Raw genomic sequence first — 72,089 nt, forward strand, 5'->3', positions numbered from 1 at the left:
GCGGCCATTGACGGCGAGCGGCGGCGCGGGAAACGGCAGAAGGGAGAGCGGTGCTCACCAAGGACGCGGCGACGAGAGGAGCTCAGCAGCGGCGCTCCTCGGGACAAAGGTGGAACGGCGGCCCGGCGGCGTTCCGCGAGCGCGAACCGGCTGACGGCGGCCGGAAGGACCTGGGGAGGATGAGGTAGAGGTTAGGAGGGGGTGAGGAGGCTCCCAGCGGCGTGAATACCGTGTTCCGGTGGGATAACGGCATGAAAAGCGGCGGCCGAGGTGCGGTGGGGCGCGGCGAATGTGGAGGAGGCAGTGGCGCACCCGGGCAAAGCGGTGCTCGCCGACGGGAAGCGGTTGGAGTTGGCGACGGTGGCGGAGAGAGATGGTGAATGTAGCGGCGGCGTTTCGGCAATGGATTAGGGAAGGGGAGCGGTGGACCGGGTGCGGCATGACGCAGCGAAGCTATTGGTGGCGGCGGCGCAGTGCGGCGATGGCTGAGGCGACGGCAGTGAGCGGCTTGAGGCGGTTTAAGGTGGTGGCGGCTCGGGTGCACGGTGGGAACGGTGTTTCGGGGTGGAAGGGGGAAAAAGGAGTGGCGGCCGAGGTTCCACGCGGTGCGGCGAACGCAGTGGATGCAGAGGCGCGGCGTGAGGTGGCCAGGACTGGCCGCAAGGGGCGGCCGGAGCACGGCGATGAGCGGCGGAGCTCGGACTTGCGTCGTGAGCGCGATTTCGGGCGCGGGGAAGCTCGGGAGTTGGGGGAAATGAGAGAAGGAAGGGCGGGGAGTGTTTTTATAGGGGAGGAGAGGTCGGACCGAGCCCGGGAGAGGCGGAGTCAGGGCGGCAACTGCCGGCAGCGTGGACGGCAACCGCCGGCAGCGTGGGGTGTGGGCGGCGGTTTTGGAGGGGAAAGGTGGGGGATAAGGAGGACGTGGGGCGGCGGGGTCCCACGGCCGGCGGGCACGCGCGTGGGGTGGAGGAGAAGGGCGGAAACAGCGGCATCGTGGGGTGGCTCGGGCGGCCATGCCGCCGGTTGGAGCCGGAGGAAGGGGATGACAGGTGGGGCCTCGGGTCCCACCTGTCGGAGAGAGAGAGGGAGGGGAAAACGGGAGCGAGCTGGGCCGACGGCCCGGGAGGGGGAAGGAGGGGAAGGGGAGAGGGGCAAGCGGGGCGAGGAAGGGAAAGGAGGGATTGGGCCGAAAGGGGCCCAAAGAGAGGAAGGATGATTTTAATTTGTTTTCTTTTTATTTAAATTAGTTTAATGAACTTTGTGACTTTAAAATTATTTCTTGAGCTCCGAAAATTCACGGAAAAATCCGGAGAGTATTTTAGGGCACAGAGAATATTACAAAATATTCTCGGACAATGATTTTTAAGGGAGAATTTTAATTCTCCCATTAATTCACTTGAATAAATAGCTTAAATTTTTATTTAATTTCTAGGAAATGCATTATGAAATGATTTTTAATCCCAAACGAAAATCGGGGCGTTACAATTATGGATGTCAGCTCCCAAACGGTTTCCCTTAGGAACCAAAGTTCCATAGGATCGCGAGGTGGCAAGGGGACGATTGGTTTCTTTTTACTGAAATAGTTCAGGGTGTTGGCGTAGTCTTCGTCAAAACCATCCCTGAACAGAATTGTGGCACGATCCAGAGTCTGAATTTCTTCATTCTCAACTTATGGTGCCTCGGTAACTTTTTCATCAATCGAGTTGGTCGAAGTGGATGTTTCAGATTGTGACTCGATGGTTGAAGGCTCCTTTATCTTGGATACAGATGCCTCCAGCTGGGGTTCATCGCATTGCATCATGAAGTAATTATTTTCTAGAATGCGGTCTAGAATTACTTTTCCTTCTGACGTTGTTTTTTGCACGAATGATCCTCCGGCGGTTATGTCCAGATAGAATGCAGACTCCTTATCCAGACCCGTATGAAAATGTTGCAGATGCACATACTCGGGTAAGGACAAGGTTTGTCCTGAATGCACTAAATTAGTGAATCTGGACCAAGCTGCAACGATTGATTCGTTATTGATCTGCTGGAAACTGAGGATTTATACTTGAAGGGCAGTAATACGAGTAACTAGGAAGAAGGCAAGACAGAATTTGTCTCGCGGCTTTTCCCAACTACCGTTTACACATCCTACGGTAGATGTGTACCATTGCTTCGCTCTCTCTTGAAGGGAGAACGGAAACAATTTCCATCGTACAGTTTCTTGCTTCATGCCACGAATGTTAAGTCATGAGTAGACTTGCTCAAAGTCCCGCAGATGATGGTAGGGGTTTTCTAGATCAAGACCAGAAGAAGGATTCTTCCTAACCATACTAATTAGTTTGGGGCGAATTTCATAGCCAGTTGTATAAATTGGCTCCGATGAAGGAGGTGGCTCATAGAATTCGCCCTTAGGAGCAGACAGCTCAAAGAGAGGTTGCTCCATGGTCGAGAAGAATTTAAAAGGAATACTTCTCTTGGCAGCAGGGGTGAAGGTAGAATAAAAAATGAAAAGAGATAGACGGATGAACTAGGTTCGGAAATTATCAACAACCGTTCCCCGGCAACGGCGCCAGAAATGCGTTGGTTATTCTTACGGTCAAAGATAAGATCCGCAAGCGCACGGATATACCGATGTAGCACTTCCCCTACGGAGTATTCCAAGGGTATCGAATCGAAGGGAACGTGTGTGATCAGATCTCCCTTCGGTTCATCCAAGGGCACCAAGCAAAGGATAGGCTAGGACAGAGAGGATTTACTAGTGAGAAACTGTGTCTAGGGCAAGCTTAAGTTTAATCCTAACGCAATACTTCAGGCACTGGCAACCCGCTGTTCCCAGATGTCGCTCTACTACATACCCGGATAGGGAGGACTTAACTGATCTCGAGGACTGTCACCACCTCTACACCTACCTCAAACGTACCGTGGGATACACAGCAATTAATGGATAACAATTACCTAAACACCACGTCTAAGCAATTAATATCTATTTTAGTGTTTATAACTCACCAAAGCAATCACTATATTTTAGTTGATTATAGTGAACAATAATCTCGTATGCTAGTTAGGAACTAGCCAATAGATAATTCTCACAAGATAAATCTAAATTACTCGGGAAGATAAAAGAAATGAGACAAGATTACCGACAACTCCGGAATTCCTCTGACTTCTTCTACTCTATTCTCGTCCTAATTCTAGTATACAAATAGTACTTCCTCCGTTTCACAATGTAGGACTTTAATTTCTAGCATTGTCTATATTCATATCGATGCTAATGAATCCATATATATAATAATGTCTAGATTCATTAGCATCTATATGAATGTGGGCAATACTAGAAAGTCTTACATTGTGAAATGGAGGGAGTACAATAGAGCCTCTTATAATTCAGCTCAAGCTTTGAAGTGTGTGTGTAAAAGTGAAGAAAGTGAAGTCTATTTATAGGACAGGTACAACGGTTATGACAAGGGGAATTGTCCGAAATGCCATGCAACTGCCATCAGGAGTGCATCTGGACCGTCCCTACCAAATCCCAGTATCAACGGTGGTGGTCAGGGTTCGGCCAAACCTGGACTGGCCCTGCTAGCTTGGCCTTTGGCCCGTCTCCTCCCCTAGTCCTACTTCATCCATTTCTCGGAGTTTTGGGCTGATTCTCCAGTATTTTGATAAAGTTCAAAGCCCATCCTTGTATGGATATATTTCCTTCTTCACTTTAGTCTGATTTTCCTCCCAACTTCTGGGTTTATCATCTTCATACAAATATACACCAATACTCGTGGAGTATGTGAGATTTAACAACTATCACTATGTTGGATGTTTTATTATCTGGACTTTATGAAGATGTTGGTGGTATAGAATCGGCATTTTAATAACCGCCAACACTTGCTTTATTGACAACATTTACATCTGAACATCGTATTATTTTTACCAAGTTACCCTTGCTTTTGCATCTAAATAAATATTTTTTTATTAAAGTTTAAACACAACTAATATATCAAAATAAGCTAGAAGGCAACCCATAGTTAGATGAGTTGAATATAGCCTGGAAGCCTGTATAGGAGGACTCACTGGTCTTAATAAATATATCAGTGTAGAAGAAGGCATAATTTGTATTCTGGTAGCAATATTTTATATAATTATATTGAAATGTAAGTTCACCAGTAGTAACTATAATTCCAATAATCTTGACTGTTCTGTAGACTGGATGATATAACTATATATATTTTTAAATATCATAGATTGCATGCGTGTATTGGGCCATTGTGTCTGAACATGAGTAGATACTATCATGTATTATCAGATAAGCAATTTTAATAACAAAAAAATATTATTAAATATGCATGGGACCACCCTTAATGGATACTCTTCTAGAACAAGTGTTGTATCGCATTGGTATGGATAGAACTGCAGTGGTCCACAAAGCATCAACTCAATTATCAAATCTGGAGAATGCATGTATTGGTATTGGCACTTTGTTGTAGTGAATATGGTTTATACATTTGCATAAAAAATGTTGATTATTTCCTATAACTTTGAAAATTTCATGATTTTCAGGTGAACCAAAAGGCATGATTGATCAATGGAATAGGGGAAGAAGTATGGGAAGATATCTGGATAGGATAATCCGAGGTTTATGCACTAAGGGCGTGTTTGGTTGGCTGTATCAGCCTGGTTCGTATCTCCGGATGCAACTTGCAGCCTGTTTGGTTGCCTGCAGATGTGCTAGAGCCAGGCCGAGCAGATGCAAAAGAGCCCCCTCAGCCAGGCTGAGCAGGAATGGCCGAATCGAGCTTCGCTGCTTGTCCTGGCCCAACGCGTGCAGCAACACTGCACCCGCGCGTGCACGCGTTGCACCCGCGCGTGCAAGAGGTGCGAAGGGGTCAGTGGTCACCATCCTGTCCCTTTCTCATTTCTCCCCCAAAACGAAAAGGCATGGGTTTGTTGCTACTGCACTGCTCATCGCCGGACTTGGCCTCAGCCAGATTCGGGAAGAAGGAGAATAGCGGGAGGATGGACAAGAATGAGATAGGATTCTAGATCAGGAAGCTCACCGTCGCCCTTGCCTCGCCGTCGCCAATGTCGCCCCCCATTTGTTCCTCCATGTCGCCGCTGTCAGCAATAACCCCTTTTGCAACCAACTACTCCGGCGCTTCCGTTGGATCTAGCCGCCACGACGCGACAAGGCGAGCAGCAGCAGCAAACCATCCCCATGACGATGAAGACAGGGAGCGGTGCGGCTAGAGGAGCGGTAGAGCAAGAGTATCAGCGAGAGCGATGGATGCGGTGACTACGACGACGACGAGCAGCCAAGCTCCGCAGAGCAGGCTGCGAGAAGCGAGGTCCATGCTCGGCAGCGAGTGTTGACGGTCGTTATCGATCAGTTTCGACCGTCAATATTTCTAAAAAAGAGGAGAACTAGTAATGCTTGCAATATAAACATGTTAGAATAATAATATTCTACTAGTATTAGGTTTACTAACCTTTTGCAGAGAATAACCATAAAGTGGAGGAGAATCGACATCAACTCAAACGATAAATCAATCGGACGATGACGAGAATCAGACTTATGTATGAATGGGCCAAGAACTCAGAATTGACACGATGAATTGGGCCAAAACTCACAAGTCTACAAAGTAAAGCAATAGAGGAGGCCGCCAGCCGAAGATGGGCTGGGATGGCCCAGCCCATGGTTTGGCCGAACCCATCCTGGCACCGTTGGATGCAGGGTTCGGCGTGGACGTCCAAGATTGCATCCCATTGACGGTTGGAGGGCACTTCGGACAATTCCCCTTCCACAACCGTCATAACTACCTCTATATAAGGACTTCACCTTCTCACTTTACTCACACACCTCAAGCAAGAGCTCGCTCATTTCTCTCAAGTTTAGTTAGTAGTATCTAGCTGGTGGAATAGGAATAGAGTAGAAATCAGGAGTCCGGAAGCCTTCGGAAGAGTTCGGGTATGGCTCTAATAGCTTTCCTTTCCTCTTTTGTAAGCTTTGTACTTTTATTAGAATACTTTTCTATATACATTTATGGTATTGAAATACTTTCCAAGTATATGAATATCTACTTTACATTATGTTCTTGTTATACTGGATATACGGCTAGCTTATCTGGGAGATGCTTTGGTGCGGGTATAATGTTTGCTTATGCAATTACTCTATGTCATGACGATGATATTAGAGTAGTATCTGGTAGTTTAGACGTGGTGTCTAGATTACGGGATATCATTATTTGGGGTTATATGCTGCGGATGAGAGGTGGGCCGCTGAAGGTGACAGCTCAGTACAGGTATTCCTCCGCGCCTGTATATAATCCTAAGTTAATTTCCTGGGGAGGGTATTCCTCCGTATTTAGCCCCGGTTGTATGGTCATGACGGGCTGTCGTAAGGAACTCAGTAGTCATGGGTGGCTTCCTGAAGTAATAGGAGGGCATCGGATAGAGGTTATTAGCTTGTATGTCGGTTAATTAGAATGTATGTATACTATGTATATTAGAAGTATAGGAATAGATTTTCTTCTTCTTTTCTTTCCACTTAGCTTAGATAATATATCATGAGAATGAGTAGTTAGTGCTTGTGTGTCACTCTACCCTTGGATTATCTTAACCCCTGCTTAGAATATGATTATCACAAGTAATATATAAATTATTAGTCAAGTTATCTCTACATGATCTTCCCACGGGATAAAATAAATACGATACCCTTGGAATACTCTCGGGTGAAATGTTAGAATGGTATATCCGTGCGCTTGCGGATGAACTCTGTAACCATAATATACCAGGAGTATTTCTGCGCCACTGCTGGGAATTATATTTCTAGTAATGTCGTTAAGAAATACCAATGGACATTTCTGGCGCCGTTGCCAGGGAAGATTCATAGTAGAGATTACCTGAACTAATATTTTATATTTACCTCTGTATAATCATTTTCCTTTGCAGTCTAACCTTGGTTGTTTTAACTTTTGTTGTGAAAACAGGGTAGTGCATAACTGGTTTCAACTTGCCGGAAAACTTCAAAGAAAAATCCAGTAGCTTTCTTCCGGAGCGTTAGGCCGCGAGTCGCTGCTCCATAGAAAACTCTACCGTCAGAGAAACTAGCCATACCAGCGCCACCGACCTTCAAGACTATGGCTAACAAGACTCTCTGTGAATTCGCTGCTCCCTCTGCTGACAATGTGGCCATTGGGCCGCAAATCAACATGGGAGTCGTGGATTTCGACTTGAAGTCCAGCCTCATCACTATGGCGCAGGCTAGCCCGTTCTATGGCAAGCCTAATGAGGATGCCAATGCTCATCTGCAACAGTTCCTAGAGATCTGTAGCACGTACACCATCAAGGGCGTCAGTCCCAACGCCGTCAAGTTAAGACTGTTTCTGTTCTCCCTTCTCGGGAGAGCGAAGCAGTGGTTCTATGCCAACCGTGCTACTGTCAATACCTGGGTCAAATGTTCTATGGCATTCCTCTCGAAATTCTTCCCGATGGGCAAAACCAATGCCCTTCGTGGAAGGATTTCCAGTTTCCAGCAGACAAGGTACGAGTCTATTCCTGAAGCATGGGAACGTCTGCAGGAATATGTGGCCGCCTGTCGTCATCATGGGATGGACGACTCGCTAATCCTGCAGAACTTTTACAATGGACTCACGCCCACGTCCCGCGATCACCTAGACGCGGCAGCTAGAGGAGTGTTCTTCTCTAAAACGGTTCATGGAGAAGATGGTCTCCAATATGGGTTGGAGCGAGGAACGAATCCAGACCCGTCAGCGAGGCATGCACACCGTCAAGGAGACGGAACTGCTTGCTGCCAAGCTAGACCTCCTCATGAAGCGATTGGACGACCACGAGAAAAGACCACAAGGCACCATCAAGGCCTTGGATTCGCACATTACGTGTGAGGTCTGTGGCAACACGGGTCATTCTGGGAATGACTGCCTGGAAACCCGTGAGGAGGCGATGTACATGGGCAACAAAAACAACGGGTACTGTCCACAAGGAGGTCAGGGATGGAGCCAGCCACGCCCATATTATCAAGGAGGTAACAACAACGGTAACTTTTCTAACCAGCCCTCCTTGAAGGATCTAGTTTTTGCAAAAGCTAAAACCACTGATGCGCTAAGCAAAAAGCTTGCTGCCAATGACAAGATCCTAGAAAACATAAATGTCAAGTTAGATGGTTGTGCTTCTGCTTTTCAAAATCAGCTGAGCTTTAACGAAATAATAGAAACCCAGCTAGCTCAGTTAGCATCCTTAGTCCTTGAAAATGAAACTGGGAGGATTCCGAGGCAACCCGGCTCCTTCCTTGAAAATGTTAAAGCGATCACGACGAGGGAAGGTAAGTCCACTTGTGATCCGCCGTATCCTAATCCTGTAGGAATTAACAAGATTGCAAAAGAAGCGCCATCTAGTGACTCGGCTGACAAGGAAGATCAGCCAGAAAAGACCGTGCCGCAGGAGTACTGCGACACACGGCTGCTGTCGTTTCCTCAACGGAGTAGGAAACTGTCAGTGGACGAGCAATTCGCTTGTTTTGTTGAAGTAATCCAGAAGATCCACATCAACATGCTGTTGTTGGACGCTATGCAAGTACCAACATATGCCCGTTATCTCAAGGACATACTCAACAACAAGAGACCGCTCCCAACAACGGAGGTGGTCAAGCTGATGGAGCACTGCAGCAATGTCATACTCCACAAGCTCCTATGATCACCTGTTCGATCGGGGCACAGCAGTTCGACCAGGCCTTGTGCGATCTTGGAGCCAGTGTCAGCGTCATGCCAAAGGACGTCTTTGACAAGCTCAACTTCACAGTGTTGGCACCAACACCGATGTGCCTACAACTAGCTGACTTGTCAGTCCGTTACCCGTCAGGGATAGCGGAAGACGTGCCAGTCAAGATACGAGATTTCTTCATCCCGGTTGATTTCGTGGTGTTATACATGGACATGGGGAAGGAGACGCCGCTCATCCTAGGGTATCCGTTTTTTAGCACCGCGGGAGCCAACATTGACGTGGGAACAGGGAGTATCCGTTTTCATATCAACGGGAAGGAGAAAAAGTTTGAGTTTCAACCAAGGACGGAACAATGCTCCATGGTCAGAATCAAGTACGGGCCAAACCCACAGAACATTCAAGTGGTCGAAATGGAGCTACCCAAGACGGACAGCCTGGTGAAGTTCATGCAGAATTTCCTGGAGAAGGAAACAACGATGCCCAGGAACCGTTATTGGAGGAAGCCGGTAAAACCAACCCTATCGGCCAAAAAGCTAGAGCAGTCGGCTCAGAGGAAGCCGCCGTCCGCATCAAAGCCAAGGAAGGTGTGGAAGGAGAAGCGAAAGACGCCCGCTCCATCACCTTCGGAGATGGGTGGAAAATCCACGCACTGAATCGGAAGGAGGTACAGACTTGCACGTCGGACTTTAAATGACGTGACCTTCGCCAACCGGTAAATTGGTATGTATGCGCATATTTATTTTCACCAATTTGAATTTCTGCATCAACACATGTTTGCATTTCAAAACTGCATTTAGGATTCTTTGAATTTTGAGAAAATTTTTCAAATGAATTGTTCAGTGCAAACCAACATAAAATTTTTAACGAAAATTCACTGTGCCACGACCGCACTGACCGTTGGAATCCAACAGCCGAAAGTGGGGCCGATTGGGCCCACCAGGGGTTCGGCCGAACCGGCCAGGCAACGGTTACCTGCCACTTTTGGCAGGGTAACGGCTAGTGGGACCCACATGTCATTTCTGACCGTTGTGGGTACCCTATAAAAGCCAGCCGGCCGAGAGAGGGAATTCCACCCCATTTCAACACATTTTCATTCCTTCTTCAAAGTTTGCTCTCAAGTTCATTCAAGCTTTGATAGTTTCCCTCAAATTCAAATACTTAGTTGCATATATACAAGTTGCTTTGGTGAAACTAACCGTCGGGTGAAATTTTTGTCATTCCTAACCCCCGCCGAGTTAGTCCACTCTTGCTCCATTGTGCAGAATGAGGAGGCGACTGTCTCGTCTGTTCAAGGGGTCCGGCTCTTAATCAAGTCGTCATGATGAGTCTAGGGCTCGTTCATCAACCGATGTCTTGATGGAAGACGCCGAAGCTCCGCGATGACTCCTGAACAACACCGACCTCGACCTTGTCAGTGATCGGGAGAAACAAGCCTACTACATGCTGAGCGACCGGGAGTATGCTCACACGCGAGAATACTCACTGGAACTACTTAAAAAGATAAGTATGGATGTTGAATTTCGTGCTATTTGGAAAGCTGTTGGTTGGCAGAGATTTGCTGTGGTAGATGAGCCTGGTTCTCGTTTGCTTTCTTTGCAATTTCTATGCACTTTGAAAGAAATAGAAGATGAAATTTCCTTTTGCTTTTTCCATAAGGAGTATACACTCACATGGAAAGGCTTAAGCACATCTCTTGGTTTTCACGATTCCTGTAAAATCGATCTCCAGAAAGGAATTTCTGGGTTCGAGAAAAATAGGTTTTGGGAAGATATTTCTGGTGCTCCAATTTGCAAGAAACTTGGAAAGAATGATATCCATAATCCTACACTTAGGCTTAGGCACAAATGGATTGCTATGACTTTGTTTCCTAGAGGTGATCTTAGACCCATTATGGGGGATGAATTGATTATCATGTTTGCCATGGTTAGAAAGATCAAAATTGCTCCTGTGAAATGTATGATAAGGCAATGGTTAGAAAATATAAAGTTCTCTGCTCCTGTTGAGTGCACTTCTCTGATTACTCGGATAGCAAAAGGGCTAGTGGTCATTAGCGACCAAATTGCTTTTATCTCAGCCGCTTGTCCATGTATTGATGAGACTTATCTAGTGCAAGGGCATATTCTGAAACATGGAGAAGATGGATCTTTAATTTACTTTTTTCCCGGTTGTATAAATGAAATCCCGTTGCCAAATGCGGGGTATCATTTGTACAACTGTCGTGAACTAACCATTCCCCTGCACACCATAGAAGAATCTCGTGCAGGTGGAGCATACAGGGAGACGCGCAACATGGCAAGAAATGAACAGGGAAGTTCATCATCCTCAACACTCGTGCAAATGTATGAGGCAGGTTGGGAACCAACTGGGGATGCACCCGGATGGACCCAAGCTCAACGCCATAGCATCGGAGTCTCAAACTGGGCAAGTGCCAGTTAGGACCGATGGCATGCGCCTAATGACATACATTGGGGGAATAACCAACCTTCCAGATCAAGTGGTGTGCCTCCATCTCGAAGTGAATGGCGCTCGAGTTCCTCTCGTTGGGGCTTGGGTGAAATCGCTAGGAGAATGGACACCCTTTATATGCAGACGGGGGAGATCCAGTACAACCTCACGGAACACATAGCACAAACGCAAGAATGGCAACAATCTGCTGATGCTCAGTTCGCAAACTTCAACAACATGATGCAGCAACAGCACGATGACCTTCAAATGTACTACCGCTTTCAACGGTTCAATCCTTGTCAAGGACCCTGAGCGAAAGCCAAGCTTGGGGGGAGAGATGTCTCTCCCCCCACTGCGGTAACTTGTATCACATTGCATATTTCCCTTTTCAATTGCATGTTTGCTTTCCAATTGCATCTTATAAACTTGAAAACAATATAAAAATTTGCAAAGTAGAAAATACCAAAAGGATACGACAGGTTTGAGTCATGCTAGATAAGACAAGCCAGTTCTCTTTGTTGAAATGATGAATAGTTGCTCTGTTTTATATCTCTTATATATGGGTTCATGGTAAGTGCTCTCTCAAAGGTTAAATATAAGTAGCCAACAATTATCTAGGAACCTGAGGTAAATGAGCTGCACTTGCTAATCTGAGTCTAAGTTGTTGCAAGATATGAGATAGTAAATAAGTGTTACTATGATCATGATCCTAGTTTGACTTACATTCCGAATGTTCTGTTTTTCAAAATGATAAAATTGAAAGTTCCTCATTTGATATAAATTCCTACCAGAGCAAAAAATGTGCTATCATGATTAAACCATATACATTTTGGTTACTTGCCATTCCATTGAACTTTGTCAAACTCTTGTGACTTGTGTAGATACTTCTCATGCTCTATGATCAAGATCATACACCCACATATATGCACATTGTCAGGGTTACGGATAAGTTATACCCTCTATCCTTGGATGTACGTTGTATACTGATACAATATACCCACGCGTATACAGATAGTTTCCGTATACATTAAGGAAATCTATCACGGGATAGGGATGGTATCTACGGATGGAAGGAGTTCTACTCGGACAAGACTGGGTTTTTACCATATCATGAGGGGTTCGATATCTCCGAGTCCTACTTAGAGATCAACTGACCCGCGGTATATAAGGAACCCCCTGGGCAGGACCTAAGGCATCGAATATCACCGCCAACACACCCACTATAGCCTACAGAGCCGGAGCATGCAGGAGCCAAGTCGCCGGGAGATCTAGTCGGACCAACTCGACTACGGTCTCATCGGTATCATCGAGTTCTGTTATTCCCTTTGTAATCTGTGTTTTCCATCATATAATCTCATATCAACTGGATTAGGGCTATTACCTACCAAGGGCCCTGAACCAGTATAATCCTTCTTTTGTTTGCTTGATGTCGTACTACGTAGATCCTTGTACCAACGGACACCAATACCCTCTATATCCGGTCTACGGGTATCCCCCGTCGACACACATGCCAAACTCCTACACTGGGAGGTAAGCAAATATTCCATTCCATTTCCATGTTACCAACAAAATAAATTCTCCATGTTTTCATATGCTTTCTTCTCCTAAAAAGAAAAATCCATTTGAAAAAAAAAGAGAAGAAGGAAAAGGCATGGTTATGAAAAGAAAAAAAATAAAGTTATGCTCCATCAAGCATGAGCATGATGTTGAAAAAAAATAAATAAATAGCCATGCCCTCTCCTAATCAATAAAAGAAGGATTTTTTGGGAGAAGAAAGTAAGCACAAAGGAGAAGCATTTTCTTTATTTTTCCTCGTGTGCCATTTCCACGATATACCACACACACATTGCACGATCTTGATCTTTAGTATGTTTTAATTATCTACTTTAGTTTAAGTTTTTGACTTAGTAATAAATGTGAATGCAAGTATGCCATGTTTGATCTCTACCGAGCTCCACATATTAAAACCTTAAAGTAGGAATCAAAAAGGCAAAATCTGGTGAGGAAGTCATATTGATACACTTAGAGAGTCTGAGCGAATCACTTGAGGAACTTGGCTTTCTTTTACAAAAATCATTTCAAAACTTCCGGAATAAGAGTTGAATGAATGTTGGGTGATTGGTGCTCTAATTGCTGTTCTTTCTTTCAACCACCCAAGGCAAGGAGAAGCAGTGTCTCGTGGGAATCAGGGGTAAGAGTAAGCCACCGTGCAAAAGATTATTTAATCTGAGAGAGGGTACATATACCTTGCACCTATATCATTGAGATATGCAGCATAGTAGCAACTCCTGATCAACAACCAAGTCATTGTTTCCTTTCATCCTTCACTCGGGACGAGCAAAGGTTCAAGCTTGGGGGGTTTTGTTGATGTTCGTTATCGATCAGTTTCGACCGTCAATATTTCCAAAATAGAGGAGAACTAGTGATGCTTGCAATGCTTAAACATGTTAGAATAATAATATTCCACTAGTATTAGGTTTACTAACCTTTTGCAGAGAATAACCATAAAGTAGAGGAGAATCGACATCAAATCAAACGATAAATCAATCAGACGATGTCGAGAATCAGACTGATGTATGAATGGGCCAAGAACTCAGAATTGACAAAAATTCACAAGTCTACAAAGTGAAGCAATAGAGGAGGCCGCCAGCCGAAGAAGGGCAGGGATGGCCCAGCTGATGCTTCAGCCGAACCTGGTACCCATCCTGGCACCGTTGGATGCAGGGTTCGGCGTGGACATCCAAGATTGCATCCCAATGACGGTTGGAGAGCACTTCAGACAATTCCCCTTCCACAACCGTCATAACTACCTCTATATAAGGACTTCACCTTCTCACTTCACTCACACACCTCAAGCAAGAGCTCGCTCATTTCTCTCAAGTTTAGTTAGTAGTATCTAGCTGGTGGAATAGGAATAGAGTAGAAATCAGGAGTCCGGAAGCCTTCGGAAGAGTTCGGGTATGGCTCTAATAGCTTTCCTTTCCTCTTTTGTAAGCTTTGTACTTTTGTTAGAATACTCTTCTATATACATTTATGGTATTGAAATACTTTCCAAGTATATGAATATCTACTTTACATTATGTTCTTGTTATACTGGATATACGGCTAGCTTATCTGGGAGATGCTTTGGTGTGGGTATAATGTTTGCTTATGCAATTACTCTATGTCATGACGATGATATTAGAGTAGGATCTGGTCGTTTAGACGTGTTGTCTAGATTACGGGATATCATTATTTGGGGTTATATGCTGCGGATGAGAGGTGGGCCGCTGATGGTGACAGCTCAGTACGGGTATTCCTCCGCGTCTGTATATAATCCTAAGTTAATTTCCTGGGGAGGGTATTCCTCCGTATTTAGCCCCGATTATATGGTCATAACGGGCTGTCGTACGGAACTCGGCAGTCTGGGGTGGCTTCTCGAAGTACCAGGAGGGCATCGGATAGAGGGTATTAGCTAGTATGTCGGTTAACTAGAATGTATGTATACTATGTATATTAGAAGTATAGGAATAGATTTTCTTCCTCTTTTCTTTCCACTTAGCTTAGATAATATATCATAAGAATGAGTAGTTAGTGCTTGTGTGTTACTCTACCCTTGGATTATCTTAACCCCTGCTTAGAATATGATTATCACAAGTAATATATAAATTATTAGTCAAGTTCTCTCTACATGATCTTCCCACGAGATAAAATAAATACGATACCCTTGGAATACTCTCGGGTGAAATGCTACAATGGTATATCCGTGCGCTTGCGGATGAACTCTGTAACCATAATATACCAGGAGTATTTCTGCGCCATTGCTGGGAATTATATTTCTTGTAATGTCGTTAAAAAATACCAACAGCGAGGAGTGTGAGGAGATGCGAGAGCACTTTTTCTTTTTTCTTCTTTTTCCTTTTTCTACTATCCCCGTTCTCTAATCCCGTAATTAGTCACTAATATACGATTTACTGTGTAGTTACGTACTCCACTACATTAGTTCAATTGATGAGTTGTTTTACTAACAAAAGAAGATTGATATATGAAAAAAATAAATTCAGGTTACCTGAACTCTAATATAGTGGAAATTTATAAGCGGTAATCTCACCCAAGAAAAAATATCCTCATACATACGGTTCATACAACCAACCAAACAAATTCTCATCTGAACCGTATCCCCCGTGCAGACAACCAAACAGTATCTCGTAGTAGCCAGGCCAGACTAATGCAAACAACCAAACGACTGCATATGTATCGCCTTAACTAGGACGAACTCAACCTGGATGACGGAGATGAGCCAGGCTTGATAGATACGAGCAACCAAACACACCCTTAAGATGGTGCGCATTGTTGAAGGGAAGAGAAGGCCAGAAGCACCAATGTAGTTTGCAAAGCAAGCATCAGAGTGGGGGGTTGTACTTAGGCAGCACATACCAATCTTTACTCACTGGAAGGAGTATAAGAATGGCAAGTCTCAACTTAAAAACTATATGGATAAAGTGGTTGTAAGTAGATCAATTCTTTCCTAATAGAGCAACACTCTTAAATTTTAATTGTTCACTGTATTGCAGTATGTTCATGGGTTGCTTTATGTGAGTATCTGCAAATGTATAAGATGAATTATGTCCTAGTTTCTACAAATTATTGTGTGGGCTCTGATTAATTTTGCATCCTCATTTCTATGCCCATGTTGGATCTATACAATTCTAATCTGAATTTTAAATGGAGAAGTTGAACATCCGCAACTAAGTCTTAGAAGCTATTTGTTTTTCTTTCATATTGCTTTATTTGCTCCCAAGTTGAACACATGCTACTTGTTGTATAACTTTATTCTTGTCTATGTCGTTCATTTTGCTTGCTATTTTATGCAGATTTTTACTTATTTTTTTATTCACCTGTCATTAGGTTTATCATGTTGTATGTTATTCTATTTTAATGCTAATTTTCTTTTATCCATGCTCTTGATTAGGGCCAATTTGCCAAAGATGAAAATAATCAGACGGTCAAAGATGCATGTGCTGATTTGCTCAAGTCTAGACAATGACAAATGAGGTACAAGTTGAAGAATATTTTCTTTGATGGTACACCAGAAAACGAAGTGAGAACAACATCATCGCTGAAGAGTATGACCGTGAGCAATGGCAAGCAATAGTAGAGATGTGGTCAGATCCAAAGCATAAGGTATAGACTTGAATGTTATTGGAAATCATGGCATTATTTCAAAAATCTTACACAGTGTTGGCTACATGAATCATGATGCCGCATCTACTTGTTTTGTATCTTGGGTTAATTTGCTGGTACAAAAACTATGACCATGGTTTAATGACAACTAGTTACCTATTGTTGACTTCAAATTCAGAACCTGCTGTTAACTTGTCAAGTCTCATATTCTAGTAAAAAAAATCATAGTATGTCTTTTCTCTATATTTGTTTACATTCCAAGAGAAACAAGTGAATAAATCATATATATGGTAATGAAAAACATTTAAAAGCAAGAGGAAGCTAGCATATTGTTTGTACCTGAAGCTCACATGCATGTCATATTTGTAAAAACTGGCAATTTTCGTGGTACAACTAACACGCGTATATTATTTTCTGATCTGAATCTAAATATGTTTTTACTTCTGACCAGTCAAACCATATGTGATTGACCAATACAACGTACTATCAAAATATTGTGTACAGTTGTCTTATCTATATGTGATAGAAATAAGCTACTTGTCTTACTAGTGTTTCCCTTTCTATAGGAGAAGTGTCTGTAAAACAAACATAACAACCATGAGAATGCTCAGTACTAGCAAAGGACATGCTCTCGGAGCTACATTGCACAATGCCATGTGGTAAGATACAAAATAAAATGTGTCGGTTCTTTTGTACTCTTATTTGTAACTTAATTATGTGTTATGTGTATAATAAGTTGATTTTTTTTTCAGATTTTGAGTTTGTATGTGTCATGTGTGATCCACAGAAACTAGACATGCATTTTCTAGGAGTTAGTAATACTTATGTACAATCACCCTAAATATTTTTATCTAGCCAACTGCACTTTAACTACATAATCTGTTGCTGTGGTTCTAACATGGTGGATATAAGCACCTAGCAGCCATAGGTTGTTAAAACATTGGATGACATATTATGGATAAGAAAACGTTACACTAATGGCATGTTATATTTAGCACTCTAAATATGCATATGAAAAAACTTTCAGAAAGTGATGGCATCTTTATTTACAAACTGTTTGCATGTAATTTTAGAAGCAAACTAAGTATAAGGACGTGCCACACTGCCACCCACTACAATTTATGTTTTCAAGGAGTGCCATTGCAACAGCAAGATGGGTTTTAGTGAGCCTGTAAAGAATGTTATTGTGAGTTATATTTTTCTTTTATCTTTTGCACTTACATATTTATGTGAATGTAATGTGATTTGTGATTTCTTATCTTTATATTGCTAGCCTGAGATGGAAGCTATCATTGATGATCCTTCACAAGAAGGGCAAGAACCAAAGACTCATACTGAAGTTGTTTCCTGTCACACCCTGAAGTTTCCCCCCCTTTTTTGGTTAAATAAATTGCCCGAAGAAATTATCTTAATTAACCTAGAGCAAAATCCCTAGTTAATAAATGCAATTAATAATTGGAATTAGCGTGGTGGAATTTTTTCTTGAGTTCCCCATGCTCCAGTGCATTAAGAAGATTTTTAGTGGAATTTTCAGAGCCTTGGAAATAATTTTAACCAATTAAAAATCACCAAAGTGCAATTTTAAATCCCAGGAAAAATCTTTTCTTCCTTTTCTTTTTCTTTTCCTTCTTTTTTCTCTATTGGGCCGTCGGCCCACTCCCTCCCGCGCTTGGCCTCCTTCCTTTGGGCCGGTCCGTTCCCCTTTCCCCTCTCTCCGGGACGCTGACAGGTGGGGCCCACCTGTCAGGTCGTCCCCTTCCTCTAGCCGCCCGCTCCACGACGGCAACCGCCGCCGAAACCGTCCGCGCCGCCGCCTTCTCCGCTCCACGCCACGCCTCCACTCCGCGTCCCCACGTCGCCGCCCTCCCCGCCATTCCCGCCAGCATGCGTGCCCGCAAATGGGCGGGATTCGATTTGAATCCCCCCCCCCGTACTCTCTCTCTCTCTTCCCCCACGTCGCCGGCCAAATCGGGGGGTTTCCCGGCCATGTCCGCCCCTCTCGAGCCCCTATAAAGCTTCCCCGGATCTCCCTCTCCGTTTTCCTCTTTTCGCCGCGCTCTCCCGTGCCTCCTACCGCCGCCGCGCCGCTCGCCACTAGCGCCGCCGCTTGCCACCACCTCCGGTCGCGCGCCGCCGCCGCTAGAGTCGCCGCCGCGCTAAGCCGCCGCCGCCATTAGCATTGCCGCTGCGTGAGCCACCTCGGCCGCCGCTCGGTTTCCGCTAAACCCCACCGGAGCCCGGTTCTCCTCGCACACCGGTGAGCTATCCATTCTCCTTCGTCTCCGGCCAACAATGGTGGCCGCTGTGGTCACTCTCTCTACTCCTAATCCTTCTCAACTCCCTCCGTAGGTGCCGCCGCCGCCCGTCCGCCCCTCCTCATCGCCAGGTCGTCGCCGCCACCTTCATCCTCCGCTCTGGCCGCCATACTCGCCGGTGAGGATCCCCCCTTCTCCCTCTTCCCCTATCTCTCGTTTGCGCCGCCTCTCTCCACGCGCTCGCCGTTGCCTTCGGTCGACGCCGCCGTCCTGTACCCCGTCCGCCATCGTTTCCCGCGCCGCCAATTGCCGTCGCCGGCGACCGTGCGCGTCACCGCCGGTTGCCATGGCCGGTCGGCCAGTTTTGAAGCTGAGCCGAGCCATGCCTAGCCGCCGCCGTGCCGTCCGATCGGCCTCCCAGCCGATCCGGACCGTCGGTCCTGTGGACCGGCGGTGGACCACCCGCGTGGTCTCGGTCCACGGTAGACCGGCCACCTTGAGCCACTGCCCGTGGGGCCCACATGCCGGCGCCCCCTTCCTCTCCCCTTTGAGCCGCTGACCCATGGGCTCCGCCTATCGGCGCCGCCCCCCCCTTGGATGACGTCAGCCCTGGGTATTATTGCGCAATAATTTATTAAGGACTTTTTCTTTATTAGTAAAAACACAGTTTATCTTCTAAAATTCATAAGTAATTCATCCGAGCTCCGTTTAAGTCCATTCAAGTCTCAGTAAATCAAGAAAAATGCAAAGAATCCATTAAAAATGGTTTTGTTTCCTGTTTCAGTAGTCTTATAGCATGTTTTGCCTGTGTGCTTTGTTTGTCGTGTAGGTTTCGGCCGTTTCGTCGATCCGCGGTTTCTCGAAGACGTTGCTGAGGTCTCATCAGTTCGAGAGCAAGGCAAGTCATGCAATACGTTTGATCATATTGTACCCAATTTACCAATATCCCGCATTTTTCTATTAAATGTTGTATTCTTTTACAATGTAATGTGGGATGGGTCCTGTTCCTTAGCCACATATTGGTTACCTTATGCCATTGATAACTTGGGTATCAAAATGACTAGATGTTGGCTTAGGAAATGCTTAGCCATGCTTAGTTCAACTAGTACACAAATGGGGGTCACATTATTACATATACTCTGACTATTGGCATAGCTTTAGATTGGTGCCACCGCAAGGGTGTCAGTAAATTAAAAAATTCTGAATGGCGGGCTGTGAGTGCATGGTTTTGCTGGACGCACCCATGGCAGTTAAGGACCGGTTCACGGGAAACCCTGGGAGACTTACCGTGCTTACCACAAGCGGGAGTGGGTAACTGCTTGATCTGAAGTATAGCTCGACCCTTTCCTAGGCACCGGTGGCGAGGGTGGGCGTGATGGAGTTGGGTCGGCCGAGGTGTTCGGTTGTCCAGCTGCCGGATTCACCGCGGCGCAAGAGGGGACCGCCCACTGCCTTTTGAGGGGTGGGGGTGAAACCTTAGCGTGGTGTGGATGGTTAGGGGAGTGTTATGTGGAGGGTCTTGTCACGATTTCCCCCTTTGCAGTATCATGGTGATACTTCGGGGCATGGCGACATGTGTGGAATCGTATCTTGTGGGTACAGTTGTACACCTCTGGCCAGAGTAAAACTATTCGAATAGCCGTGCCCGCGGTTATGGGCGATCAACCAGATTCACCGTGATTAGTCCCACCCCTAGTTTAGCTTAATGAACTAGTGTAGTTCAGGTGGTTGGTTGGGCCTGTTGCAACGTGGTGTAGCGTTGGACAGTGATTGGTTAATATTGATTAATTACTACAGCTGTTTTACTGCTTTCAACTACTGCTTTGAAATGCCTGCTTTATGCAAAAGAATCCCTAGCTTCCTTTGGTTATATCCTGCATCATACCTCCTCTTCCGGTATGACTTGTTGAGTACAGTGGGTAGTACTCAGTCTTGCTCTCTTTTCCCCCACACCAGAGTTGAAGTTCTTCTCAGTGGAGCCGTCTCAGAGAGGTTGGCTTCGTTGCTGCCGTCAAGGTTTGCCTGTGGAGTGGAGTCGCCCGCTGCTGAAGTCAAGCTTCCCGGTTTAGCTCGCTTTAATCTTTCCCGCTGCATTTGTAATCTTTTATATTTTTGTAAGACGTGGGTCTGTATGTCAACAATTGTCGTTTGTGTACCCTGGCTGGTCCTAGACAGGAATTTAATGCACATTCAGCTTAGAAATTCTGGTTCGAGAATTTTCTGAGTGTGACAAGTTGGTATCAGAGCCGACCTTGACCGTAGGACAAGCCAACTAGAAACCTAAGAGCCCTCTGAACCCTTTTTTTTCATATGCATATGCCCTTTTGCACTTGGATTTTGTTTCGGGAAAATTTTGGGGTTTGTTCTTTTGATTTGTGGGAAAAATCTTGGTCGCTTATTTAATTGGATTTCTCGACTAGGGACAGTCTAGGGATTTAGTAAAAGTTTATTCGGAATTTATTCGGCAGTCGGTCGGGAATTGTCGGGTGATATGCATTAGGTCGTGTCTATGTTCGGTGGGGTAAGTTTATGCGTATCAGTATGACTATGCATCTATTTCATGCATTAAGTTATTGTTTAGTCAGTTGCATTAGTGTCTTTTGTCTCGGTTCGTGAAAAATGTTGTTCTATGCATAAAAATCATCATGCTCGGTTATTTATTTGAGTCTTCTTTTGCTTTGTTTAATTTGGATTTGAGCATGAATTGGTTCCTATCCCTTGTCTACTTTAGATGTCAGTCCTATCCCTCGTTTGCAAGCGCCGCCCCGAGCTTCAGAGTCGCCGCCCCGACCTTCTTAGTCTGTTTGCTTGCCAGTTTTCGTGTTTAGGTTTGTTGCTTGTGGATTAGTCGGCGGTCGATATCATATGTCAGTGGTATGACTGCCTCAATTAGGAGTTACGTGCCTCTTTTTCAGTGTTTTAATCAAGATTAAGATAATTACACTTAAATTTATAAGAAAGATTAGTTTCTGAGCCCCCTGTTTTTCTTCCTTTTCTCATATTTCTACCTATCCCCTTCAGATGGAGACAAGGAATGGTTCACGCGACTCCAACAACGCCAGTGGCAGCGAAGAGCCGATCAATGGAGCACGTGCCAACAGTGCATCTGACAACAGTCCGTCCCCACCGCCCAGGTGTTGGACAATCAGACTCAGATGATGACAATGATGATGTAACAGATGCAGCAACAGTACCATCAGGTGTTGCAGCAGGTGCAGCAGCAAGCACAGCAGCAGCAGCAGAACCTGCAGTTTGGTCCTCCACCTCCTCAGTCCAAACTGTTAGAATTTCTTTGTGTCAAGCCGCCCACTTTCTGAAGCACCACCAACCAAATCGAGGCCCACGACTAGCTTCATGCCATTGAGAAGAAGCTGAATCTTTTGCAATGCAACGAGCAAGAGAAGGTTGCTTTTGCTACACACCAGCTGCAAGGTCCTGCTTCTGTTTGGTGGGACAACTACATGGTGACCCGTCCAACTGGGGCAGAGGTTACTTGGACAGAGTTTTGTCATAGTTTCAATAAAGCACAGGTTCCCGAGGGAATTGTGGCACAAAAGAAGAGAGAGTTCCGTTCCCTGCAACAAGGAACCAGAACAGTTATAGAGTATTTGCATGAGTTCAACCGCCTCGCACGCTACGCCCCTGAGGACGTGCGTACCGATGACGGGAGGCAGGAGAAGTTTCTGTCTGGTCTTGATGATGAATTGACTAACCAGTTGATCTCTAGAGATTATGAGGACTTTGAGAAGCTGGTGGATAAGGCTATCCGTCAGGAGGAGCACTGTAACAAAATAAACCGTAAGAGGAAGGCAGCTCAGTTCAGGACTCCCCAGGGGAAGAGTCAGAAGCCTCGTTTCACGATGGGACGTCACGGTGGACCTTCCACCATGATTATCCGGCAGCACCGTCCCTACCACCCGGGAAGCTTCAACAAGAACCACCATAGTGGCAGTCACAACAACAGTGAGCAGCACAGCCTCAACCCTACTCCGAGTTCACTAAAGATTCCAGCTCAATCAGTTCAGCCAGCTCTGCCAGAACAGCCCAAGAGGTTGGGAGAAAAACCCGAACTCTGCTTCAATTGTAACAAACCCGGACACACGGTTGGAAAGTGCCCGAAGCCAAGACGTGCTGGACCCAAGTTCGTTCAGGCCCGTGTCAATCATGCATCTGCAGAGGAGGCGCAGTCAGCAACAGAGGTTATATTGGGCACATTCCCCGTCAACTCGACACCGGCAGTAATATTGTTTGATTCTGGTGCAACCCATTCCTTCATTTCCAAGCGTTTTGCTGGTGCACATGGGTTATCTTTAGTGAAGCTTAAGATACCAATGCGAGTTCATACTCCTGGAGGTGGCATGACCACAACTCACTACTGCCCATCTGTGACAGTTGAAATTCAAGGGTTGATTTTTCCAGCCAACCTCATTCTTCTCGAATCCAAGGACCTAGATGTCATACTTGGAATGGATTGGTTGACAAGGCACAGAGGAGTGATTGATTGCGCCAGCCGCACCATCAAGTTGACCAATGCAAAAGAAGAGGTGGTAACCTTCCAGTCTCCAGTGCCGCAGAAGCCAGGGATTAGTTTAAACCAGGCTGCTGGTGAAGAACAAGAGGTAGCAGTGGAGAAAACCACTAAGAAGCTGGAGGATATTCCCATAGTCAGAGAGTATCCAGAGGTTTTTCCGGACGATCTGACAACAATGCCACCAAAAAGGGATATCGAGTTCCGGATTGACTTGGTACCTGGAACTGCTCCAATCCACAAGAGGCCTTACAGAATGGGAGCCAACGAGTTGGCGGAAGTCAAGAAGCAAGTCGATGAACAGTTACAGAAGGGATACATCCGCCCGAGCACGTCGCCTTGGGGTGCTCCGGTTATCTTTGTGGAGAAGAAAGACAAAACCAAGAGGATGTGCGTTGACTACCGCGCACTCAATGAGGTCACCATCAAGAACAAGTATCCTTTGCCAAGGATTGATGATCTGTTTGATCAGTTGAAAGGAGCTACTGTGTTCTCTAAGATAGACCTGCGATCAGGCTATCACTAGTTGAGGATCCGCGAAGAGGATATTCCACAGACAACATTCACCACTCGGTACGGGTTGTTCGAATGCACAGTTATGTCTTTCGGACTCACTAATGCACCTGCCTTCTTCATGAATTTGATGAACAAGGTGTTTATGGAATTTCTAGACAAGTTTGTCATGGTTTTCATCGATGACATACTTATCTACTCCAAGTCCGAGGAAGAACATGAGCAGCATCTCCGGCTGGTACTTGAAAAGTTAAAAAAGCACCAGCTATATGCCAAGTTCAGCAAGTGCGACTTCTGGCTTAAGGAAGTTCAGTTTCTCGGTCACATCGTGAATGCTCAAGGAGTAGCTGTGGATCCAGCAAATGTGGAGTCAGTTACCAAATGGACCCCACCAAGGACAGTCACTCAGGTTTGGAGTTTCTTAGGACTTGAGGGCTATTACCGCCGGTTCATTGAGAACTTCTCTAAAATTGCTAAGCCAATGACACAACTATTGAAGAAGGAAGAAAAGTTTATCTGGTCTGCTGAATGCAATAGGAGTTTTGAAGAACTCAAACGACGGTTGGTGTCTGCACCAGTCTTAATCCTGCCTGATCAGACGAAAGATTTCCAGTCTATTGTGATGCATCTCGCCAGGGGCTAGGATGTGTGTTGATGCAGGATGGCAAAGTGGTTTCTTATGCTTCACGGCAGTTGCGTCCTCATGAAGGCAACTACCCGACGCATGATCTGGAATTGGCCGCAGTTGTTCATGCTTTAAAGATTTGGCGGCACTATCTGATCGGTAACCGTTGTGAGGTATATACAGATCACAAAAGTCTAAAGTACATCTTCACTCAACCTGATTTGAATCTCAGATAGCGAAGATGGTTGGAGCTGATCAAGGATTATGATATGGGAATACATTATCATCCCGGCAAGGCTAATGTGGTTGCAGATGCCTTGAGCAGGAAGAGCTACTGCAATGTTGTATGGGTAGAGCAACTATGTTGTGAGGTTCAACGCGATTTGGAACATCTGAACCTTGGTATAGTTGAGCACGGATTCGTGGTTGCCCTAGAGGCACAGCCCACACTGGTGGAGCAGGTTCGCATAGCTCAAGCAAGTGATCCTGAAATAGCAGAGCTCAAAAAGAACATGAGAGTTGGAAAAGCCCGAGGTTTTGTTGAGGATGAATAAGGAACAATCTGGATGGGAGAAAGATTGTATGTACCCGAAAACAAGGAATTAAAAGACTTGATACTAACCGAGGCTCATCAAACTCAGTATTCCATTCATCCCGGTAGTACTAAGATGTACCAAGACCTCAAAGAAAAGTTCTGGTGGGTCAACATGAGAAGGGAGATAGCTGAATTCGTAGCACTCTGTGACGTCTGTCAACGAGTAAGGGCAGAACACCAAAGGCCAGCAGGTTTGCTACAGCCACTTCAGATTCCAGAATGGAAGTGGGAAGAAATCGGAATGGATTTCATCACCGGTTTGCCCAGGACGTCATCAGGGCATGATTCTATTTGGGTAGTCGTTGACCGACTCACCAAAGTGGCTCACTTCATTCCGGTGCACACTACCTACTCAGGGAAGAAATTAGCAGAACTCTATATGGCAAGAATTATGTGTTTACATGATGTACCTAAGAAGATCGTGTCTGATTGAGGAAGCCAATTCACTTCAAAGTTCTGGCAGAAATTACAAGAAGAATTGGGAACCCGGTTGAATTTCAGCACTGCTTACCATCCACAAACAGATGGCCAGACCGAGCGAGTCAATCAAATACTAGAGGATATGTTGAGAGCCTGTGCGCTTGACTTTGGTGGAGCATGGGACAAAAGCTTGCCGTATGCTGAGTTCTCTTACAACAACAGTTACTAAGCTAGTCTGCAGATGGCACCGTTTGAAGCACTGTATAGACGAAGGTGTCGTACTCCGCTCTTCTGGGATCAGACAGGGGAACGCCAGTTGTTTGGTACAGAAGTTTTAAATGAGGCAGAAGAGAAAGTCAGAGCTGTCAGGGAAAGATTGAGAATCGCGCAATCTCGGCAGAAAAGCTATGCAGACAACCGCCGAAGGGAGCTCGCTTTCGAAACAGGGGATTATGTGTATCTCCGTGTCACTCCGCTCAGGGGAGTACATCACTTCCAAACCAAAGGAAAGTTGGCACCACGCTTTGTGGGACCATACAGGATCTTGGAACGTAGAGGTGAAGCTGCTTACCAGCTTGAGCTTCCCTCCAACATGCTTGGCATCCACAACGTGTTCCACGTCTCTAAGTTGAAGAAATGTTTGAGAGTTCCTGAGGAACAGGCAAGTCCAGATCACATCGAAATTCAGGAAGATCTGACGTATGTGGAGAAGCCGACTCGTATCCTCGAAACCAGCGAGAGAAGGACCAGAAACAAAGTAATCAGATTCTGCAAGGTTCAGTGGAGTCATCACTCAGAAGAAGTGGCCACTTGGGAAAGAGAAGATGAGTTGAAGGCCACCCACCCGCACCTCTTCGCCAGCCATTCCGAATCTCGAGGTCGAGATTCCGTTTAAGGGGGGTAGGTTTGTCACACCCTGAAGTTTCCCCCCCCCCCTTTTCTTGCTTTAAAAATTGGTTAAATAAATTGCCCGAAGAAATTATCTTAATTAACCTAGAGCTAAATCCCTAGTTAATAAATGCAATTAATAATCGGAATTAGCGTGGTGGAATTTTTTCTTGAGTTCCCCATGCTCCAGTGCATTAACAAGATTTTTAGTGGAATTTTCAGAGCCTTGGAAATAATTTTAACCAACTAAAAATCACCAAAGTGCAATTTTAAATCCCAGGAAAAATCCTTTCTTCTTTTTCTTTTTCTTTTCCTTCATTTTTCCCTATTGGACCGTCGGCCCACTCCCTCCCGCGCTCGGCCTCCTTCCTTTGGGCCGGCCCGTTCCCCTTTCCCCTCTCTCCGGGACGCTGACAAGTGGGGCCCACCTGTCAAGTCGTCCCCTTCCTCCAGCCGCCCGCTCCACGACGGCAACCGCCGCCGAAACCGTCCGCGCCGCCGCCTTCTCCGCTCCGCGCCGCGCCCCTACTCCGCGTCCCCACGTCGCCGCCCTCCCCGCCATTCCCGCCCGCACGCGCGCCCGCAAATGGGCGGGATTCGATTTGAATCCCCCCCACTCTCTCTCTCTTCCCCCACGTCGCCGGCCAAATCGGGGGGTTTCCCGGCCATGTCCACCCCTCTCGAGCCCCTATAAAGCTTCCCCGCATCTCCCTCTCCCTTTTCCTCTTTTCGCCGCGCTCTCCCGTGCCACCTACCGCCGCCGCGCCGCTCGCCACTAGCGCCGCCGCTTGCCGCCACCTCCGGTCGCGCGCCGGGCCGCTAGAGCCGCCGCCGCGCCAAGCCGCCGCCGCCATTAGCATTGCCGCCGCGTGAGCCACCTCGGCCGCCGCTCGGTTTCCGCTAAACCCCACCGGAGCCCGGTTCTCCTCGCACACCGGTGAGCTATCCATTCTCCTTCGTCTCCCGGCCAACAATGGTGGCCGCCGTGGTCACTCTCTCTACTCCTAATCCTTCTCAACTCCCTCCGTAGGTGCCGCCGCCGCCCGTCCGCCCCTCCTCATCGCCAGGTCGTCGCCGCCACCTTCATCCTCCGCTCCGGCCGCCATACTCGCCGGTGAGGATCCCCCCTTCTCCCTCTTCCCCTCTCTCTCGTTTGCGCCGCCTCTCTCCACGCGCTCGCCGTTGCCTTTGGTCGACGCCGCCGTCCTGTACCCCGTCCGCCGTCGTTTCCCGCGCCGCCGATTGCCGTCGCCGGCGACCGTGCGCGTCACCGCCGGTTGCCATGGCCGGTCGGCCGGTTTTGAAGCCAAGCCGAGCCGTGCCTAGCCGCCGCCGTGCCGTCCGATCGGCCTCCCAGCCGATCCGGACCGTCGGTCCTGTGGACCGGCGGTGGACCACCCGCGTGGTCCCGGTCCACGGTAGACCGGCCACCTTGAGCCACTGCCCGTGGGGCCCACATGCCGGCGCCCCCTTCCTCTCCCCTTTGAGCCGCTGACCCATGGGCCCCGCCTGTCGGCGCCGCCCCTCCCCCCTTGGATGACGTCAGCCCTGGGTATTATTGCGCAATAATTTATTAAGGACTTTTTCTTTATTAGTAAAAACACAGTTTATCTTCTAAAATTCATAAGTAATTCATCCGAGGTCCGTTTAAGTCCATTCAAGTCTCAGTAAATCAATAAAAATGCAAAGAATCCATTAAAAATGGTTTTGTTTCCTGTTTCAGTAGTCTTATAGCATGTTTTGCCTGTGTGCTTTGTTTGTCGCGTAGGTTTCGGCCGTTTCGTCGATCCGCGGTTTCTCGAAGACGTTACTGAGGTCTCATCAGTTCGAGAGCAAGGCAGGTCATGCAATACGTTTGATCATATTGTACCCAATTTACCAATGTCCCGCATTTCTATTAAATGTTGCATTCTTTTACAATGTAATGTGGGATGGGTCCTGTTCCTTAGCCACATATTGGTTACCTTATGCCATTGATAACTTGGGTATCAAAATGACTAGATGTTGGCTTAGGAAATGCTTAGCCATGCTTAGTTCAACTAGTACACAAATGGGGGTCACATTATTTCATAGACTCTGACTATTGGCATAGCTTTAGATTGGTGCCACCGCAAGGGTGTCAGTTAATTAAAATATTCTGAATGGCAAGCTGTGAGTGCATGGTTTTGCTGGTCGCACCCATGGCAGTTAAGGACCGGTTCACGGGAAACCCTGGGAGACTTACTGTGCTTACCACAAGCGGGAGTGGGTAACTGCTTGATCTAAAGTATAGCTCGACCCTTTCCTAGGCACCGGTGGCGAGGGTGGGCGTGATGGAGTTGGGTCGGCCGAGGTGTTCGGTTGTCCAGCTGCCGGATTCACCGCGGCGCAAGAGGGGACCGCCCACTGCATTTTGAGGGGTGGGGGTGAAACCTTAGCGTGGTGTGGATGGTTAGGGGAGTGTTATGTGGAGGGTCTTGTCACGATTTCCCCCTTTGCAGTATCATGGTGATACTTCGGGGCATGGCGACATGTGTGGAATCGTGTCTTGTGGGTACAGTTGTACACCTCTGGCCAGAGTAAAACTATTCGAATAGCCGTGCCCGCGGTTATGGGCGATCAACCAGATTCACCGTGATTAGTCTCACCCCTAGTTTAGCTTAATGAACTGGTGTAGTTCAGGTGGTTGGTTGGGCCTGTTGCAACTTGGTGTAACGTTGGACAGTGATTGGTTAATATTGATTAATTACTACAGCTGTTTTACTGCTTTCAACTACTGCTTTGAAATGCCTGCTTTATACAAAAGAACCCCTAGCTTCCTTTGGTTATATCTTGCATCATACTTCCTCTTCCGGTATGACTTGCTGAGTACAGTGGGTAGTACTCAGTCTTGCTCTCTTTTCCCCCACACCAGAGTTGAAGTTCTTCTCAGTGGAGCCGTCTCAGAGAGATTGGTTTCGTTGCTGCCGTCAAGGTTTGCCTGTGGAGTGGACTCGCCCGCTGCTGAAGTCAAGCTTCCCGGTTTAGCTCGCTTTAATCTTTCCTGCTGCATTTGTAATCTTTTATATTTTTGTAAGACGTGGGTCTGTATGTCAACAATTGTCATTTGTCTACCCTGGCTGGTTCTGGACAGGGATTTAATGCACATTCAGCTTAGAAATTCTGGTTCGAGAATTTTCTGAGTGTGACATTTCCCAAGTAATGCCAAAATCAAAGTTTCTTCAGAATGTTGACCTTGAGTCAACCGCACCAAAGAGAAGCGGCAAAGGTGTTGTCGTTGCACGGGTTCAAGAGCTTGAAGCTGAACTTGAGGTAGAGATGTAAGACGCATCAAATCTTAGAGGTACGCTTGATGGTCAGCAGGAGGAGTTGGATTCCTTAAAGAAAAAGGTAGCTGATTCAGAAGAAGCAAGGGAGCTGAAGTTGCAAGAGATTGAAAGTTTGAAGAAGTCATCAGAGGAGACCGATTCCCTTCTCCGTTGTTTGATTGGTCTGAATACCCCATCTTTTGGCCCTCTCCCCTCCCACCCCCCTAGTAAGGTTTGCCTATTTCTTCATGTTGCCTTACCAATTCATAATGTGAGATGGCTGCTGCCAAAAGTGTCACTTGGAGATGTAACTTTGATATGGTCAGCGAATGTGAACTTTTGGACATCTGAGTTTGTTTTGGTCAGTTACTTGTGGCTCGACTTTGTAGATATGGTCAGTGATGTCTTTAGTTTGCTATCTAGGATATGGTGGTGCTGTTGTGGTTGTTTGCTCATTGACTAAACCTATCTTTTCAAATAGACTTGTGGTTGTTTGCTCTTCGATTTGTGGCTGAATTTGGTCAAGATGTACTACACTTGTTTGTTTAACTGATGTAAGTAAGCCTGTTGTGGTTACTAAGGTCTAGACTATGAATTTGTGCGTATATCATTGAGCTTGAGTTATATGGGATGTTGGGCTTGTGCCATATTGTATATTGGATTTATGCTATTGGATGTTATCTGGGCTTGTATAAGCTTGGGCCTATATGGGCTTTTGAAATGGGGTTCAACCATTTGTTATTTCACACAAAAAAAATTGGATAAAATATAATTGGGATGAAAATAGTGAATAAAATACTTCTTTTTATATAGGTTAGGCCCAAAATCTAATTGGGCTTGCAATTGGGCTGAGGCCCATAAACATGTTGCATACTACATGGACCTTGGTAGGCACAAGAGATTTTGTGTTTTTTTTGCAAGATAATGCAGAGTTAATGACGAGAGAAGAATCATCACTAGATTAATGACAAAAAAGTATGTTTCGTCGTAGAGCCTGATTCGAGACGCATGATCTGTGACGAACGGATTTTCATCACATGAGAGTCACAGGTTTCAAAACATGACATAACTCTTTGTTATTATGACATAAATAAAATGTCACCTATCATAAGATCTCTTGTAGTGCCTGACGACTATCCCCACTGTTCAACATGCCATGTGGACAGTCATAGTGCTGGAATATGTTGGTGGCACACATTGATACCAGCAAAATCTTTCGTGGTAAAATGTGATTTGCAGTATATGTATTGCAAGATTCCTATTTGGCACAGCTGCACCACAGGTGCATGTTTAGAGCCCATCTAGCCCATCGGGGTGGGGGGCAGAGGAGTATGATCCCTCTTCTTATTCCTTCGTTCGCTGCTTTCCTTCTCTCTTCAATGTTTCCAATCGACAGCATCAGTAGAGCTGCTCGTCGTTGCCCTTCAATCTGCGCTTGTGTCAGGCCATGATCCTTGTCCACGTTCCCAGCCGCGCTTCATCCCTGGGTCAACTCCTTTGGCCATATCGTACCCCCATTGATGAGGGACATTAGACGACCAATTCAAAAAGTATAAGTGTTACGAGCAAAATATGATTTTTGACTAAGAACAAGAAGGCAATTTGAGTTTTGCATCTATAGTACATGCTTCATGAAGGCTTAACAATAATTACGATGTCATTGCATATGTCCTTATACTGCTAGAACTAGAAGATATATGTCCTTTGAGTTGTGTTCTTGGTGTCATTGAGTAATAGATGGATTGTTTTGAGTAACATCCTACTTATCAAATAGGTTGTCATCTAGTTATCATATAGTTGTTTATGAGTTGTACATGGGGTTTTGAAGCCTATAAATTGAGGCGATGCCCTCAAGTTTGTAGCTTACTTCCGTTTACCAACTTACCAATACAACTGGATGTTCCTATTTCACAACTTGGATTAAATCTTCTTGGAGCTTTGGACTAAGCTCTTGCTGTCTGTGGATTCGAGATCTTTCACAATTGCCCTTACGGCATTATCTACTAGCATGTTGAAGTTGTTCCTTCAACATTTTGTGCCATATCTACATATCAACAGATTGGAGAAGTTCGCCTAATATATTGTGCTGCACCACCCATGCCATAGCTCCTCAACTCTAGCCACCAGGGGCAGCATTGTAGTTGCTAGCCGCCACATGGAGACACCACCCTCGCCACTGCTGCCACACACCGTGCAGGAGCGGCAATAGCAGGAATGAACAACTTGGTCATAATTGCGGTCGTTATTACAAGGATGACGATCGTTGAGGAGGAAGAGGGATTTTGAGTACAGCATGAAAATTTTTGGATTTTTCAATTGAAAATTTTATGAAGTTTGCCTAGAAGTTTTTAATTTGAATCATTAGTTTGTGCAATTTCGAGATGACAGTTTTATAGTTGAATTGAAAGTTGTTATGATTTGTTAGATAAAAGTTTTAGATACGGTTGGAAAGTAATGTGATTTTCAGATGAATGTTTTCATATGTTTGAAGAGAAAGTTTTGTGATTTTGGAGATGGAAGTTTCAGGAAAACTGAAAGTTCTGATATGTAGAGATCTTTGAACGGGAGGCTAAAGATGCCACGTGAAGCAAAACCAAAACCTGCATGGGAAGCGCAACCATGCACGTCTAGTGTCGCTATAGCAACTACGCCCACTAGCATGCTCAACTCTTTTTCATAGACTCAATTTATTGGGTCCTTATGTGCGATAACGAAATTTATGAAATGAGATTCTTGGTTTTCTTTTGGCCCAATATTTATTCTAGCATTGAAAATATGGAATTATATTTTGTTGATTATGAAAACAACTCCTAAACATAAGCACCACGCATCTCATATGCTTCAATATGGATTTAGAAAATGCATATCTGTTGGAACATATACATATGTTATTCCCAAATATACCGGATATATGATTATTAGTAAATATTGTGTCCAATTCAATCACACATCGGAGCACTTAGCCTCTGAGTCGGCTGCGTGCCTATTCATCGTACTTGCACTTTTCCAGGCATGCCTCAAGTGATGGATAGCACAGGTTGTCCTTTGAACAGCAAGACCACGATGGAGGGGCCGAAAAGCAAACACTAAGTTTAAGTTCTCCAATGCTAACTCCCACCGGGGCCCTGCTTGTGCTTTGACCTAGAGACATAAGGAGTCATATGTTTATTATCTTGCCAGTGCAAAGAAAATGATGAAAAAACATACAAATTCAAAAAAAAATAATTGCCTCGTATTTGTGCAGGGATAGCAAAGAAAACTAGAAGAACCAAGCAGAACAACATGAGTCCAAGGTGGGCGTGCTTCATATTGTGAAGAGTGAGCTACTATGTTTTGTTTTGTGTCTTATTGTGACTATTGAGTTGAATGTTGATGAGTGTGAACTTCAGGATCCATGGTTCATATATATAGACCAAAGATAGGTGTTATATATGGAAGAAATTAATGTTGACTTAATTACTTTTGTAAGCTGAGGATTTTCTGGTATGTTTTATCCTTATCCTTAAGTTATCTTATATTAAAGCCACTTCTAAACATAGGTTTTCCAAATTGTTATGATTAATTGTTTGTTTTATGATAGTGAATTACTGCTTCAATATTTTTGTTGTCATATCATAATGTGTACAATTGATTAATATCACTTCTATCCATCGGTTTTGAAAATTTTCATCCTGATTGTTCTATTCTCGAATAATAAATTACATTTTATTTGGTATCAAATATGCTAAATCAATCCGTCCATAAATCCATAAATCAATCAATCTATCTATCTATCTATCTATCTATCTACTCCCTCCATTCCAAAATATAACAATTTTTAGCCTTAAGGATTTGTCCTAAAATATAACAACTTCTCTACCAACATTCTCTTCCCAACCAATCACAGCCCTCCACCATTCACTTTTCCCACCTACTTCCACTACTCATCCAATCACAACCCTCCATCACCCACTTCTACCTACTTTCTTAATAACTGTGTCCAACCCTAAAACTTGTTATATTCTGGAACAGAGGGAGTATCTATCTATCTATCTATCTATCTTTCTTTCTTTCTTTCTTTCTTTCTTTCTTTCTTTCTATTAAATTACATTTTATTTGGTTTCAAAAATGCTAAATCAATCCATCCATCAATCAATGTATCTATCTATCTATCTATCTTACACCTTTCTATCTATCTATCTATCTTACATCTTTCTATCTATCTGTCTGTCTGTCTATCTAGACCTATACTACTTGGATACATTCTACGAGCTCAAATGTTAACAAAAAAAAATCTGGCCATTGAATAGATGCATTACAATATCGTGACCGTAGATTAATATCATAACCATACATAGACGCACAACCAATGTTGCTCTTTGGCCATAAAAATTGTGCACGTACAGGTGTTGGTCAAGGGCTCAAGGCTTTGATCCATGAATCCACAAATTCGTTTGCACCCAGAAATATCCACTCTCGGCCACCATATCTGTAATTAAATCATGAAGGTATTTTCATAAATTTCTGACTAATCTGCATGTACGTGCGGTTTAATTTTGTTGCTCTACCTTTTGGCACCTTTGAACTAATCCATCCATAATAGATGATGTGCACTTAATATTGATCCTTCGTTATGTTCTTTGATATTTTTTTGATTACAAGGAATACACAGTCAGAGATACCACATGTACACATGATAGATTTTTAATTGCATGGAAAACATGTCACGCCTCAATTTTCTTTCAGGACTAAAAATCATTAAATAATAAATTTCTACAATTTATATTAAAAGTTAAAGCTAATTAAAAGTGAAAATAATGTGGAAAATAAAATTTTCATTCAAAATTTTAGCTAGAAATATTTTTTTTAATATTCTGCATGCCCTAAAGTACTATTTGAAATTTCCTGTGAATTTTCAGAGCTCAAGAAATAATTTTAATATCACAATGTTCATTTAAGAAATTAATTAAATTTAAATTGAACGACAAATTAAACTCTCCATCGCTTCCTTGGGCTATTTCCGGCCCGTCTTTTTCTCCTACTTCCAGCCCATCTCCACTCCTCCATCCCTTCTCCTCCTCTGCCAGCCAACTTGCTCCCGCCCAGCACAGCTTGCCTTCTCTCCCTACCACAAAGTCTGCTTCACGTCCCTCCTCTCTCCTATGCTGCCGACGGGTATGCCCACTTGTCAGGGCATTCTTCCTCCCCTGGCTAGACACTGCCATAGCCGCCGCGGCACCCACATCCAGCAAAATCCTGCGTGCCCGTCCCCTTTCTCACGCTAAAACTTCATGGGCGCGGTCCCCTTCACGTCCTCCACCTTCTCCTCCACTTTCCCCCGAAATCCGGAGACGAACCGTGCCTATATTCTTTGCCCACGTCGCCTCTCTCCGTGGCCAGCCATTCCTGCACAGCTCGATCTTGATCTCATCTTCCAATCACTATGAAAATCTCCCTCGGGCTCTATTGACGGTCGTTAGCGATCGATTTCGATCATCAATGCTACCAAAATAAAGGAGAACTAGTTATACTTGCAATACATATTTGTGTTAGAATAATAATATTCCACTAGTATTAGGTTTACTAACCTCTTGCAGAAAATAAACATAAAATGGAGAAGAATGAACATCAAATCAGACGATCAATCAATCGGATGATGTCGAGAATCATACTTATGCATGAATGAGCCAAGAACTCAGAAATGACACAACGAATTGGGCCAAAATTCATAAGTCTACAACAGGGATCAAGAGTGGAGGCCACCAGCCAAACCATGGGCTAGTTGGGCCGGCCCCTGGCTCGGGTTCGGCCGAACCTTTCTCACGGCCATTTGATTCGAGGCTTGGATGGACGGCTGAGATGGCTCCCCAGTGATGGTTGGAGGGCATTACCAATCTTTCCAACCTTCATACCTGTCATTCTCAAGCTATATAAAGCCCTCTCATCCTCCATTTCAACACACACCTCAAGCAAAACTCTCTCATATTCTCTCAAGCTTAGTTTAGTATTCTCAAGCTAGTGGAGTAGGAATATAATAGAAATCGGAGTCCGAAAGTCTTCGGAAGAGTTCGGGTAGGGCTCTAGCAGCTCTCCTATCTTCTTTTGTAAGACTTGTACTTTATTTAGAATATTCTTCTTTATACAATTCTGGTGTTGTAATTCTTTCCAATTTTATTTAGAATACCAACTTTACTTTATATCCAAGTTATATTGATTAAACTGCTAGCTTATCTGGGAGATGGATAGGTACGGGTATAATGTTTGCTTATGCATTTACTCTATGTCATGACGATGATATTAGAGTAGTATATAGTAGTTTTGGCGTGGTGTCTAGATTACTGGGTATCATTATTTAGGGATATATGCTGCGGAAGAGAGGTGGGCCGCTGATGGTGACAGCTCAGTATGGGTATTCCTTCGCTCGTGTATATATTCCTAAGTTAATTTCCTGGGGACGGTACTCCTCCGTATTTAGCCCCGGTTGTATGGTCATGATGGGCTGTCGTATGGAACTCGACAGTCAGGGGTGGCTTCTCGAAGTACCAGGAGGACATCGAAAAGAGGATATTAGCTAGTTAATATTATAACTAGGATGTACGTATAATACGTATACTAGAAGAAGTATAGGAATAGATTCTTTTCTATTTACTTTCCACTTAGCTTAGAATAATATGAGAATGAGTAGTTTTATGCTTGTGTGTCTTCCTACCCTATGAATTACATTAACACATGCTTAGATTATAATTATTACAAGTAATATATAAATTATTAGTACGGTTCTCTCTACTATAATTTTTCCATGGGATTAAACAAATATGATAACCTTGGAATACTCTCGGATGAAATGCTACAATGGAATATCCGTGCCCTTGCGGATGAACTCTGTAGCCATAATATACCCAGAGTATTTATGCACCATTGCTGGGAATTATATTTCTAGTAATGTCGTTAAGAAATACCAACCGGCTCCCTTCTCTCATTTTACCCCTCATTGAAGGTTGCAACGATGTTATGCTATGAAATTTGGCCAATTTCTAGACTATTTTGTGTATAAATCCCTGTCCATAATTAAGCCAAGGTACACAAAATGACAAATTAATATATAGATCCAAACGTAAATAACCTGTAAATGCTTACAAAGGACGCATTTAGTCCTCAAACCGAAAAGAAAGCAATAACAACAAAAATTCGGGCGATCCTAGCGGGACTTCAGCTCCACCCCACAGGCAAAAACACAACTGAGGTATAAGCCTTCGTCCTCTACATTCATCTTCAACACATAAGCACTACACTTCTGAAAATGGGGAATATAGCAAGACTGAGTACAACCACCATACTCAGCAAGCCACACCAACGATGCATACATGCAAGGGGAGACAAGGCGGTTGCATAAAGGCGGTTGTAAACATTTATAGTTGAAAACAATAAAACTACTAATTAATTAAGGCAAGATTAAATATCCTCTAAACAATGCTATACCATGTTGAATAGGCCCAACCATACCACCTGAACTACACAAGTTCACTATGTCAAGTTAAGCAATAGAGTAGGACTAATCGTGGTGAAGCTGGTCGATTACCCATAGCTGCGTGCATGACTATTTGAATAGTTTTACTCTGGTCAAGGTATACAATTGTACCCACAAAAGAAAATCCATCATCAGGGCTGGCCCTGGGCCTAGGCTGGTTGTGCGACCGCCTAGGACCTAGGCCGGCAAGGGGCATATCACCACCCCCTTAGCAGCCCAACACAGCGGGCAAGTGTTACTATTTCTTAACGACATTACTAGAAATATAATTCCTAGCAATGGCGCAGAAATACTTCTGGCATATTATGGTTATTCACCAACAAGCGCACAGATATACCATTGTAGCATTTCAACTGAGAGTATTCCAAGGGTATCATATTTGTTTAATCTCGTGGGAAGATTATAATAGAGAAAACCATACTAATAATTTAATATTACTTGTAATAACCAAAGTCTAGGAAGGGGTTAATATATTTCAAAGGGTAGAGTGACACTAAGCAGAAGCATTTATACTCTCATTCATAATTATCTAAGCAAAGTGGAAAGGAAAATAGAAAAATCCTATTAATATACTTTTAGATATAGAGTCATGATATAGAGTCATCGTAAATACGATCATTATACCCACATCATTGCATCTCCTAGATAAGCTAGCATCATAATGAATATAACTTGGATATATAATAAAGTTGGTACTCATATACTCGGAAAGTAGTACAATACCAAAGTAGTATAAAGAAGAATATTCTAAATAAAGTACAATTCTTACAAAAGAAGGAAAAGCTACTAGAGCCATACCTGAATTCTTCCGAAGACTCCAAGGACTAAAGATTCTATTCTATTTCTATTCCACTATACTCTAGAGACTATACTAAGCTTGAGAGATGTATGAAGCTTCTTGCTTGAGGTGTGTGGAAGAAGTGATGAGAGGAGCTCCTTAAAAAGGCTGCCAATGATGGTTGTGAAGTTGGAATGGTCGGAATTGCCCTCCAACCGTCATTGGGTAGTGATCCACGCCGTCCAAAAACAAAACCTGCATCCAATGGTACCAGCGAGGGTTTGGTCGAACCATGGGCTGGCCCAATCCAGCCCACCTTCGGCTAGCGGCCTTGTCTCTTGATATATTTTGCAGACTTGTGAATTTTGGCCCAATTGGTCCTGTCATTTCTGAGTTCTTGGCCCATTCATTGATAAGTCTAATTCTTGACATTGTCCTGATTGATCGATCGCCTGTTTTGTTGTCGATTCTCCTCCATTTTGTGCTCATTCTCTGCAAGGGGTTAATAATCCTAGTACTAGTTGAATATTTATTATTTAAACACAAATATGCATTGCAAGCATAACTAGTTCTCTTTTATTTAAAGGTAATATTGACGGGCGAAACTGATCGCTAACAACCGTCAACAAAACCCCCTAAGCTTGAACCTTTGCTCGTCCCGAGTGAAGGACTCACAAAAAAAAACTTGATTGTTGATCAGGAGTTGCTACCATGCTGTATATCTCAAATGTACAGGTGCAAGGTATGTGTACTCTCTCTCTCAAATTAATAAATTTGGCACGGTGGCTTATCCTTACCCCTGATTCCCACAAGACACTGCCTTTCTTTGTAAAGAGCGGTTGAGAAACAGAACATCAATTAGAGCACTAATTACCCAATCTACATTCAACAATTATTCCGAAAGTTTTTCAAATGATTTTGCAAAAGAAATCCAAGTTCCTCAAATGATTCACTCGATCTCTCCAAGTATATGAATATAAATTCCTCAGCAATTTGCCTTTTTTATTCCTATTCTACGGTTGATATATGGAGCTTGGTAGCAATCAAACATGGCATACTTGCATTCACATTTATTACTAAGTCAAAAACTTAGACTAAAATAGATAACTAAACATACTTCCTTATAACCATGACTTTGTGCTTCTCCTTTGTGCTTACTTCCTTCTCCAAAATCCTTCCTTTATAAATAAGGAGAGGGTTTGGCTACACATTATTTTCTTTTTTTTTCAACATCATGTTCAAAATTGATAGAGCATAACTTTATTATTTTTATAACCATGACTTTCCCTCCTTTTCTCTCTTTTTTTTCATAAATGATTTTCTTTTCTAGGAGAAGAAAGCACATATAAGCATGGAGAATTTATTTTGATGGTGGTATGGAGATGGAATGGACATCTGCTAGGTTCCAGTGCAGAAGTTTAGCATGTGCATATATGTGGATGTTTGATCTTGATTATAGAGCATGGAAAGTATCAACACAAGTCACAAGGACTTGACAAAGTTCAATGAAATTGCAAATAACCAAAATGTATATGGCATAATCAATATGAATATTTTTGGCTTTGGTAGGAATTTATATCAAGTGAGGAACTTCCAAAGTTTATCATTTTTGAAAATAAAACATCCGTAAGTCAAGTCAAACTCAGACTAGGATTATAGCAACTTATTACTATCTCATATCTCACAGCAACTTAAACTCAGATTAGCAAGTGCAGCTCACTTCCCTCAGGTTCCCGGATAATTGTTGGCTACTCTTATTCAATTTTTGAGAGAGTACTTAACCATGAACCCATATATGAGAGATAAAAAACAGAGCAACTATTCGTTATTTCAACAAAGAGAACTAAGTTGTCTTACCTAGGATAATAAAATCTAACTTATCATTTCGGTATTTTTCTATTTTCAAAATTTTATGATGTTTTTAGTTTATAGGATGCAATTGGAAAAATAAACATGCATATGGAAAGGGAAATATGTAATGATACAAGTTACCTCAGTGGGGCGAGAGACGTCTCCCCCAAGCTTGGCTTTCACTCAGAGTCCTTGATAAGGATTGAATCCGTGAAAGCGGAAGTAAGCTTGAAGATCATCGTGCTGTTGCTGCATCAGGTTGTTGATGTTGGTGAACTGAGCATTAGTATTTTGCTGCTATTCTTGCGTCTGTGCTATGTGTTCCTCGAGGTTGTATTTGATCTCTCCCATTTGCATATCAAGGGTATCCATTCTCCTGGTGATTCACCCAAGTTCCAACGAGAGGAACTTGAGCGCCATTCAGCGGGAGATGGAGGCATACTGCTTGATCCGGGGGATTGAGTGTTCAACCCACCCCATTGTATGTCATGATACGCCCGCCGTCGGCTCTCACTGGCACTTTCCCAGCCCGAGCCTCCAATGCAATGGCCTGGAGCTTGGGTCCATCTGGGCGCATCCCCAGATGGCTCCCAACCGGCCACATACATCTGCACGGGTGTTGAGGATGTTGAACCTTCGCGTTCCATTCTTGCCATGTTGCATGTCTCCCTGTATGGTCCACCTACACGAGATTCTTCTATGGTTTATAGGGGAATGGTTAGCTCATGACAGTTGTACAAATGATATCCCGCATTAGGTAACAGGATTTCATTCATACAACTGAGGAAAAAGAATATGAAAGATCCATCTACTATATGCTTAAGAATATGACCTTACACTAGATAATTCTCATCAACATAGGAACGAGGGGTTAAAATATAAGCAATTTGATCATTAACAATAACCCTAAGTCCTCTTGCTATGTGAGTAACCAGAGAAGTGCACTCAACAGGAGCAGTAAATCTTATACTCTCTAACCATTGACTTATCATATATTTTACAAGAGCAACTTTAATCTTCCTAACCATGGCAAACATGATAATCAATTCATCCTCTCTTATAGGTCTAAGATCACCTCTAGGAAACAAAGTCATAGCAATCCATTTGTGCATAAGCCTAAGTGTAGGATTATGGATGTCATTCGTCCTAGGTTTCTTGCAAATTGGAGCACCAGAAATGTCTTCCCAAAATCTGTTTTTCTCGAACCCAGAAATTCCATTCTTAAGATTGATTTTACAGGAATCGTGAAAACAAAGAAGTGTACTTAATCCTTTCCATGTAAGTGTGTATTCTTTATGGAAAAAAGCAAAAGAAAATTCCATCTTCTATTTCTTTCAAGGTGCACAGGAATTGCAAAGTAAGCAAACGAGAACCAGGCTCATCTACTACAGCAAATCTCTGCCATCCAACAGCTTTTCAAATAGCACGAAAATCAGTATCCATACCTATTTTTTTTCAGCAGCTCCGGATCATATGCCCGCGTGTGAGCAAACACCCGGTCTTTCAGCATGGAGTAGGCTTGCCTTTCCCAGTCACCGACAAGGTCGAGGTCGGCGTCGTTCAAGAGATGTGGAATGTCGGCATCCTCCATTGAGGCATCGGTGGATGAGCGAGTGCTAGACTCGTCATGATGACTTGATCGAGAGCCGGCTCCCATATTGAACTAGCGGGACAATCGTCTCTTCATTCTGCACAAATGAATAAGAATGGACTAACTCGGGCGGGGGTTAGAATAGCGAGATATTTACCCACCGGTTAGCTTCACTAAGGAAACTTGTGAATGCAACTAATGGCTTAAATTTGAGGTAAACTTGCAAAGCGTGAATGAATTTTGAGAGCAAAGTTCGGAGAGGAGATGAAAATGAGTTGAAATGGGATGGATTTTCCTCAACTGGCCAGTTGGCTTAAATAGGCTGCCCACAACGGTCATAACCGACCGTTGGGACCCACTAGTTGTTGCCTCAAAGAAAGAGGCACCCGACCGTTGCCCTGGCCGGTTCAACCGAACCCCTGGTGGGCCCAACTGGCCCCACTTTCGACCGTTGGAACCCAATGGCCAGTATGGTCGTGGCATAGCAAATTTTTGTTGAAAATTTTATTTTGTTTTGCTCTGAAAAAATCATTTGAAGTAATTTCCTCAAAACTCAAATCTAAATGTAGTTTTTTGGAAACTCAAACATGCATTGATAAAGAATCCAAATTGATAGAAATAAATATGTAGGTACATACCAATTTACCTGCTGGTGAGGGCCGCGTCATTTTGGATCTGACGAGCAAGACCGTTTCTCCTTTCGTTTAGATTGCTAATTTTCCAACCGTCTACGGATGTCATGGAGCGAGCATCTTTTGCTACACTTGCCACACCTTCTTTGGTTTTGGTGTGGACGGCGGCTTCTCTGGAGCCGTCTCCTCTGGTTTCTTGGCTGGTGTTTTAGACTGTGCCGGCGTCTTCCAATAACGGATCCTAGGAACGGGTGCTCCCTCTCCCAGGAAGTTCCGCATGAACTTCCCCAGGCTATCCATTTTGGGTGGCTCCACTTCGGCCACTTGAATATTTTGCGTGTTTGGTCCATATTTGATCCTCACCATGGAGCATTGTTCCATCCTTGGCTGAAACTCGAACTTTTATCCGTCCCCACATCAATGTTGGCGTCCCTGGTGCTAAGGAATGGTCGCCCCAAAATGAGTGACGTTTTCTTCTCCGAATCCATATCCAACACCACGAAGTCGACCGAGATGAAGAAATCCCGTATCTTATCCGGTACGCCTTCCGCTATCCTAGCTAGGTAACAGACCGAAGAATTAGCCAGTTGCATGCGCATCGGTGTTGGTGTCAACACCGTGATGTTGAGTTTATCGAAGACGTCCTTGGGCATGACGCTCACACTTGCACCAAGGTCGGAGAGTGCTTGGTTGAATTTTTGTGTCCCGATTGAGCAGGTGATCGTGGGACACCCCGGATCCTTCTTCTTTTCTAGGAGTTTGTGGAGTATAACATTGCTGCATTCCTCTGTCAGTTTGACCAACTTGGTTGTCGGTAGTGGCCTCTTGTTGCAAGGATGTCCTTTAGATAACGTGCGTAGGTGGGCACTTGCATTGCGTCCAATAATGGCACGTTGATGTGGATCTTCTGGATTACCTCAACAAACCGAGCAAATTGTTCATCCACCGATGGCTTCTTATACCTTTGGGGGAATGGCAGCAGCCTCATGTCACAACATTCCTGCGGCCCGGTCCTTTCTGGCCAAACTTCTTCGACAGCCGTGTTGCTAGATGGTGCTTCCAGAGCGTTGCCTGTTCCTACAACGTTAGGATACGGTGGATCGCAAGTGGACTTACCACCCCTCGTCGTGATCGCCTTAACATTCTCAACAGAGGGTTCGGGTTGCCCCAGAATCCTCCCAGATTCATTAGCAGGTACTAGAACAACTAATTGTGCCAGCTGGGTTTCAATCATTTTATTAAAACTAAGCTGGTTTCGGAAAACGGAAGCAAAGCCATCTAATTTGAAATTTATGTTTTCCAAAGTCTTGTCATTAGTAGCCAGCTTTTAGCTAAGAGCATCTGTGGTTTTGGCTTGGCAAAAACAAGATCCTTCAAGGAAGGTTGGTTAAAATAGTTACCATTATTTTGCCTCCTTGGAAATATAGGCGTGGCTGGTTCCACCCCTGACCTCCTTGTGGACGGAACCCATTGTTGTTGTTGTTGCCCATGTACATCGCCTCTTCACGGGTTTCTGGGCAGTCATTCCCAGAATGACCCATTTTGCCGCAGATTTCACACATAAAGTGTGAGTCCATGGCCTTGACGATGCCTTGAGGCCTCTTCTCGTGGTCGTCCAATCGCTTCATGAGGAGGTCCAGCTTCGCAACGAGCATTTCCGTTTCCTTTACGGTGTGCATGCCACGCTGACGGGTCTGGACTCCTTCCTCGCTCCAGCTCATGTTGGAGACTATCTTTTCTATGAGATTGATTGCTCCTCTGACCGTCTTGGAAAAGAAGGCTCCTCCACTTGCCGTGTCCAGATGATCACGGGACATGGGAGTGAGTCCATTGTAGAAGTTCTGCAGGATCAGCCAGTCGTCCATCCCATGATGAGGACAGGCAGCCATGTACTCCTGTAGTCGTTCCCATGCCTCAGAAATAGACTGATCTCTCGTCTGCTGGAAACTTGAAATTCTTCCGCGAAGGGCGTTGGTTTCGCCCATCGGGAAAAACTTCGATAAGAATGCCGTTGAACATTTATCCCAATTGTTGATCATAGCGCGGTTGGCATAAAACCACTGTTTCGCTTTTCCAAGGCCAAGAGGGAAAATGGGAACTGTCGGAGCCTTTCGGCATCAGAACTGATGCCCTTCATCGTGTACATGTTGCAGATCTCGAGGAACTATTGCAGGTGTGCATTGGCATCCTCGTTTGGCTTGCCGCATAACGGGCTAGCCTGCACCATCGTGATGAGGCTGGACTTCAGATCGAAATCCACGTCTCCCATATTGATTTGTGGCCTAGTGGCCACGTTGTCAGCAGAGGGAGCAGTGAATTCGCGGAGGGTCTTGTCAGCCATAGTCTTGAAGGTTGGTGGCGTGGGAATGGCTGGTTTCTCTATCGGAAGAGTTTTCTGCGGAGCAACGACTCGCGGCTTGAAGCTCTGAAAGAAAACTTCTGGATTTTCCTTGAAATTTTCCGGCAAGTTAAAACCAGTCATGCACTACCCTATTTCCACAATAGAAGTGAAAACAACCAAGGTTAGCCTACAAAGGACAGTGATTATACAGAGGTAAATATAAAGTATTAGTTATAGTAATCTTTTTTATGAATCTTCCACGGCAACGGCGCCAGAAATGCTTCTGGTATATTACTCGAAATATAATTCCTAGCAATGGTTGAGAAATACTTCTGGTATATTATGGTTACAGAGTTCATCCGCAAGTGCATGGAAATACCATTGTAGCTTTTCACCCAAGAGTATTCCAAGGGAATCATATTTGAGTAATCCCGTGGGAAGATTATAATAGAGAGAACCACACTAATAATTATATATTACTTGTAATAACCAAAGTCTAGGCAGGGGTTAATATCATTCAAAGGGTAGAGTGACACTAAGAAAAAGTATTTATACTCTTATTCATAACTATCTAAGCTAAGTGGAAAGGAAAATAGAAAGATCCTATTCCTATACTTCTAGTATACATACATCCTACTTATATGATTACTTAGTGTCATGCCCGGAAATTCACTAGTAATTTCCGAACTAATTTGTGCATAAAATCCTCGTCCAGGAATCAGCCGAGGTACACAAACTGACAATTTAATATACAAATCCATCTTAATAATAACGTTACATACTTACAAAGAAAAGAAAAACAGCAGAGGAATTAACGGTCTAGCGATGGCTTCAGCTCCACTCCCACAGGCAGCTCAACTGGGGTATAAGCCAAACGTCTTTTCCTTCTGGATCCTTTATCTTCAACTGAGGTTTGATGATTATTGCAAGAATGAGCATATGACATACTCAACAAGCCACACAGCAAATATGCAAGTGCACAAGGATTCCAAAGGATGGCATAATATAGGCTCATTTGCAAAAGCAGCATTTAGCAAAGATTTAAGAGTAGTAAAACAATAGAGTAATTAATCATCAATTTTAATCAACACTGAACAGCACACCCATGCTGCTCAGGCCCAACCAAACCTGAACAACCAACCCCGGTCGTACAGATCAAACCTCCAAACTAGGAATTATCCATTCCAAACCAGGAGTCAAATTAATTCTCACATTATTAACATTGATGAGTAGTGTGAAACTAATCACGAAAAACATTGCTCAACTCGCCCATAACCGCGGGCACGGCTATTCGAATAGTTTTACTCTGGCCAGAGGTGTACCACTGTACCCACAAGACACGATTCCACACATGTTGCCATGCCCGGAAATACCACCACGGCATTGCAAAGGGGGAAATCGTGACAATACCCTTTGCACAACACAACTCAAAACAGTGCACCGTTCCTGGATCATAATCTCCCCCTCAAAACCAGAGGCAATGGACTCCCCAGCGACCCCCACGGACTTCTCGCCACTTCACAGTCTGGCACACTATAATGAACCATGCTATACAAAAGGTAAAGCCGTTGCCCATGCTGCCTTGTGGTTGGCACGGTAAATGTTTCACAACAGTAGCTCGCGAACCGGTCCTTAATTGTCATGAGCACAACCATCAAAACCATATGCTCACAACCCACCTTAGCCAGGTTATAATTATCAATTAATTAACATCACACGATTAACCATCGTGAGCGACCATTAAATATAACCATAATAATAATATAATATAATATAGTTTATAATTAACCCCTTTAGTTAGCTAATGTTTCTAAGCATAGCTAAGCAAACTTACATATAGCATTTAGCTGAACCAATCCAATATATAAGGTTCATGCTAATCAAATTATAACCCATTGGAAAATAAGATCATCTTCGGCCATTAATTAACGGGGAAAGGTTCACCACCCGATGACATTCAAAAATAATGCATAGTTGAAATAAAATAATAGCTTTAAACGGGTTCAACATGCTCAAAGGGTTATTTGGGATCTGTGTGACTTGCCTTGGGCTTCCGCAAACACTTCCGAACCTTCCTCAACGAAAACGCTCTCCTCCGGAACGTCGGAAAATAAAGCGAAAGAACAAAAATTAACAAAACAGTACAAAAACAAGCATAAACAGTACACGTCAATATTTTTAACATGAAGATCTTGATTTTAGAAAAATTTAGCAACTTGAACCACCTGAAACGGATCTACGGTTATTTAGATATGTTTTTCTGAAGATCTAATCTATTTCATCTATAAAAAAAACTAAAAAGGAAAGGTTATGACGTCATGCTGACGTCATCCATGGTGGCCTTGGCTCGGGCGGCACGACCACCGGCGCTACGGACCTTGGCCGGGCGAAAAGAGGGCACCAACGCGTAGAGGGCAACAAGACGAACGCAACGGTACTCACCAATGCGCCCAACGACGACCGATGGTGGCCGGCGACGAGAGGATGCGGCGCGGTGGTTCAGTCGACGGTGGCGGCGGCTTCACGGCGACCGACGACAGCGGAGAGGGGGCGGACGAGCTAGCTCTCCCTCACGCGCACCTAACGGCGGTGAGAAAAGGCGGCGGCGACGACGCAAGCGGCGGCGCGGCACGGCTGAGCGGCGACCGGCGACGACGGCGACTAGGGCGGCGCGGCGGTGACTCCACGGGGCACTAGAGAGCTCGGGAAAGGGGGCAAACAAAAGAGGAGGACTAGGGGGTCCTATTTATAGCCTTGGATTGAAGAGATCGGACTCCTCCCGCAAGAAATCGATCGGGAAATCAAAAACTCGGTTTTGGAGATAAACTCAAAAACGAGTTCGATTCGGATAAAATACTCAACGATTAGCTCCGATTTTTGGGGGTAAAGATAGAGGAGGACGAGGGGATCAAAATCCCTCAAACACTCGGACTCAAATGCGAGCGAGGGCGGCGGAATCGGAGACGGGAGGTGGCGCGGCGCGGCCGGCTTGGGCTCGGCCTGAGTCGGCCGGAGGTAGGGGATGACCCCGACATGTGGGCCCCACATGTCGGTGGCTAGAGGAGGAGGGGGCGGCTGGCGGCTTGGCTGGGCCGGCTGAGTCGGCTGGGCCGGCTCGGCCGCGGGCGGGAGAGAGAGAGAGAGAGAGTTGGGCCAAAAACGGCCCAACAACTTAAAAGGAGGGGTTTTGGAACTTTTTAATTAAAATAAATGGTGAAATGTTGTTTCAATTATTAAAAAAATACTTCCCTTGCTCAAACAATTCAGAAAATTCTAGAAAATAGAGGAACAAGCAAAATATTTAATAAAATTTTATCTAGCCCAATTTTATATTGAGATTTAGCAAATTAAAATTAGATCTTCTCTTTTAAGCTTTTAAAATCATTTCTGCTAATTTCTTTTAAACAACAATTTATAATTTAAGGATTTTAAACAAGAAAAGCACTTAACAATTATAATTAGATCATTATTGATCAAATAATTACTGAATTGTTCTTTGTATCATTTAGGAATTGAGCTCCGAAAAATCCGAGAAAATTCCAGAGAGTATAATTAATCATGGAGAATTTAATAAAAATTAAATCCATCCATGCTTTATATTAAGAAAATTTTATTTCCCACATTTAACTTCACTTGTAAATTAATGAACATTTAATATAAATTCTAATAATAATTTATTAAATAATTTATAAATCCTGAAACAAAAATCAGGATGTGACACTTAGCTAATACCCTCCTTCCGATGCCCTCCTGGTGCTTCGAGAAGCCACCCCTGATTGCCGAGTGTCACGCCCAGAAATTCCCGAATAGGATTCCAAGCAGAATGTGCATTAAAACCCCCGTCCAGGACCGGCCGGGTACACAAACGACAAAGTTGACAAACAGATCCACGTCTTACAAACATCATAAAATCTTACATAAATGCAGCGGAAAATTAAAAGATAACTGGAGCTAAGCCTTGACTTGGACTGCAGCGGGAACACCACTCCACAGGCATCCTCGACGGCACGGACGAAACCTACTCCTCGGAGAAGCCACCATCTGATGCATACTCAAACTCTGAGGTTTGGGGAAAATAGAGCAAGACTGAGTACTACCCACTGTACTCAGCAAGTCATACCGGAATAGAGGTATGATGCACGGAATTAACTACGGATAGCTATAGAGGTTCGTTTGCATAGAGCGAGCATTTATAAACAGTAGTTGAAAGCAGTAAAACAGTTGTAATAATAAATCAATATTAACCACCCACTGTCCAACGCTACCCCACGTTGCAACAGGCCCAACCATCCACCTAGGCTATTCAATTCCATTAGACTAGACTTGGCTGAGAATAATCACGGTGAATCTGGTTGACCGCCCATAACCGCGGGCACGGCTATTCGAATAGTTTTACTCTGATCAGAGGTGTACAACTGTACCCACAAGACACAGCCCCACGATACGTTTCCGTGCGCCGACATGCCACCACGACATACCGGATAGAGACCGTGACAGGACCCTTCGCATAACCCCCTCTAACCAAGCACACCACACCTCAGGTTTCACCCCCACTCCTCGCAAGGCAGCGGGCAGTCCCCTCTCGTGCCTAGATGAATCCGGAAGCCGCATAGGCCGTCGCAGGGCCCATCCAAACTCCATCACGCTCACCCTTGCCTGATGCGTCAACTAGAGGAAAGGTACACTACAAGCCCAGCCGTTGCCCACGCTGGCTTGTGGTAAGTATGATAAGTTCTTCCAGGGCATCCCGCGAACCGGTCCTTAAATGCCATGGGCGCGACCATCAAAACCATGCACCCACAGCGCACAATTTAGTTAATTTTAATTCACCAACACCGGAGCGGTGGTATTAACCATCATTACTAGAATCTGATATCTATGTATTAATGTATTTCCCCCATTGTGTGCTAGTTGAACTAAGCATGGCTAAGCAATCCCTAGTCCAATCTCTAGTCATGTTATACCCCAAGCTAACAAAGGAGCATGGTACAAAAATTAGCGTGGCTGTAACAGTAGGTAAACATCCCATAGTAACATTATAAAACGATGCAGTATTTAAAGGAAAACGATAGAGCATTTGCAATATAGGATCAACATGTTCAAGTGACAAGCATGACTTACCTTGCTCTGCTGCTGGAGGAACCTCGGCGATTATTTCAAAGTACACCGGAGCGGTGGGAGAGCCGGAATCTAAGCGACATACAAAGAAAACAATACAAACAGGCCATAAGACTACTGAAACAGAGAACAAAACCATTTTTAATGGATTCTATACATTTTTCTTGATTTACTGAGACTTGAATGGGCTTAAACGGAAACATCCTTAATTGATTTATTGCGTAATAAATAAATACCGGGAGAGGGAGGGGCGGCGCCGACATGCGGGCCCCACAAGGCAGTGACTCGGGGAGGGCGGTCCATGGTGGACCGGGTCCACGGACCGGGGAGGAGCGGCGCACCACGTTGTGCACACGTGGCGCTGACGCGGCGCACACGTGGCGGCCACGTGGCAGCCACGCGGGCGGCGGGGTTGGACGGCCCCGATATACCGCCCGGTAGATCGGACGGCGGAGGCGGCTCGTGGCCGGGCGCGCACGGGCACGGCTCAAGCTGACCCAGCGGCCGTGGCGCGCTGCGGCGCAGCGCGCCGCGACGGCGATGCAAGGCGGCGACCGGCCGGCGGCGGAGGGCGGCGGCGTCGCGGCGACGCGGACGGCGACAGTGGCGGCTAGGCGGCTAGGCGGCGGCGCGGCGGCTAAGCGGCGCGGGAGAGAGGGAGGAAGGGGAGGAGGGGTCTCACCGACGTTGACTGACGACGGCGAGCGACGGAGGGCGATGGCGACGGCGAGACGGGCTCCGGAACCACCTAGGGGATCAAAAGGGATGAGTTAGAGAGGGAGGGGAAACAATGGATGGCTAGGGCAGCGACCGAAGGCGCCTGCCATGGCGAAGCTCATCGGCGCGCGGCGCGGATGGGACTCCGGCGGCGGATTGCTACGGAGGAGGGGTGGACGGGACGACCCGCACGACGGTGAACGCGACGACGTCGACGGCGCGGCTCGGCACGGCGGCTAGCGGCGACCGGAGCGGCGGCGGCGGCGGCGGAGAGAAGGACGACGGCGCTAGGGCGGTGGAGTGCACGGGAGCGGGCGATTGCAAAATGAAAAAGAGAGAGAGGAGGGAACGGGGGTGCTTTATTTAGACCCACGAGGGTCGATCGTGGTCGTGGAGACCGCGATTTCGCCGGTGGAGTGTGGAGAGGTGGGGAGGAGAGAGAGGCGGGATTCAAAAATTGAATCCCGGCCGTCTCGAGCGCGGGCGTGGGCGGGAGAGAGGGGGAAGTGGGCACGGGGACGCGGGTGCGAGGGCGACGTGGGCGACGTGGCCCGGGAGACGCGGGAGAGGGGCGCGGCGACGGTTGCGGGGCGCGGTGGCACCGGCTGGAGGAGGGAGACGGGCCCGACAGGTGGGCCCCACCTGTCGGCGACCCGGGGAGAGAGGAGGGGCTCGGGCGGCTGGCTGGGCCGTGGCCTGCGGCCGGCCCAGCAAGGAGGGGGAGGGGGAGAGTATGGGCTGGCAGCCCATTCGAAAAGAAAAAGGAGGGATGTCACACCCTAAAAATCCTAAATATATAAATTGTTGTTTAATTGGAATTATTAGAATTTATTTTAAAAAGTCTAGAAGAGAAGATCTAATTTTAATTAATAAATTCCAATATAAAATAGGGCCAGATAAAATTTCATTAAATACTTTGCTTAATTCTATAATTCCTAGATTTTTCTGGGATTTATTTGAGCTAAGGAAGTATTTTTAATAAATGGAATTGCATTTCACGAATAATTTAAATTGAAAAAGGATTTTAAAAGTCTCTTTTGGCTTTGGGCCGAAAGTCGGCCGAAAACCTTCTCTCTCTCTCTCCTTCGGCCCAGTCGGCCCAGTCCAGCTGCAGCCGCCGCTCGCGCGCGCGTCCGCCCGCTGACAGGTGGGGCCCACCTGTCAGTCTTCGTCTACCTCTGGCCGCCGCCGCCCGAAACCCTAGCGCCGCCGTCTCCTTCCAAATTCGGCCGCGTCTTTCCCGATCCGGTGAAATCATTTGAGGGGAAACAATCTTCGGGATCTCCTCTACCTTTTCTCTTTTGGAATCATCGTCTAACTCGCTTTGGAAGTTCGTGGATTTGAGGTCGAATCGGATTCCTCTTTCTCTCCCGAACCCGAAGTTTCCTTCGCGTCGCCGGCCGCCGTGGGCCTTCGCCGCCGCCCTCCAACCCCTATATAAGGACCCCCGGTGTCTCCTCTACCCGCCGCCACCCTCGCCTTCGTCTCTCGCCGTCGGAAGAGCTCTAGCGCCGTGTGACCTAGCGCCGCCGTCGTCGCCGTCGCTCCAGCCGTGCTTCGCCGTCGCTTCAGCCGTCGCCGTCGCTCGGGGAGATCGCCATCGTGGTCGCCGTCGTGTCGCCGTCCTCGTCCGCCACTTCGCCGTCGCTGAAGACCGCCGGAGCACCGCCGTCGTCGTCAAGCCGAAGACCGTCGCCGCTTCTTCCTCGTCGCCGCCGCCGTCCGTTGTTTCTCCGCCGCTTCTTTGGTCACCGGTGAGTTCGCCGCGTCGCGCTCTACGTCCTGGTGCCTTCCGTTCATGCCGAAGCGCCGTCGTTCGCCGGTGAGTGTGCGCCGTCCGAGCTGCCGAGCCGCCGCCGGTGGTGACGTCATCGCCGACGTCATCGGGGCCGTCTGCCGTGAGCCGCCGTAGACCCGATCGATCTCGGCCGTCCGTTTTGGATGGATTGATCTCGGCCGTTCGTTCCCGTGAACCGTTGCCATGCACCTGGTCCACCGCAAACCCTAGCCGCTAACGCAATAATTCCCTTTTCCTTTTCAAAAATAATTCATTATTGCGTCATAATTCAATTAAAATCCATATAAGTGTTTTAATCCGGTTAATCTTTAAAAATTCATACCTAATTCATCTTAGCTCGGATTTAGTTGGTTCAAGTTTCTAATTTTTTCTAAAATTGAGATCTACATGTTAAAAATATCCACATGTACTGTTCATGCTTGTTTTTGTGCTGTTTTGGTGTTTTTGCTCTTTTCTGTTTAGATTCCGACGTTTCCGGAGAGTCCGTTTTCGCAGGAGAAGAATTTGAAGAGTTCCAAGGCCAGCAAGGCAAGTCACACAGATCCCAAACAACCCTTTGAGCATGTTGATCCTGTTTAAAGCTACTGTTTCTATTCAACTATTGCATTTATTTTCGAATGTCATTGGGTGGAATTAACCTATTGTTTGTTATAGCCCTTTTGTTCTTGATTACTTTATTCCTTGATACCTTGGGTTATTATAACTTGACTAGTTGGGCTTTATATATTGGTTCAACTAGATGTATTAGATATAATTGCTTAGCCATGCTTAGAAACATTAGCACACTTTTGGGATAACTTATGATTCACTATTAATTAATTAATGATGGCTTAACAATAGTTCACGATGGTCAATCGTGATTGGTTAATTAATTACTTGCCAACTAAAACTTGATAATGGTGGGTTGTGAGCACATGGTTTTGAGAGTCGTGCTCATGACAATTAAGGACCGGTTCACGAGTTTCGGTTGTGAAACATTAACCGTGCCAACCACAAGCCAGCGTGGGCAACGGCTTTACCTTTTGTATAGCATGGTTAATTGCGGGGGCACCAGACTGAGAAATGGCGGAGATAAGCCCACAGGGGTCGCTGGGGAGTCCATGCCTTGTTTATAAGGGGGTGATTATGATCCAGGAATGGTGCGCTGCGGTGGATTGTGTTATGCAAGGGGTATTGTCACAGCTCCTTTCCGAGGTACCGTGGTGGTATTGAGGCACATGGTGACATGATGTGGGGCTGTGTCTTGTGGGTACAGTGGTACACCTCTGATCAGAGTAAAACTATTCGAATAGCCGTGCCCGCGGTTATGGGCGGGTCTAACAATGTCTTTCGTGATTAGTCTCACACCTCTCATCACAATAAAAGATGCTATAACTGGTAATAATTTGATTAGCTCCTGGTTTGGAATGGTATATTCCTGGTTTGGAGATAGATCTGTACAGCCGGGTGTGGTTGTTCAGAATGGTTGGGCCTATACAACAGGGTATGTTGTATAGCGTTGGATTAATATTGTTTAATTATTACTTAACTGTTTTATTAAATTCTCAAATGTTTATTAAATGCTGTTTATGCAAATGAAACCCTACTATGCCATCCTTTGTTATCCTGTGCACTTGCATATTTGCTGCGTGACTTGCTGAGTATGTCATATACTCACCTTGCAATCGTTCATCAGAGGAAGAGTTCTACAGTCAAGCTGCCTGTAGAGTGGAGTCGTCTGCGCCGTTTATCTTATTTTTCCGCTGCATAGATCTTTATTGATTGAGAGGAACTATCTACCTCTGTAATGACATTTTATTCGCTTATTATTTAGAGTAATAATTGAACTCTATTATCAATTTGTTATTGTGTGCCTCGGCTGATTCCTGGACGAGGGTTCACACAGATGTAAGCGTTTGGAATTTTGGATAGAAATTCCGGGCGTGACAAGTTGGTATCAGAGCCAGGTTGACCCTAGGTTATGCCAAATGGTTACCCATAGAAGCCCTCTAAAAATATTGGAAAAGTAGAACTGTTCTCCTCCCCTTCTCTTTTAATTAAACCAAACTAATAGCACATGCACTTCATAATCTCTTTTAGTGGTTTTCATTCGAAAGTTATTCCAGTGTTATTAGTACTGTACATCTATTACTGTACTAATGACTCATTTACCAGCAAAAGTTTTACAATATTATTTTATTTAACCTTGCTGCAATGAAATAAATTTAGCATGTTGATTTTATAACTTTCTTTTATTTCTTTTGAAACTTGTTGTTCAAAAGTACAAAATTTGTGACCTTGTTTCCAACTGTTTCAACTTATCTTGCAAGTTTGGTTTACTTTATTTACTTACCTTTTACTTTGATTTTCTAACTTTATTCAAATTAATCCAAAAACTTGTGCTATTAATTTGATAAATGTCTTAACTCCCTCCTTTCACTTGTCTTTAGATGCCGCGCTACAAGCCTGAGTACCTCTTTGGTGTTGAGGGATTTGTCCAGGAGTTGCGTACGATGTCCTTTGCCATAGGATTTGGGACAGCCCCTTTTTATGCCCAGATTCCTCATGATCGTCATGAAGAGAAGTGCCGAGTCAAAGTCACCTTGAACAGTAATAGTGAAGATATCCCCTCAGTGATGTTTGAAGCTGGAGGAAGAAACTACATCCATGCATGTCAGGAGGTGGCAAGGATCGCTATAGGAGAACTCCGCGATCGCTATTGTGATCAGTTGGCCGACACTGAGTATCGCTACCATCCTCGCCAACCACAGGGAAGTGATCGTGGCAGCTACCTTGAGATTGAAGGAATTGAGAATGATGCTACCACAAGGCATTTGGTTGAGATGCTGTGGGCTATGGATGAAACCCGTGCGGAGACTGTGTTAGCGGCTCAAGATCGTGAAGACCGGAATCGTGGTAAGATTTGCAAACTAGAAGACAAGGTGGATCGTTTGGAGAAGGAACTAGCCGCGTTGAAGGGAGAAGCACCACCGCAGAAGGCCAGGATTCGGCTTACCGCAAGGAAGAGAGCTTTATTTGTCCCTCGTTATCAATTGGCGCCAAAGGTCCGTGTGGTGGAGAAGGAAGTTACCCCAGCCCTAGCAGATCCTCCGGTCGTCAACATAAGTGATAATGAAGTAGAAGAATCCAAGCGCACCCATTCCAAGATCGAGTGGGGAGCCACTCAAGATGATGAAGACGAGCCGAACGAGCCTTCAATCAACTCCGATGCTCGGAAGAACTAGAATGCCATGTCAAGTCGTTGTCTTAGATCGTTGTGTTAGTTTGCTTGTTTTAAGTTTGGTTGTGTGTGTCTCGCATGTGATTTACATCAGTGGTGGGATGTAAGTGCATGCGTTTGTTTGCTTTCGAGTGTTAGGTAGTTGGTGAGTTTGGTGGTGTGAGAGTCTTCAGTTTGTAATAATGAAACCCACTTAAGATCAATAAAAGTTAAATTAATTCTCTGTCCTAAGTAGTTTTCCCCGGTTTCTCTTCTTGTGGTCCTGTCCATGCCAGATGGTGCTCACTCGCAGCAACGGGAATGGCCCTAACAACAATAACAATAACAACAACAATGGAGAGAATCCCACACTTGCCCAAGTCTTGGCTCAACAGGCACAGCTTATGAACATGATGATGCAGCAACTCCAGAACCAGCAGAACCAGGGAAATAACCATGCACCTCCCCAGAACAAGTTAGCAAAATTTTTTCGTGTGAGGCCGCCTATTTTCTCTAGCACCATTAATCCTGTTGAAGCTGGTGATTGGCTGCATGCCATAGAGAAGAAGTTGGATTTACTTCAATGCACCGATCAGGAGAAGGTCTCATTTGCATCACATCAACTGCATGGCCCTGCCTCTGAATGGTGGGATCACTTCCGCCTTAACAGGACTACTGCTGAACCTATCACTTGGCTTGAATTCACCGCTGCTTTCCGGAAGACGCATATACCATCGGGAGTGGTGTCTCTCAAAAAGAGGGAATTCAGGTCGCTCACTCAGGGGTCTCGCTCTGTTACGGAGTATCTGCACGAGTTTAATCGTCTTGCTCGTTATGCTCCGGAAGATGTGCGCACTGATGAAGAGCGCCAGGAGAAGTTCTTGGAAGGACTTAATGATGAGCTTTCTTATCCACTCATGATTGGGGATTATCCTGATTTCCATAAGTTAGTGGATAAGGCTATTCGTCAGGAGGACAAGTACAATCGCATGGAGCAGAAGAAACGCCGGATTGCTCAATTCAAGACACAACAGGGGAATAATCAGAAGCCGCGTCTTACTTTAGGACCCCAGTCCATGCCACAGGGAGGTTCTTCGTCTGTTGTTCGTCCGCAGCGTCAGTTCTTCAACAACAATGCTGGCAACAACATCCGCAATCAAGCTCCACGTCCTGTTTGCAGCCTCGACACAGCAACAACCTGCCAAGAGGGAGCAAGGCAGCAAGCCCGTGGTGTGTTTCAACTGTGGAGACCCAGGACATTACGCTGACAAGTGTCCGAAGCCCCGACGTGTGAAGGTTGTCCCTACCCAGAGCAACTCTACCGTACCAGCATCAAAGGCCCGTGTCAATCATGTTGCTGCTGCAGAAGCTCAAGATGCTCCAGATGTGATTTTGGGTACGTTTCTTGTTAACTTAGTTCCTGCAACAGTGCTTTTCGATTCTGGTGCTACACATTCATTCTTATCTATGAGTTTTGCGGGAAATCATGGGATGGAAGTAGAAGATCTTAGACGTCCTTTGATGGTTAGTGCCCCAAGTAATCAAGCACTCTCTTTGCAACGTAGCCCCTCTGTCAGAATAGAAATTCAGGGAGTACCATTTCTGGCCAATCTTATCCTGTTAGAATCCAAAGACCTTGATGTCATCCTAGGGATGGACTGGTTAGCCAGATATAAAGGTGTGATAGACTGTGCTAACAGAAAAGTAACTCTTACCAGTAATGATGGTCGAGTTGTAACTGTTCATGCATTGTCTTCTGAGTCTTTAAGGTCAAGACTGAACCAAATAACGTTGGAAGAGATTCCTATAGTCCGGGAGTATCCTGATGTGTTCCCAGACGATTTACCTGGTATGCCGCCTAAAAGGGATATAGAGTTCAGAATAGATTTGGTACCAGGAACAACTCCAATCCACAAGAGACCTTATAGAATGGCAACCAATGAGTTTGCAGAAGTCAAGAGGCAAGTAGACGATTTGCTTCAGAAAGGATACATCAGACCGAGTTCATCTCCATGGGGAGCTCCGGTTATTTTTGTGGAAAAGAAAGATCATACCCAGAGGATGTGTGTGGACTATCGTGCTCTAAATGATGTGACTATCAAGAATAAGTATCCGCTACCCAGAATTGATGATTTGTTTGATCAGCTTAAAGGTGCCACCATTTTCTCCAAGATAGATCTTCGATCAGGGTATCACCAGTTGAGAATCAAAGAGGAAGATATACCTAAGACAGCTTTTACCACTAGATACGGATTGTTCGAATGTACTGTTATGTCTTTTGGACTTACCAATGCCCCCACTTTCTTCATGAACTTGATGAATAAGGTGTTTATGGAATACCTAGACAAGTTCGTGGTAGTCTTTATTGATGACATTCTTATCTACTCCCGAACCAAAGAAGAGCATGAAGAACATCTTCGCCTTGCACTGGAGAAGCTGCGAGAACATCAGCTGTATGCTAAGTTTAGCAAGTGTGAATTTTGGTTGTCGGAAGTGAAGTTCCTTGGTCACGTCATCTCAGCAGGAGGAGTTGCCGTCGATCCTAGTAATGTGGAATCCGTAACCAACTGGAAACAACCAAAGACAGTTTCAGAGATTCGCAGTTTCCTAGGCCTCGCAGGATATTATCGGAGGTTTATAGAGAATTTTTCCAAGATTGCTAAGCCCATGACACGACTGCTTCAGAAAGATGTGAAGTACAAGTGGTCAGAAGAATGTGAGCAGAGTTTTCAAGAGTTGAAGGATCGCTTAATATCAGCTCCTATTTTGATTTTGCCTGATCCAAAGAAGGGTTTTCAAGTGTATTGTGATGCATCCAAGCTTGGGTTAGGTTGTGTTTTGATGCAAGATGGGAAGGTGGTTGCCTATGCATCTCGTCAGTTACGTCCGCATGAGGAGAACTACCCTACTCATGATCTTAAGTTAGCCGCAGTGGTTCATGCGTTGAAAATTTAGCGTCATTATCTTTTCGGTACTCGTACAGAGGTGTATACCGATCACAAGAGTTTAAAGTATATCTTTACTCAGCCGGATCTGAACATGAGACAACGGAGATGGTTGGAATTAATTAAGGATTATGATATGGGAATTCATTATCACCCGGGAAAGGCTAATGTTGTAGCAGACGCTCTTAGCAGGAAAGGCTATTGCAATGCTACGAAAGGACGACAGTTGCCATTGGAATTATGCAAGGAATTTGAAAGATTTAATTTGGGAATTGCCAGTAGAGGTTTCGTTGCAGCCTTAGAAGCAAAGCCCATTCTAATTGATCAAGTTAGAGAAGCCCAAATTAATGATCCTGATATTCTAGAAATCAAAAAGAATATGAGAAGAGGAAAAGCTATCGGTTTCTTGGAGGATGAGCAAGGAACTGTATGGTTGGGCGAGAGAATCTGTGTCCCCGATAACAAAGATTTAAAAGATGCAATTCTGAAAGAAGCTCATGATACTTTATATTCCATTCACCTTGGTAGTACCAAGATGTACCAGGATCTCAAGGAAAGATTTTGGTGGGCAAGTATGAAGCGTGAAATCGCAGAGTACGTAGCAGTATGTGATGTTTGTCAGCGAGTCAAGGCAGAACATCAAAAACCTGCCGGTTTGTTGCAGCCTTTGAAGATTCCTGAATGGAAATGGGAGGAAATCGGTATGGATTTCATCACTGGTTTACCCAGAACGTCATCAGGCCATGACTCTATTTGGGTGATAGTTGACAGACTTACCAAAGTGGCTCATTTCATCCCAGTAAACACAACTTATTCCGGAAGTCGGTTGGCGGAATTGTATATGGCCAGGATTGTGTGTTTGCATGGCGTCCCTAAGAAAATAGTGTCCGATCGAGGCAGTCAGTTTACTTCAAATTTTTGGAAGAAGCTTCAGGAAGAGATGGGTTCTAAGTTGAACTTTAGTACTGCTTATCATCCGCAGACAGACGGACAAACTGAAAGGGTAAATCAGATTTTGGAAGACATGTTGAGAGCTTGTGCTTTAGACTTCGGTGGAAGTTGGGATAAGAATCTACCTTGTGCAGAATTTTCGTACAACAACAGTTATCAAGCTAGTCTTCAGATGGCTCCTTACGAAGCACTGTATGGTCGGAAGTGCCGCACTCCGCTTCTGTGGGATCAAACGGGAGAACGTCAGGTTTTCGGGACGGATATCCTGAGGGAAGCAGAAGAAAAGGTGAAATTCATTCAAGAAAGATTGCGTGTGGCTCAGTCTCGTCATAAGAGTTATGCCGACAATCGCCGCCGAGATTTGAGTTTTGAAGAAGGAGATTATGTGTACCTTCGTGTCACGCCTCTTCGAGGTGTTCATCGTTTTCACACCAAAGGAAAATTGGCACCGCGTTTTGTGGGACCTTATAAGATTGTCAGTAGAAGAGGAGAGGTTGCTTATCAGTTGGAGTTACCTCAATCTTTGGCAGGAGTCCATAATGTGTTCCATGTGTCGCAATTGAAAAAGTGTTTAAGGGTACCTATCGAAGAAGCTAATCTTGAACAAATAGAAGTCCAAGAGGATCTGACCTATGTTGAGAGACCAATCCGTATTTTGGAAATAGATGAGAGAAGAACCAGGAATCCAGTTATCCGTTTTTGTAAAGTCCAATGGAGTAATCATTCGGAAGAAGAATCAACTTGGGAACGAGAAGATGAATTGAAGTCAGCTCATCCGCATCTGTTCGCCAGTTCTTCCGAATCTCGAGGACGAGATTCTGTTTAAGGGGGTAGGTTTGTCACACCCTAAAAATCCTAAATATATAAATTGTTGTTTAATTGGAATTATTAGAATTTATTTTAAAAAGTCTAGAAGAGAAGATCTAATTTTAATTAATAAATTCCAATATAAAATGGGGCCAGATAAAATTTCATTAAATACTGTGCTTAATTCTATAATTCCTAGATTTTTCTGGGATTTATATGAGCTAAGGAAGTATTTTTATTAAATGGAATTGCATTTCATGAATAATTTAAATTGAAAAAGGATTTTAAAAGTCTGTTTTGGCTTTGGGCCGAAAGTCGGCCGAAAACCTTCTCTCTCTCTCCTTCGGCCCAGTCGGCCCAGTCCAGCCGCAGCCGCCGCTCGCGCGCGCGTCCGCCCGCTGACAGGTGGGGCCCACCTGTCAGTCTTCGTCTACCTCTGGCCGCCGCCGCCCGAAACCCTAGCGCCGCCGTCTCCTTCCAAATTCGGCCGCGTCTTTCCCGATCCGGTGAAATCATTTGAGGGGAAACAATCTTTGGGATCTCCTCTACCTTTTCTCTTTTGGAATCATCGTCTAACTCGCTTTGGAAGTTCATGGATTTGAGGTCGAATCGGATTCCTCTCTCTCTCCCGAACCCGAAGTTTCCTTCGCGTCGCCGGCCGCCGTGGGCCTTCGCCGCCGCCCTCCAACCCCTATATAAGGACCCCCGGTGTCTCCTCTACCCGCCGCCACCCTCGCCTTCGTCTCTCGCCGTCGGAAGAGCTCTAGCGCCGTGTGACCTAGCGCCGCCGTCGTCGCCGTCGCTCCAGCCGTGCTTCGCCGTCGCTTCAGCCGTCGCCGTCGCTCGGGGAGATCGCCATCGTGGTTGCCGTCGCGTCGCCGTCCTCGTCTGCCACTTCACCGTCGCTGAAGACCGCCGGAGCACCGCCGTCGTCGTCAAGCCGAAGACCGTCGCCGCTTCTTCCTCGTCGTCGCCGCCGTCCGTTGTTTCTCCGCCGCTTCTTTGGTCACCGGTGAGTTCGCCGCGTCGCGCTCTACGTCCTGGTGCCTTCCGTTCGTGCCGAAGCGCCGTCGTTAGCTGGTGAGTGTGCGCCGTCCGAGCTGCCGAGCCGCCGCCGATGGTGACGTCATCGCCGACGTCATCGGGGCCGTCTGCCGTGAGCCGCCGTAGACCCGATCGATCTCGGCCGTCCGTTTTGGATGGATTGATCTCGGCCGTTCGTTCCCGTGAACCGTTGCCGTGCACCCGGTCCACCGCAAACCCTAGCCGCTGACGCAATAATTCCCTTTTCCTTTTCAAAAATAATTCATTATTGCGTCATAATTCAATTAAAATCCATATAAGTGTTTTAATCCGGTTTAATCTTTAAAAATTCATAACTAATTCATCTTAGCTCGGATTTAGTTGGTTCAAGTTTCTAAATTTTTCTAAAATTGAGATCTACATGTTAAAAATATCCACATGTACTATTCATGCTTGTTTATGTGCTGTTTTGGTGTTTTTGCTCTTTTCTGTTTAGATTCCGACGTTTCCGGAGAGTCCGTTTTCGCAGGAGAAGAATTTGAAGAGTTCCAAGGCCAGCAAGGCAAGTCACACAGATCCCAAATAACCCTTTGAGCATGTTGATCCTATTTAAAGCTACTGTTTCTATTCAACTATTGCATTTATTTTCGAATGTCATTGGGTGGAATTAACCTATTGTTTGTTATAGCCCTTTTGTTCTTGATTACTTTATTCCTTGATACTTTGGGTTATTATAACTTGACTAGTTGGGCTTTATATATTGGTTCAACTAGATGTATTAGATATAATTGCTTAGCCATGCTTAGAAACATTAGCACACTTTTGGGATAACTTATGATTCACTATTAATTAATTAATGATGGCTTAACGATAGTTCACGATGGTCAATCGTGATTGGTTAATTAATTACTTGCCAACTAAAACTTGATAATGGTGGGTTGTGAGCACATGGTTTTGAGAGTCGTGCTCATGACAATTAAGGACCGGTTCACGAGTTTCGGTTGTGAAACATTAACCGTGCCAACCACAAGCCAGCGTGGGCAACGGCTTTACCTTTTGTATAGCATGGTTAATTGCGGGGCACCAGACTGAGAAGTGGCGGAGATAAGCCCACAGGGGATGCTGGGGAGTCGATGCCTTGTTTATAAGGGGGTGATTATGATCCAGGAATGGTGCGCTGCGGTGGATTGTGTTACGCAAGGGGTATTGTCACAGCTCCTTTCCGAGGTACCGTGGTGGTATTGAGGCACATGGTGACATGATGTGGGGCTGTGTCTTGTGGGTACAGTGGTACGCCTCTGATCAGAGTAAAACTATTCGAATAGCCGTGCCCGCGGTTATGGGCGGGTCTAACAATGTCTTTCGTGATTAGTCTCACACCTCTCATCACAATAAAAGATGCTATAACTGGTAATAATTTGATTAGCTCCTGGTTTGGAATGGTATATTCCTGGTTTGGAGATAGATCTGTACAGCCGGGTGTGGTTGTTCAGAATGGTTGGGCTTATACAACAGGGTATATTGTATAGCGTTGGATTAATATTGTTTAATTATTACTTAACTGTTTTATTAAATTCTCAAATGTTTATTAAATGCTGTTTATGCAAATGAAACCCTACTATGCCATCCTTTGTTATCCTGTGCACTTGCATATTTGCTGCGTGACTTGCTGAGTATGTCATATACTCACCTTGCAATCGTTCATCAGAGGAAGAGTTCTACAGTGAAGCTGTTGGTGTGGAGGATTAGGTGTAACCCTGGTCAAGCTGCCTGTGGAGTGGAGTCGTCTGTGCCGTTTATCTTATTTTTCCGCTACTTAGATCTTTATTGATTGAGAGGAACTATCTACCTCTGTAATGACATTTTATTCGCTTATTATTTAGAGTAATAATTGAACTCTATTATCAATTTGTTATTGTGTGCCTCGGCTGATTCCTGGACGAGGGTTCACACACATGTAAGCGTTTGGAATTTTGGATAGAAATTCCGGGCGTGACAAGGGAATAAGAAAAGAAAAAGAAAGAATTGAATTTCCAGAGATTAAATAATGCTTGTGCTCATTTTTAGTTGGTTAAAATTATTTCTAGAGCTCTGAAAATTCCACTAAAAATCTTGTTAGCATATTTCGACATGTAGAACTCAAGAAAAATTCCACATGCCAATCCCAATTATTATTTGCATTAATTTATTAGGGTTTCTCTCTTACTTTTACACCGATATTTCCTCTAGGTAATTTATAAATTCAATTTAGGCTTGGGAAAGAACTTCAGGGTTTGACAAACCTACCTCCCTTAAACGGAATCTCGACCCCGAGATTCGGAAGAGCTGGCGAAGAGGTGCGGATGGGCGGCCTTTAACTCATCTTCCCTTTCCCAGGTTGCTTTTTTTTCTGAGTGATGGCTCCACTGAACCCTGTAGAACCTGGTGACCTTGTTTCTAGTCCTTCTTTCACTGGTCTCAAGGATACGAACTGGCTTTTCCACATAAGTCAGATCTTCTTGGATGTCAATGTGCTCCGAATCGGCTTGTTCTTCGGGTACCCTCAAGCACTTCTTTAACTGGGACACATGGAACACGTCATGAATGCCGATCATGTTGGATGGAAGTTCTAGCTGATAGGCAACTTCTCCTCTTCGTTCCAAGATTTTGTACGGTCCCACGAAGCGTGGTGCCAACTTGCCTTTCGTCTGGAAACGATGCACTCCCCGGAGCAGAGTAACACGGAGGTACACATAATCCCCTGCTTCAAAAGTGAGCTCCCTTCGGCGGTTGTCCGCGTAGCTTTTCTGTCGAGACTGGGCAATTCTCAGTCTCTCTCTGACGGTTCTGACTTTCTCTTCTGCTTCCGTTAGCACTTCCGTTCCGAACATTTGATGTTCGCCTGTTTGATCCCAGAAGAGAGGCGTGCGGCACTTCCGGCCATACAACGCTTCGAACGGTGCCATTTGTAGACTGGCCTGATAGCTGTTGTTGTACGAGAATTCAGCATAAGGCAGACTTTTATCCCATGCCCCACCAAATCGAGCGCACACGCTCGCAACATGTCTTCCAAGATCTGATTGACCCTCTCGGTTTGGCCATCTGTCTGCGGATGGTAAGCTGTACTGAAATTCAAACGGGTCCCCAATTCTTCCTGCAGTTTTTGCCAAAATTTTGAGGTGAACTGATTCCCTCGATCGGATACAATCTTCTTGGGTACTCCATGCAAACACATGATTCTTGAGAGATAGAACTCTGCCAACCTTTTGCCTGTATAAGTAGTGTGCACTGGTATGAAATGAGCAACCTTCGCTGTCGGAGATTTAGATCAGGTTGGGTGAAGATATATTTCAAACTCTTGTGATCCGTATATACTTCGCAGCGGTTGCCAATCAGATAATGCCTCCAGATTTTCAAAGCATGAACCACCGCTACCAATTCCAAGTCATGTGTTGGATAGTTTCCTTCATGTGGGCGCAACTGCCTCGAGGCATAAGCGACCACTCTGCCCTCTTGCATTAGAACACATCCAAGCCTGTGACGGGACGCGTCGCAATTGACTTGGAAGTCCTTCATCTGATCAGGCAGAATCAGAACTGGAGCAGACACTAATTTCTTCTTGAGCTCCTCAAAACTCTTGTCACACTCGGCCGTCCACTTGAACTTTTCTTCTTTCTTAAGCAACTGAGTCATAGGTCTGGCAATCCTAGAGAAATTTTCAATGAACCGACGGTAATAACCCGCAAGTCCAAGGAAACTCCGAATCTGTGACATTGCCTTAGGCGGGGTCCACTTGGTAACTGACTCCACATTCGACGGATCGACTGCCACGCCCTGAGCTGTAATGACGTGACCCAAGAATTTGACCTCCGATAACCAAAAGTCGCATTTACTGAACTTGGCATATAACTGGTGCTCCTTCAACTTCTCGAGTACCAGACGAAGATGTTGCTCATGTTCTTCTTCAGACTTTGAATAGATGAGTATGTCATCAATTTATACCACAACAAACTTATCCAGAAATTCCATGAACACCTTGTTCATCAGGTTCATGAAGAATGCAGGTGCATTGGTAAGTCCAAAAGACATGACAGTGCACTCATACAACCCATACCGAGTGGTGAAGGCTGTCTTGGAAATATCCTCTTCCCGAATTCTCAACTGGTGATAGCCTGATCGCAGGTCTATCTTAGAAAACACTTTAGCTCCTTTCAGCTGATCAAACAGATCATCAATCCACGGTAAAGGGTATTTGTTCTTGATTGTGACCTCATTGAGCGCGCGATAATCAACACACATTCTCTTCGTCTTGTCCTTCTTCTCCACAAAAATGACCGGAGCACCCCAAGGTGAAGTACTTGGTCGAATGTACCCTTTCTGCAGTTGCTCATCAACCTGCTTCTTGACCTCTGCTAGCTCTTTGGCTGCCATCCTGTACGGTCTCTTGTAAATTGGAGCAGTCCCCGGTGCCAAATCAATCCGGAATTCAATCTCTCTCTTGGGTGGCATGGTAGTGAGGTCTTCGGGGAACACCTCTGGATACTCGCAGACTATGGGGATATCTTCCAATTTCCTCGAACTCTTCTCCTCGGTGGCCACAGGGTTTTCCACCTCAATCTGATTTAAGGAGATTCCCTGCTTCGGTGAGACTGGTGACTTGTACACCACGGTTTCTCCCTTCTCATTGGTCAAGGTGACTATGCAATTCGCACAATCAATGACTCCCTTGAACTTGGTCAGCCAATCCATCCCAAGAATGACATCTAGGTCTTTGGATTCAAGAAGGATGAGGTTGGCTAGAAATTATGATCGGTGTATTCCTATTAGCACTGAAGGGCTATAACTGACCGAGGTTGAACTATTTCCCGGGGTATGAACCCTCATTGGTGTACTAAGCTCTTCTTTTCTTAACCCATGCATCCCAACAAACTTCTTTGAAATGAACGAATGCGTTGCACCAGAATCGAAAAGTACTGTTGCAGGGATTGAGTTAACAGGAAACGTACCCAGTATGGCCTCTGGTGCTGCTTGCGCCTCTTCTGTGGACGCGTGGTTAACACGGGCTTAAGCAAACCTTGGCCCGGCACGCCTTGGCTTCGGACACTTGTCAACAAAGTGGCCATGCTCGCCACAGTTGTAATAGGACCCTGGCTTTGTTCCAATCTCCTTCTTGGCTTGGGCTAATGGAGCTGACTGTGCTGGTGCCATTGGTGGGCGCGGAGCTGCACTGCGGTTGGGCTGACCTCCCTGGTGGCTCTGGCTGCCACTTGCGCCCTGGTGGAAACTGCTTGAGTTTAACGGGCGATGCTGGCGGACAATCATGGTGGTAGGTCCACCCTGCTGTCCGGGTGTGAAGCGCGGTCGCTGATGGCTTCCTTGGTTGGACCGGAACTGAGCTACCTTTCTCTTCCTGTCCATTTTGTTACATTGATCCTCCTGACGGATTGCGTTGTCTACCAGCTTCTCGAAGTCTGCGTAATCCCTGGAGATCAACTGGATGGTCAGTTCGTCATCCAGGCCTGCTAGGAACTTCTCCTGCTTCTCTGCGTCAGTGCGAACATTCTCTGGTGCATACCGCGCTAGGCGATTGAACTCATGCAGGTACTCAGTCACTGTCCTGTTGCCCTAGTGGAGTGCTCGGAATTCCCTCTTCTTCTATGCCACAACCCCGTCTGGCACCTGAGCCTTCCTAAAGCTGCGATAGAATTCTGCCCAAGTGACCTCCATACCTGGCGGACGGGTAGCCATGTGGTTGTCCCACCAAGCTGACGCGGGACCCTGGAGCTGATGTGTGGCGAAGGCGACTTTCTCCTGATCATTGCACTGCAGAAGGTTGAGCTTCTTCTCTATGGCATGGAGCTAGTCATTTGCCTCCATGAGGTTGTTGGTGCTGGAGAAGGTGGGTGGCCTGACGCGTAGAAACTCCGGCAACTTGGATAGAGGGGGAGGGGGACCAAACTGCTGCTGCTGCTACTTGGTTTGCTGCTACATCCTCTGGTGCATCTGCTGGTGCTGCTGCTGCATCTGCTGCATCATGGCTGCCATCATCTGAGTCTGATGAGCCATTACTTGGGCCAGAGTCGGATTCTCGGGGAGCGGTGGCGGACCATTGACGGAGTCGCTGTTGGGATGCCCACCGTCGGTGCGTTCTTCGCCGTTGCTGCCCTCACCTGCTGCACGGCTGCCATTCCTGGTGTTGACCATCTGAAGGAAGAGCAGACGGAGGGGGTGGAAAAGAAGAAAAACAGATGCTCAGGAACTAAGCTTTATTTTATAGGAATTTAAACTGCAATTGTTCTGATCAGAATTAAAACACTTAAAACAGCAAGCAAAATACTTATTAGGATAGCCATATCATAGGCACATGATATCGACCGTCGACTGACCCACAAGCGAACAAACCTAAACACACAAACTAACAGACAAAAACTAAACAGTCGATAAACTAAGGGAAAACGTGCCTAATGCTCGGAACGGCTCCTGCGGTCGGTGGAGTCAAAGGCATCCTCCTGCTCGTCACCAGGTCCCTCTGAGCGGCTCCTGGAGTCTGGCAGATACGTCTCGCCGGTGCCCGGCTCTGTGCCACTAGAACTGCTGCTGCTGTGGTCGCGGCTGCCACTGGGAGTAGCAGGCAACCAACCTCCGTTGCCACTGGCTGGACCCCTAGCGGCTGACGCTGGAGCAAAGGAGAGAGCAGACGCAGGAGCTGACACTGGGACTGGAGCTGGGGCTGGAGCTGGAGCTGCGGGCACTGCAAGAACTGCTGGAGGTACTGGAGGAGCTGCGGGAGGAGGTGGGTTCCTAGGCGCAAGCTGAATGCGCATGGGTACAGTCGTCAACTTGAGGGGCGTGGTGCGGATCCGGACTCCTCCTGGCGCTGGGAAACCCTTCAACTGAGCGTTTTCCTTCTTCAGGCGTGCTATCTCATCCTTCAGAGCTATGATCCTCACGAGCTTCCCATCATTCAAGGCCTTGGACGCCTTGTGCAGGTCAGAGTGCATCCTGTCCCTTCCCCTCATCACGGCGCACATGTGGCCGAAGGTGGTGTCGTTCTCGCCGGCCGTCGGGCGAAAGGTGCTGACGTCATCACCGCTTGCTCGGCGAGGGTGGAAGCGGTACGCCGTGTTGCAGAAAGTGTAGTTGTGGCGATCACGAAGCCTGGCCATCACCAGATATGCTGCCTCCTGACAGGCGTGATCTGCGGTGCCTCCAGATGCCTGAACCACCATATTAGCAAGGCAGGTGTCCACATAGCCATGAACCTCCAGACGAACACGGTGAGGAAGCTCGCCACTGAGCGGTGGAACAGTTGAGTACTCTGGCGCGTTGGGGTAGCCCACCACCAAGGTCATGCAAGCCAATTCAGCCACAAAATCATCCATGCCTTCTCCACGGTGGTTGGGTGGGTGGTCGGCCATCTAGAGAAGGCAAAGGGGTAGGATCAATGCATGCTCAAATCCAATTTAAATAAAGCAATAAAGGACACAAATAAAATAAGCGAATAAGAGCGGAATTTTATGCATAGATCATTTTTGCATGAGAGCGAATAAGTGAGACGGACTTACATAGCGATAAAATAATGAGAAATTAGATACATACTAATAATAACAATAACAATAGGAACATAAATAACTTGCAACCCACATCTCTTAGTTAGCACCTAATGCACTCCTCCCATCAAATCCCGACTAACTGTTAAATAAATCTCAAATAATTTTACTAAAACCCTAGACTGACCTGATTTGACAAATCTCACTTGAACAAGCGACCAAGATTTTTCCCTTGAACCACAGGAACAAATCCAATTGCAAAGAACGTGTGCAATGAAAAGGATTCAGACTCTTAGGTTTTCCATTTGGCTTGTACTACAATCAAGGTCGGCTCTGATACCAACTTGTCACGCCCAGAAATTCCCGAATAGGATTCCAAACAGAATGTGCGTTAAAACCCCCGTCTAGGACCGGCCGAGGTACACAAACGACAAAGTTGACAAACAGATCCACGTCTTACAAACATCATAAAATCTTACATAAATGCAGCGGAAAATTAAAAGATAACTGGAGCTAAGCCTTGACTTGGACTGCAGCGGGAACACCACTCCACAGGCATCCTTGACGGCACGGACGAAGCCTACTCCTCGGAGAAGCCACCATCTAACGCATACTCAAACTCTGGGGTTTGGGGAAAATAGAGCAAGACTGAGTACTACCCACTGTACTCAACAAGTCATACCGGAATAGGGGTATGATGCAGGGAATTAACAAGGGATAGCTATAGAGGTTCGTTTGCATAGAGCGAGCATTTATAAATAGTAGTTGAAAGCAGTAAAACAGTTGTAATAATTAATCAATATTAACCACCCACTGTCCAACGCTACCCCACGTTGCAACAGGCCCAACCATCCACCTAGACTATTCAATTCCATTAGACTAGACTTGGGTGAGAATAATCACGGTGAATCTGGTTGACCGCCCATAACCGCGGGCACGGCTATTCGAATAGTTTTACTCTGATCAGAGGTGTACAACTGTACTGTCACACCCTAAAAATCCAAAATATATAAATTGTCGTTTAATTGGAATTATTAGAATTTATTTTAAAAGTCTAGAAGAGAAGATCTAATTTTAATTAATAAATTCCAATATAAAATGGGACCAGATAAAATTTCATTAAATACTTTGCTTAATTCTATAATTCCTAGATTTTTCTGGGATTTATTTGAGCTAAGGAAGTATTTTTAATAAATGGAATTGCATTTCATGAATAATTTAAATTGAAAAAGGATTTTAAAAGTCTCTTTTGGCTTTGGGCCGAAAGTCGGCCCAAAACCGCTCTCTCTCCTTCTCGGCCCAAGTCGGCCCAAGTCCAGCCGCAGCTGCCCTCGCGCGCGCTCGCTGCCGCTGACAGGTGGGGCCCACCTGTCAGGCCCGTCGTCTACCTCTGGCCGCCGCCGTCCGAAACCCTAGCGCCGCCGTCTCCTTCCAAATTCGGCCGCGTCTTTCCGTTTCCGGTGAAATCAATAGAGGGGAAATGATCTTCGGGATCTCGTCTACCTTTTCTCTTCTGGAATCCCCGGCTAAAATCGTTTGGAAAGTGTTGGTTTCGAGGTCGAGTCGGATCGGTCTCTCTCTCTCCGAGCCCTAACTTTCCTTCTCGTCGCCGGTCGCCGTGGGCCTTCGCCGCCGCCTCCTTGCCCCTATAAAAGGACCCCCGGTGTCTCCTCGACCCGCCGCCACCCTTGCTTTCGTCTCTCGCCGTCGGAAGCGCCCTAGCGCCGTGCAACCTTGAGCCGCCGTCGTCGCCGTCGCTCCAGCCGTGCGCCACCGCCGTTCCGGTCATCGTCGTCGCTCGGGGAGGTCGCCATCGTGGTCGCCAAGTCGTCGCCGTCCTCGTCCGCCCCTGTCACACCCTGAAAATTCAAAATATATAAATTGTTGTTTAAATGGAATTTTTAGAATTTATTTTAAAAGCCTAGAAGAGAAGATCTAATTTTAATTAATAAATTCCAATATAAAATGGGGCCAGATAAAATTTCATTAAATACTTTGCTTAATTCTATAATTCCTAGATTTTTCTGGGATTTATTTGAGCTAAGGAAGTATTTTTAATAAATGGAATTGCATTTAAGAAATAATTTAAATTGAAAAAGGTTTTAAAAGTCTTCTTTTGGCTTTGGGCCGAAAGTCGGCCCAAAACCTCCCTTCTCTCTCTCCTCGGCCCAATCCGGCCCAGTCCGCCGCCGCGCGCGCGCGCCTTTGCTCGCTGACAGGTGGGTCCCACCTGTCGGACCCATCGTCTACCTCGCGCCGCCGCCGCCCGAAACCCTAGCGCGTCGCCGCCGCCGTTTCCTTCCAAATCCGGCCGCTCCTTTCCGTTTCCGGCCGAATTGATAGAGGGGAATCAATCTCCGGGATCTCCTCTACCTTTTCTCCTTTGGAAACACCGGCTAAAATCGTTTGGAAATTCGTGGATTCGAGTTTGTTTCGGATTCGATTTTCCCGAACTTTCCTTCTCGTCGCCGGCCGCCGTGGGCCTTTGCCGCCGCCTCCGAGCCCCTTTAAAAGGACCCCCGAGCTCTCCTCTACCCGCCGCCACCCTCGCCTTTGCCTCTCGTCGTCGGAAACGCCCTAGCGCCGTGTGCCCTAGCACCGCCGTCGCCGCCGTCGCTCCAGCCGTGCGCCGCCGCCGTTCCAGACGTCGCCGTCGCTCGGGAAGACCGTCGTCGTGGTCGCCAAGTCGTCGCCGTCCTCGTCCGCCCCTTCGCCGTCGCTGTAGACCGCCGAAGCACCGTCGCCGTCGTCAAGCGGAAGACCGCCGCCGTTTTAACCTCGTCGCCGTCGCCGTCTGTTGGTCTTCTGCCGCTCCTTTGGTCACCGGTGAGTTCGCCGCGTCGCGCTCTACCCGTTGGTGCCCTCCGTTCGTGCCGAAGCGTCGCCGTTCGCCGACGAGCATGCGCGCCCGAGCCGCCGAGTCGCCGTTGCCGGTGGTGACGTCACCGCTGACGTCATCGTCGCCCTCTCCCGTGAGCTGGTCGTGGACCGATCGATCTCGGCCGTCCGTTTTGGATCAAGTCGATCTCGGCCGTCCGTTCGCGTGAACCGCCGCCGTGCGCCCGGTCCACCGAAACCCTAGCCCGCTGACGCAATAATCCTCCTTTTCCTTTTCAAAAATAATTCATTATTGCGTCATAATTCAATTAAAATCAATATAAGTGTTTTAATCCGATTAAATCTTCAAAAATTCATAACTAATTCATCTTAGCTCCGATTTAGTTGGTTCAAGTCTCTAAATTTTTCTAAAATTGAGATCTACATGTTAAAAATATCCACATGTACTGTTCATGCTTGTTTATGTGCTGTTTTGGTGATTTTGCTCTTTTCTGCTTAGATTCCGTCGTTTCCGGAGAGTCCGTTTTCGCAGGAGAAGAATTTGAAGAATTCCAAGGCCAGCAAGGCAAGTCACACAGATCCCAAACAACTCTTTGAGCATGTTGATCCCGTTTAAAGCTATTGTTTCTATTCAACTATTGCATTTATTTTCGAATGTCATTGGGTGGAATTAACCTATTGTTTGTTATAGCCCTTTTGTTCTTGATTACTTTATTCCTTGATACCTTGGGTTATTATAACTTGACTAGTTGGGCTATATATATTGGTTCAACTAGATATTAGATATAATTGCTTAGCTCTGCTTAGAAACATTAGCACACTATTGGGATAACTTATGAATCACTATAATTTAATGATGGCTTAATGATAGTTCACGATGGACAATCGTGATTAGTTAATTAATTAATGTGCCAACTAAAACCTGATAATGGTGGGTTGTGAGCACATGGTTTTGATGGTCGTGCTCATGACAATTAAGGACCGGTTCACGAGTTTCGGTTGTGAAACATTAACCGTGCCAACCACAAGCCAG

General features: G+C 45.5%; 1 protein-coding gene, 1 long non-coding RNA gene, 2 other non-coding genes and 1 pseudogene across 4 annotated transcripts; 3 read left to right on the top strand and 2 right to left on the bottom strand.

Annotated features, from left to right (window-relative positions):
- Positions 1–7,112: 7,112 nt before the first annotated feature.
- Positions 7,113–9,365, top strand: LOC136354174 (uncharacterized). The gene is made up of 3 exons (XM_066305851.1): positions 7,113–7,559; positions 7,651–8,483; positions 8,567–9,365. Exons 1-3 carry the CDS (start codon positions 7,113–7,115, stop codon positions 9,363–9,365), a joined length of 2,079 nt encoding a protein of 692 aa, XP_066161948.1.
- On the bottom strand, positions 7,479–7,585 carry LOC112937223 (small nucleolar RNA R71). The gene has a single exon (XR_003239738.1). It is a non-coding gene; the product is annotated as a small nucleolar RNA R71 (small nucleolar RNA).
- A 6,111-nt stretch (positions 9,366–15,476) lies between the features above and the next one.
- LOC136354175 (uncharacterized) lies at positions 15,477–18,965 on the top strand (annotated as a pseudogene).
- A 13,334-nt stretch (positions 18,966–32,299) lies between these two features.
- On the bottom strand, positions 32,300–32,810 carry LOC136354030 (uncharacterized). The gene is made up of 2 exons (XR_010737714.1): positions 32,661–32,810; positions 32,300–32,572 (listed from the first exon to the last, which is right to left on the bottom strand). It is a non-coding gene; the product is annotated as an uncharacterized lncRNA (long non-coding RNA).
- A 10,843-nt stretch (positions 32,811–43,653) lies between these two features.
- Positions 43,654–43,760, top strand: LOC112937220 (small nucleolar RNA R71). The gene has a single exon (XR_003239735.1). It is a non-coding gene; the product is annotated as a small nucleolar RNA R71 (small nucleolar RNA).
- The last annotated feature ends 28,329 nt before the right edge of the window (positions 43,761–72,089 follow it).

Source organism: Oryza sativa, chromosome 11, assembly GCF_034140825.1.
Source record: "Oryza sativa Japonica Group chromosome 11, ASM3414082v1".
Taxonomy (NCBI): Eukaryota; Viridiplantae; Streptophyta; class Magnoliopsida; order Poales; family Poaceae; genus Oryza; species Oryza sativa.

Excerpts from the sequence above, each read along its gene's own strand:
- LOC136354174 (XM_066305851.1), top strand. The coding sequence starts at position 7,113 with ATGGCTAACAAGACTCTCTGTGAATTCGCTGCTCCCTCTGCTGACAAT. Across the intron at positions 7,560-7,650 it reads GGGAACGTCTGCAGGAATAT|ACGCGGCAGCTAGAGGAGTG; the intron begins GTGGCCGCCTGT and ends GCGATCACCTAG. Across the intron at positions 8,484-8,566 it reads CCTCAACGGAGTAGGAAACT|TACCAACATATGCCCGTTAT; the intron begins GTCAGTGGACGA and ends ACGCTATGCAAG.